We start from the raw sequence: 72,089 nt of genomic DNA on the forward strand, positions 1-72,089 counted from the left end.
TGGTTAGTATATTTATCTTTGATTAATTCTTTCTGTTGAGGTGAAATTCACATAACATAAAATAAACCATTTTAAAAGGTACAATTCATTGGCATTTGCTACATTCACAGAGTTGTGCAAACACTCCATCTATATAGTTACAAAACACTTTCATCACCCTAAACAAAACCTCATACCCATAAGTCAGTCATTCCTCATTTTCCGCTCCCCCAGCCCCTGACAACCACCAATTTGCTTTCTGTCTTTATGGATTTACCTATTTTGGGTACTTCACATAAATTGAGTCGTACAATATGTGACCTTTTATGTGTGGCTTCTTTCACTTAGCCTAATATTTTTGAGGTTCATCCACAGTGTAGCATTTATCAGTACTTCATTCCTTTTTATGGCTGAGCACTATTCCATATATGTATATGCCATATTTTGTTTATCCATTCATCTGTTGATGATCTTTGATTAATTTGTTTAATTGGAAGATTACTTACATACAGCCCAATAGAAAAATACTTTCAACATGGAATTCAAAAGGGAAAATGTTAGGGTCACGAGACATAAACTCTACATTTATCTAGCAACCACTGGATCTCCAATGACTAGTACAGAACATGGTACATAGTAGGCACTCAACAGATATTTACTGCATGAGTGAATGAATAAACCACTGTGATATGATGTTAAGAAAAACTGACTTATATAGAGAATAAGTGTTTTCCATTGTGCAAATCCATCTGAAAGGCAGAGGGCATGGGAGCTCACTGATGGAGTCCACCCAGGTTAATCATAAGGGCACAGAGCAGAATGAAGAAGAGTGGGTCTGGAGGGTTGAATTGAGAAAGCCAACTCATGTACTGAGAATAACTCAGGTCATAAGTGGGAAAATGCATGCATCTCTTATCTTATTCAGGGCTATATAAGAATGAGTGTTAAATATCATAGATATATACCCCATAGTTATGCTGTCCCTCCTTAAACCTTTGATAGTCTGGTTTATATTATTCTTTATAATATAAAGGGTTACATAATAGCATATAAAAACTAATGATTTTGATGAATATAAAGTTACATTTGTGGAAACTGGGGACATTTAAGACCCACAGAGTGACAGTAATGCTGATCTTTAAGAAAAAATGAAACTTGTCACACTATGTACATCATATGTCTGAGATCTGGTTGCAAAGAAGCAAAATGAAATTAGTAGAAATTTTGCTAGTTTAAGGTCTGGGAAAAGATCTTGTGCTGAATGAACTTACTACACATTTGCAAACATAAATCAGCCTTAAGATATAATTTTCCTTGAATGGTTAAAGAAAAGAATTTTCTTGTTAGCCTGTTTTATGAGCAAAATCAGAATACTTTCACCACCCAAAGCACCATTTCGTTATTCTGAAGATTGTAATGAATTTTCTCTGCTTCAGAATTGCTTTATGTCTCACATGCTGTAATTTTTTTAAGCTGGGAGTAGTTTCATGATGCTTTTATTTTATCTTATTTTGGTGGGGGGAATAATTAGGATTGATTGATTGATTGATTGATAATGGAGGTACTGGGGGTTGAACCCAGGACCTTGTGCATGCCAGGCATTCTCTCTATCACTGAGCTATACCCACCCCCTCATGATGCTTTTATTTGGCTAGCTTAATTCAAGATTTAAACATAAATGCTTATATATAATTTTTCATAGGTTTTTGATTTGTAGACTGCTAGGAATTAGATGCAGTCTCTATGTAGAACACTGGCATTTTATTGAAGGATATAGAAAAGTAAGAGTTTGAGACTGAGAAACATACCTGAGTAAAAGACAAGAAAATAATATATGGGAAATGGCTAAAGATATGGATATAACTTAAAGAAGGGGTGTTTGAAGAAGAATTATTATGGAAAAATGCTAATGAACTAGATCTTTCTCTTTATTAAGGACACAGGATAGTGAACTCAGTGAATGTGAGTTAAGGATATGAATACAGGAGTCAAAAAGACTTGGGTTAGAGTCCCCTCTCCAAACACTTGCTAGTAGACTGTCACTTTGAGAAGATTCCTTAACTTCTCTGACCTTTAGTTTTCCCATATGAAAAATACAGATACAGTAATTACCTTATCAGGTTGTTGGAAGGATTAAATGAGCTTAGATTTTGCACCCTGGTGCACTGTAAATATCCAATAAATGTAAGCTACTTTTATTGTTCAGAGTCAAGGACATTTAAATATTGAAGTGAATCATCAAAGGAGTAAAACCTCTCATCAGGAGCAATTGAGAATATGACAGGGTCATCTCTGTCTGCAAGCAACATTCTTCTCCAGATGATCCATTTATGTAGTTTTCTGGTCCACAATCCTAGAAGTAAACTATAAATAAGGAGCAGCTGTTTCAAAAAATCCTTTTTATACTCTTTCAGTGTTGGCTTGCTATCTCTGGGAAGGAAATTTTTGCTATTAAAATTTCATGTTTGTCACTCTCAAAATGGATTGGAATCAGAGCTTGGCTGCTGATGGGACTCAACTGAAGCTTCCAGTTGGAAGTCAGTGCCTGAGGCATGTGCTGCTGTTGGTGCCCTGCTCTCATCCCTCAGGCAAGCCTCACCACCTCTGTGAGACCAGCCAGATCTGCCTGATATTTTCCTCTGAGCCAAGCGTGTCCACTTTGCCTGGGCATGTGACATGTAGAAGGTCCAGGGAATTGGCACTCCAGGAGCAGCCCTCACCAGTGACTGTTGGAGTTGGTGGATGAGTTCTTGAACTTCTTTTCTTCTTGGGTAAGAAAATTCTCATTTACACTGTTTTCCCATGGGACCCCATCCCAGTCACCCATGTGGGACTGACTTGATAATTCACCTTTATTGGCTGCTTCCTCTTCTTGGCTCCCTTCCTTTACTCTCCCTCAGTGTTTGGGATCACCTCTCAAGTAAATTGCTTGCATTAAAAATCCTTGTTTCAGAGTCTACTTTGGGGGGAGCCAAGTTGGGGCAGGGTGTCAGTGGCTTTATTTGATAATTTATGTATTTATTTTTCCAGCTTAAGATATAATTGACATAAAATTGTGTAAGATTAAGGTATAAAATGTATTGATTTGAAACACATGTATATTGCATCTTTCATGTTTTCACCACAATACAGATTATAAGAGATTTGTTGGGAATGGGAAAGGATGGGATTTATGGGGTGATTGGAAAGATAAGTGTCCATTCATTTTCTTTTTTTTATTAAATTGAAGTACAGTCAATTACAATGTATCAATTTCTGATGTACAGCACAAAGTCCCAGTCTTGCATTACATACACATATTCATTTTCATAATTTTTTCTTCTTCCATTAAAGGTTACTACAAGATATTGAGCACAGTTCCCTGTGCTATACAAAAGAAAAACTTTTAAAATCTATTTTTATATATGGTGGCTAATATTCATAAATATCAAACTCCCAAATGTATCCCCTCCCACCTGCTTTCCCCGGTAACCGTAAGATTGTTTACTAAGTCTGAAAAATCTGTTTCTGTTTTGTAGGTGAGTTCATAGTGTCCTTTTGTGTTTTGGGGTTTTTTTTAGATTCCACATATGAGTGATATCATATGGTATTTTTCTTTCTCTTTCTGGCCCTTCATTTTCAGTATAAGCATCTAATTTAATACAGGCACATCTTGTTGGCATTGCAGGTTTGGTTTCAGACAACCACAATAAAGCAAACATAGCAGTAAAGCAAGTCAGATGAATTTTTTGGTTTCCCAGTGCATATAAAAGTTATGTTATACTATACTGTAGTCTATTAAGTGTGCAATAGCATTATGTCTAAAAATAATATACATACCTTACTTAAAAAATTCTTTATTGCTAAAGAATTCCAACCATCGTCTGACCTTCAGCAAGTCCTAATATTTTTCCTGGTGACGGTCTTGCCTCAATGTTGATGGCTGCTAACTGATCAGGGTTGTGGTTGCTGAAGATTGGGGTGGCTGTAGCAATTTCATAAAATAAGACAACAATGAAGTTTGCTGCATCAGTTGACTCTTCCTTTCATGAATAATTTCTCTGTAGCATTCAATGCTGTTTGACAGCATTTTACCCAGATTAGAACTTCTTTCAAAATTGGAGTCAGTCCTTTCAAATCCTGCCACTGCTTTATCAACTAAGTTTATGAAATATTCTAAATCTTTTCTTATCATGTCAATAATCTTCACAGCATCATTACCCGAAGTAGATTCCACCTCAAGAAATCACTTTCTTTGCCCATCTGTAAGAAGCAACTCCTTATCCTTTAAAATTTTATCATGAGACTGTAGCAATTCAGGCACGTCTTCAGGCTCAACTTCTAATTCTGATTCTCTTGCTATTACCACCACATTTGCAGTTACTTCCTCCACTGAAGTCTTGAACCCTCAGAGTCATCAATGAGGGCTGGAATCAACTTCTTCCAAATTCTTGTTAACCTTGATATTTTAACCTCGATATTTTAACTTCTTTTCAGGAATCACAAATGTTCTTAATGGCATCCAGAATGGTGAATCCTTTCTGGAAAGCTTTCAATTAACTTTGTCCAGATCCATCAGAGGAATCACTATGGCAGGTTAGCCTTATGAAATTTATTATTTAAATAATAAGATTTGACAGCCAAAATTACTCCTTGACCCACAGGATGAAGAATGGATGTTTTGTTAACAGGCTTGAAAACAACATCAATCTTGTTGTAACACTTTCATTAGAGCTCTTGCATGATGAGATGCATTATCAATGAGCAGTAGTATTTTGAAAGGCATTTTTTTCTAAGCAGTAGATCTCAACAGAGGGCTTAAAATATTCAATAAATCATGTTGTCAGCAGATGTGCTGTCATCCAGGCTTTGTTATTCCATTTATAGAGCACAGGCAGAGTAGCTTTAGCATAATTCTTAAGGGCACTAAAGTTTTTGGAATGGTAAATGAACATGGGCTTCTGCTTAAAGTCACCAGCTGCATCAGCTGCTGACAAGAGAGTTAGCCTGTCCTTTGAAGCTTTGAAGCCAGGCATTGACTTTGCTCTCTAGCTATGAAAGTGCTAGATGGTGTCCTCCTCCAATAGAAGGCTGTTTTATCTACATTGAAAAATCTGTTGTTTAGTGCAGTGTCCTTCGTGAATGGTCTGAGCTAGATCTTCTGGATGACTCGCTGCAGCTTCTACATCAGCACTGGCTGCTTCACGCTGCGCTTTCATGTTACGGAGACGGCTTCTTCCCTGCAACCTCATGAACCAACCTCTGCTGGCTTCAGACTTCCCTCTGCAGCTTCCTCACCTCTCTCAGCCTTCACAGAACTGAAGAGAGTTGCTCTAGATTAGGTTTTGGCTAAAGGGAATGTTGTGGCTGGTTTGATCTTTCATCCAGACCACTAAAACTTTCTCCATATCAGCCATAAAGCTGTTTTGCTTTCTTATCATTTGCATGTTCACTGGAGTAGTACTTTTAATTTCCTTCAAGAACTTTTCCTTTGCATTTACAACTTGGCTAAGTGTTTGGCACAGAAGGACTAACTTTGGCCTATGTAGGCTTTCAACATGCCTTCCTCACTAAGCTTAGTCATTTCTAGCTTTTGCTTTAAAGTGAGAGACATGTGACCCTTCCTTTCACTTGGACACTTAGAGGTCACTGTAGAGTTATTAGTTAGCCTAATTTCAATATTGTTGTATCTCAGGGGATAGGGAGGTCTGAGGAGAGGGAGGGAGATGGGGAAACAGTCAGTGGAAGAGTCAAAACACACAGTTATTGATTGGATTCACCATCTCATGTAAGTGCAGTTCATGGCACACCAAAATAATTACAGTTGTAACATCAAAGATCACTGATCACAGATCACCATAACAAATGTAATGAAAAAGTTTGAAATACTGTGGGAATTACCAAAATGTGACACAGAGACTACAAAGTGAGCAAATGCTGTTAGAAAAATAGCAGTGATAGACTTGCTTGATGCATAGTTGCCACAAACCTTTAATTTGTTAAAACACAGCATCTGTCAAACAGTAAAGTGAAGCACAATAAAGTAAGGCATGCCTGTACTAAGTGCCAGACACTGGGCTAAACCCTGGTGGTGTAAGAGATGAGTCCTGCCCTGAAGAGACTCACGTTCTTCTAGGAAAGACAGACATGGCAATTCACCACTAAACTCTGAGGTGACCCGTGCCTTAAGTCAGCTGAGTGCAAAGTGCTATGGGAGTACAGACGGGAGGGAAGCCCAGAGGGCTGGTGGATGTTCAAATTCAGGGATATTTGTGCTAAAGGATGAGTAGAACTTTGGTAGAATAAGGTTGAGAAGAGCCTTTCAAGCAGGGAAAACAACTTGCATAGACCTTGAAGAGACATGGAGTGTTTTCAATGGACAGTTGGAGAAAAGTTCACTGTGGGGTAGAAGAGTGGCAGGAGATGGGCTGAGAGAGTGGAAGAGCCTGAGAATGAAAAGTCTTGTCTCCTTAAATAGAACAGTTGATAGGAGGGGGAAGAACTTGATGCATCAGTAAAAGCAAGCGTGATCATGCCTTGTTCCAGTGCTTCCTTTTCTCTGTGTCTCCAGGGCAAGGAGAAAAGGGAGAGGAGAAGAAACTCTGAAGAGAAGAGAGGCTGTTTATTTTCAGCTGCCATTCGTGAACGAAGATCATTTGCCAGGCCCTTCCCAAACCTTATCCCATTTCGTTCTCATGATAAGCTTTTGAGATAGGACTATTAAGCCCTTTTACTGATGAGGACATTGAGGCCCAGAAGAGGTCTAGAAAACTTTAAAGTTCAGAGTTCACGATGGCCTGGTTCCAAAGCCTTTACCCACTGCCTTGACCACCGTGTTATACTACTTCTTGTTTGGAAGAAGCAAACGTGGAGTGGACAGAAGCGACTGTAGTTGCATTGCCTGGATTGGCACAACAGCTAAGAGGAGGCCATTGGTGGGAGAGGCCACTTGCTGAGTTCTCCTTATCTGGGGCAACTAAAATCAGAAGAAATCAGAAGGTGCAGCCATCATGTTGAAAGTCATTTGTTTTTGTTATTTACTTTGGTGAAGTCTCCAGAAAGTATTCTGGATTTGGAGCATTTGTTTTTTTCAATAAATTCATCCTTAGCAAATGCTAAAAGCATCCAACAGAGGCAGAAAGAATAAAAAAATTAACTTAAGTCACAGCAGTGACAATGCCAGTGTTACAGACTGAGTGACTTTTGGCCTGTGGTTAATCATGTCCTCTAAGAGCTACTGCAATTCTGCACCTCTTCAAAGTTTATCTCTTCTTTTGTAAAAACCTTAAATAAACAAAACCATAGCTTTTCTGCTATGCTTCCAGCATTTTTGAATGGTTTAATTTTTTCAAAGTTTAACATTTGTCTTCAGAACTTAGTTACTAGAATGAAAATGTGTGCCATTAAATTGTCAGTTAACATTAGAGAAAGTTGCCCTAATTGGCATGACTTTTTGATTTTTTTCTATGAACGTCATTCTTAAATCGAGATAGACAAAAAAATAAAATGGACCATATATTTTCATAAATAATGAAAAACCAGACATTTAAATGCTTTTGAAAAGGTTAAGCACTGTGCATTTTCATGCCACACTAGAGGAGAACAGGGAAGGAGTCCAGTGACAGTCTAGGAAATGAGATGGTACGTTTTAAACGTATGACCAAAGCATTAATGAAAAAGCTCTGTAAATTCCACAATAATTGATTTTTTTCCCTTTATTTAAATTTTACTCTGTCTTGCTTACAGACTAAAAATTAGAATATTTGAAGATGGGAGAGGGAGAGAGGTTAAAGAGTGAAATTCATTCCTTAAGAATAGGTTCTGAAATGGGAAGTCATTTCCCAAAACAACAAAATGGGCAATCTATTTTTTAAAATTGAATTATAGTCAGTTTACAATGTTGTGGTAATTTCTGGGTATATAACCTAGTGATTCAGTTATACATATATATATTCCTTTTCATATTCTTTTTCGTTAAAGTCTATTATAAGGTATTGAATATAGTTCCCTGTACTATACAGTAGGACTTTGTTGTTTATCTATATTACATAAGATGTAAAATCTCAAGTTCCCAGTTTATCTCTTTATCCCCCGTTCCCCTTTGGTAACTGTAAATTTGTTTTCTGTGTCTATGAGTCTTGTTTCTATTTTGCAAATGAGTTCATTTGTCTTTTTTTTAGATTCTACATATAAGTGATATCATATAGTATTTTTCTTTCTCTTTCTGGCTTACTTCACTTAGTATGACACTCTCCAGTCCATCCATGTTGCTGCAAATGGCATTGTTTTATTTTATATGGCTGAGTAGTAGTCCATTGTATATAAATCTTGAACTCCCAATTTATCCCTCCCTGCTGCCAGGGCAACCATAAGTTTGTTTTCTATGTCTATGAGTCTGTTTCTGTTTTGTAAATAAGTTCATTTGGTTTTTTGTTTGTTTTGTTTTATTTTTAGATTCCACATATAAGTGATTTCATATGATATTTTTCTTTCTCTTTCTGGCTTACTTCATTTAGAATGACATTCTCCATAACCATCTATGTTGCTGCAAATGGCATTATTTTATTCTTTTTTATGGCTGAGTAGTATTCCATTGTATAAATATACCACGACTTCTTTATCCAGTCATCTGTCATTGGACATTTAGGTTGCTTCCACGTCTTGGCTGTTGTAAATAGTGCTGCTATAAACATGGGATGCATGTATCTTTTCAATTAGAATTTTCTCCAGATATATGTACAGGAGTGGGATTGCTGGATCACAAGGTAGGTCTATTTTGAGTTTTTTAAGGAATCACCATACTGTCTTCCATAATGGCTGCATCAAATTACATTCCCACCAGCAGTATAGGAAAGTTCCCTTTTCTCCACACCCTGTCCAGTATTTATTATTTGTGGACTCTTGAGTGATGGCCATTCTGACTGGTGAGAGGGGAAACCTCATTGTAGTTTTGATTTGCATTTCTCTGATAATTAGCAATATTGAGCATTTTTTTATGTGCCTGTTGGCCATTTGTATGTCTTCACTGGAGAAATATTTGTTTAGGTCTTCTGTCCATTTTTTTTAATATACATTTTTATTGAAGTACAGTCAGTTTACAACGTGGTGTGTCAGTTTCTGGTGTACAGCATAGTGCTTCAGTCATACATGAACATACATATATTCATTTTCATATTCTTTTTCACTATAAGTTGCTACAAGATATGGAATACAGTTCCCTGTGCTATACATATGAACTTGTTGTTTATTTATTTTATATATATTAGTTAGTATCTGCAAACCTTGAACTCCCAATTTATCCCTCCCAACCTCCCCGGCAACCATAAGTTTGTTTTCTTCGTTTGTGAGCCTGTTTCTGTTTTGTAAATAAGTTCATTTGGTTTTTTGTTTTGTTTTGTTTTATTTTTAGATTCCACATATAAGTGATTTCATATGATATTTTTCTTTCTCTTTCTGGCTTACTTCATTTAGAATGACATTCTCCATAACCATCTATGTTGCTGCAAATGGCATTATTTTATTCTTTTTTATGGCTGAGTAGTATTCCATTGTATAAATATACATAGCTTCTTTATCTAGTTATTTGTTCATGGACATTTAGGTTGCTTCCATGTCTTGGCTATTGTAAATAGTGCTGCTATGAATATTGGGGTGCATGTATCTTTTTGAATTAAGGTTCCCTCTGAATATATGCCTGGGAGTGGGATTGCTAAATCATATGGTAAGTCTATTTTTTTTTTTTTTTGCCTTCCAACTGTATGTATCTCTTTTTTTTTTTTTAACATTTTTTATTGACTTATAATCATTTTACAATGCTGTGTCAAATTCCAGTGTTCAGCACAATTTTTCAGTTATTCATGGACATATACACACTCATTGTCACATTTTTTTCTCTGTGAGTTATCATAACATTTTGTGTATATTTCCCTGTGCTATACAGTGTAGTCTATTCTACAATTTTGAAATCCCAGTCTATCCCTTCCCACCCTCCACCCCCCTGGTAACCACAAGTCTGTATTCTCTGTCTGTGAGTCTATTTCTGTCCTTTATTTACGCTTTGTTTTTGTTTGTTTGTTTGTTTTTGTTTTTGTTTTTTAGATTCCACATATGAGTGATCTCATATGGTATTTTTCTTTCTCTTTCTGGCTTACTTCACTTAGAATGACATTCTCCAGGAGCATCCATGTTGCTGCAAATGGCATTATGTTGTCGGTTTTTATGGCTGAGTAGTATTCCATTGTATAAATATACCACTTCTTCTTTATCCAGTCACCTGTTGATGGACATTTAGGCTGTTTCCATGTTTTGGCTATTGTAAATAGTGCTGCTATGAACATTGGGGTGCAGGTGTCATCCTGAAGTAGGGTTCCTTCTGGATACAAGCCCAGGAGTGGGATTCCTGGGTCATATGGTAAGTCTATTCCTAGTCTTTTGAGGAATCTCCACACTGTTTTCCATAGTGGCTGCACCAAACTGCATTCCCACCAGCAGTGTAGGAGGGTTCCCCTTTCTCCACAGCCTCTCCAGCATTTGTCATTTGTGGATTTTTGAATGACGGCCATTCTGACTGGTGTGAGGTGATACCTCAATGTAGTTTTGATTTGCATTTCTCTGATAATTAGTGATATTGAGCATTTTTTCATGTGCTTTTTGATCATTTTTATGTCTTCCTTGGAGAATTGCTTGTTTAGGTCTTCTGCCCATTTTTGGATTGGGTTGTTTATTTTTTTCTTATTGAGTCGCATGAGCTGCTTATATATTCTGGAGATCAAGCCTTTGTCGGTTTCACTTGCAAAAATTTTTTCCCATTCCGTAGGTTTTCTTCTTGTTTTATTTCTGGTTTCCTTTGCTGTGCAGAAGCTTGTAAGTTTCACTAGGTCCCATTTGTTTATTCTTGCTTTTATTTCTTCTAGGAGAAAATTTTTTAAATGTATGTCAGATAATGTTTTGCCTATGTTTTCCTCTAGGAGGTTTATTGTATCTTGTCTTATGTTTAAGTCTTTAATCCATTTTGAGTTGATTTTTGTATGGTAAGTCTATTTTTAGTCTTTTGAGGAATCTCCATACTGTTTTCCATAACAGCCAAACCAAACTACATTCCCACCGACACAATAATTGATTCTTAATCTTCTTCTAAACTAATAATCTTATTTATAGCACAAATCTAATATAATCAGTGCAACTTTAAATAATTTTTTCAAACAAAACATTATTTGAAACATTCCATTTCTGTAACATTTTAAAATACCCACTCTGCCAAGGGCCCTAAAAGCTACCACTCCAGAGTTGTAAGATCATAGAATGTGGGGACTAAACATTTTGAGCAGTAATTGTTTCAGGTAGCAATCTTATAACTAGCTTTAAGTCATTTTCCTATCAGCCACTGGAAACCCTGTCTCTGCCTTAGAACTGGACCAGTGTTCACTCTGCATCACAGACTTCAAGTGGTCTTTGAGAAACAAACCTGGAAATGTTAACTTGCCGCTCCTGATGATGGTTGATGGTAATTCCTCTTTAGGCTGAAGAGGAAAAAAATCTGATGCATTCGTCTAAAAACTTTATTTGCTGTGGGAATTTGCTTTGGCTAATGCAACTTTTAAGACCTGTTGGTTCACTCAAAGGTCAAGGAACATTTATGTAAGGAATCTTCAATAACATTCTTTCAGCCTGGCTAGCAGAGAATGCCCTGATGCCAATTTTCCCCTCTTTTGAGTATTAAATTTGTGTATGCCTTCATTTGAATTCCCACCAAATAGTGAAATTGTTTTCAAAATACGTAGTATACTTCATGTACAGTTGGAGACATTTGTTTTACTTTTATGTCCTTTTGTTACTGAACCCTCCTGAGTCAGTCCTCAACAAGGTTCCTCCTGTCTGGTGTCTTTCAAGCCAATAGCATGAGACTGAGTTAGGTTCAGAAGCAAAGGAAAGTTTTATTCTTAGATCAAAGAACAGAGGGTGCCAGCTTGTGCTCTGGAGCACAGCTCTCCCCTCACAGGCAAGGGGCGGGGCTGCGGGATAGGATTCTCGCGGGCCGGGAGGGGGTGGAGTTCTCGCGGGCCCCAGATCGCCCCGAGGGCCCAGCATCTCTGCCGGCGGAGCGCCGCCGCCATCTTGGACCCAGATCTCGTGAGCCGCGCTTCTGCTCTGGCCACTGAGCTGAGGTTTGGCGCAGTGGTTTTCCCACTAGAAACTCTAGCCTGAAGCGCCATGTGCGAGGCCTCCACACGCCACCCCTATGAACAAATGAAACTAGACTAAGCACAAAGGAAAAGGAAAAAAAGGTTAGACTTTATTTTATTACCCAGATTCTGTCTCTATTTCCGGGGAATTGTTAATGGGCTTTGCCAGTGACAAATCCCTCTGTCTTCTGTCCTGCTCCTCATTCATGAGGAGTGCTGAGGGGCCGCGGTCCGTGCTCTGTAACGGCCTCCTGCTATCTGGGCGTCGTCATAACTGCACAGAGGAGCAGAGCTGCCCCCCCAGCTGCGTTTGCTTAGATGTGCCCTGACTGTTCACGTCCCTGAGCCACCACCGTTAGTCTAACCTTCTGGGGACAAAGGACATCGGACAATGTAAGATACACGGCCCACGTATCAGGAAGAGAGTAAGCATCGCATGCCAAATTTCCCTGAAAACGCAGTGCCCAGGCCTTCTGCCCGCAGGCAGGGCTGTGCCTGATGCTGAGGCTCACTGCCGTGGCCTGAGCACTCCTGGCCACCCTCTTGTTGTTTCTTGGAAGCAGAGAGAGGTTTACACAGGCAGTCAAGGGGCCCATTGTCCCCGTTTGTCTCCCCAGAGGTTGGGGCTGCGGGGCCCTCTTCCCTGGAGTGTGCCGTGCCCACGGAGTGATCCCGGCCACTCCAGGGCAGATGGGCGGTTAGGCTCACCAGGTGGGCCCTGTTCCACTCAGGAGTGAGCTGATCTGTGGGCTGCCGGGTTTCCAGGGTTTTAGGTCTCCTGGCCCGAAAGGGTGGAGGGCCAGGTCATGGGTGCGGGTGGCACCTGGTTACCGTAAGCAGAGAACTTTCATGTTTCCTCCTGTGGAGGGCATACTTGAGTTGTTCGATTTTGAGAGGGTAAAGGTGTCCCTTCTGTCAGGCTTGGAGAATGGGTCTACATACATTAGTTCAATCGCACTGAACTTTATTTATCCCTTGGGGCTAACCACTTGCGGAGCTAGGCAATCAGAAGCAACTTAATGTAATTTTCTTGAGTTTCTTGGCAAAGGTTGAGATGTCTGAGCACCACCAAGCTGCAGTGTTGGGGGTAGCCATTTTGCATTAGGACCTCTGGTCTAACGTGCTGTGTGCAGAGGCTTTGCACCTGGAAAGGCCTCTGCCCATGGCACCCTATGAGTAAGTGAAACTAGACTAAGCACAAGAGGAAAAAAAAAGACTTCATTACCCAGATTCTATTTTTATTTCCCAGGAATTGTTAATGGGCTTTGCTGGAGACACTTTTGATTTTCTTTCTTAGTTTATCAAAAGCACTTGCTTTTGAAACATTGATCACAAACAAAGCCTTTGAAAATTTTATTTTACTGAACAAGTTGGTTTGCATTAAAGATGATCCTCCCTAAGCGGATGCTTGTCTGCATTTCCCAAAGTATATTCTACAAACCTTTAATTCTGAACACTAGTTTTTATGTTGGTATTGTTTGTTATTTAATGAAGATATTTTATGATGAAATAAATAACTTTGAGTGATTCTAGGAATGTAGTAACCAGAACATAGCTCCCTTTCTCCTGCTTCCAGTTTAAAGCTACTTGAGTTGCCTGAGCCGGGTATCTGCTGAGCCTGTGGGCCCTGGGGTATGGGTGAGGCTTTAAGCACTATTGGGTCCTTTTTGGTGAGAATTGGTACAGGATTTGCTTGAATTACAGAGTACTTTGTAAGTATTTTGAAAGCTAGGGCACTTAATCCTAGGAAAACCTCGGGACAACATCCACCTTAATTTCAGGTGAACGTGCTGAGTCTGCCCTCCTTAAGTATCCATAGACCAGGAGAGAACTGAAAGGCTAATTTGCACCCATCCTGCTATTCAGGGCAGAAGATTGCAGGGGAATTCTGCAGGGCTGATAGCCTGCCTTTTCATCAAAGGCCCTAGGTCCTGAGAACACTTTGCCTATGAGTCTTACCGCCCTTTATGTTATCTCAACAATAAAATCAAAATCCCAAAGAAACTACAAAGAAAGATAGCAGCCCAGCTAAGAGGGTCCAGCCATCCAAGAAGGAAGGAACAAGTTGAGCCATCGGAACACATGCCATGAGAATACAAAAATAGAGATACTGAGAGGAGAGTTCAGTTCAAGGTGATGACATACGAGGATCCTAGGCTCACCAGCACCCATGGATACAGCAAATCTGCTGCTACATATGGAACAACCTTCTCTGAAAAAAACCTAAAAACTATGTGAGCAACTCCTACACATCTAACAAAAGAGAAGGCCTACATCAGAACAGGTAGGAGAGGCTGGGACACCATCTTACCATAAGCTCCATCATTGCGGCCCCATATTGGGGAGGAACTCAAAACCTGGAGTGAAGGGTTTGAACCCCACTTCAGGCACCACAACTTTTAAGACCTACACCTGAGAGATGAGCCCCCAAAGTGTCTAGCTTTGAAAAACAACTGGGCCAATATCTGTAAGACCCACAAGGCTGTAATGATCTGAGAAACAAACTTTAAACAGCTTGCATCCAGCCCCTGGATTCAGTGCAGAGGCAGCGCCATCTAAGGGGCCCTGGCTTTGTGTGAATGAGGCTCTTTGCTAATTTTAAAGTGTCAATCTGAGGGACAGGCATCTAACTTAGCACACATCTAAGGGAGGGTCTGCTGGCTGGTGGGCACCATCTATCTATATGCTCTCTCTCTGTCTCATTCCAGCTGGTAGGCACCATCTTTACACTTTCCCTCTGCCATGCTCCAGAGGGCCAGTATCTCACAGAGGGGAGTTTTATATGCCTCTGGTGCCCTGGTTTTTGTGGCTGTCACTCAGGGAACACCCCTTGATCGCCTGTCTTTGGAGGCCAAGGGTCTTGCCATCCTGGGTCCCACAGGACTGTAACAATTGGAGAGACAGTTCTTGGCAGGCTACCACCCCCAGGGCACTGCACAGATTGCAAACTGAAACACACACACACACACAGCCCCAGTCTTTCTGTGAATGAGGACTGTTTACTTGTCAGAAGCGTCGACCCAAGGGGCAGGCTTCTGGTTTGGTGCACATCCAGAGGTCTACAGAGGTGCTCTCAGGGAGTGGGGCTGATGGGCATCATCCTTGCCTTCTCCCTCTGCTTCACTACAGCTGACTGGTATCTCCCCAAAAGGAGCTTATACACTGGTCTGGAGCCCTCATTTCTGCAATTGCTGACCAGAAGACACTTCCAGATTGCCTGGTTCTGGTAGCTAGCAGTTCTACAGGACTGTATGTATATATTTACATACTTTAAAAGCTACTATCTAAGGGTCTGGTTTCCAATCAGCCTTAATGTAAGTGCTGATTGAGATTCTCCCCTTTGGGACATTGACAGGTCTTGGCACACTCTCAACTACTGGGAACTATTAAAAATAAATTAGGCTGCTTAGAAAAATCACAAAGGCTTGAGAGACAACCAAGACTAGGGCAGAGTTGAGTGGTGAGATTCATCTCCTACACAAGGCCAACCTTTCAAGACTGGGCAAGGTGACTGTTTTACATAATGCGTAGAAACCAACCCAGAGAGTCAAAAAAAAAAAGAAGAAAGAGAAGAAGAAACAGAGAAATGTGTTCCAAAGGAAAAAACAAGAAGAAGAAGAAAAAAAAAACAAAACGTTAATGAAACAGAGATAAGTTGTTAACCTGACAAAGAGTTCAAACTAATGGTCATAAGGATGAACACAGCATGAATTTCAACAAAGAAACAGAAAATTAAGAAAGTACCAGAAAGAAGAAGAATACAAAACTGAACTGAAAACATACACAAAGGGCTTCAATTACAGAGTTGTTAAAGTATAACAAAGGATCAGTAAACTTGAGGACAGGGCAGTGGACCTCACCCAGTCAGAACAGCAGAAAGGAAAGAATGAGAAGTACTGGAGAGGAGTCAGATAAACATCTAAATTAAATTATAAGAGTTCTTAAGGTGATCCATGTGCTGCACAGAAAAGACTTTTGTGGCTTAAAAATATGATTTGAAAACAAAAATATTCAGCACATGAAATAATGGTCCCTATTGAGACACAGGTTTGTGGTCCAGAAAACCAAGTACAAGAAATAATATCAAAACATAGAGCAATACATATGTGTGTATACATATAACTGAATCACTTTGCTGTACACCTGAAACTAACCTGGTAAATCAAGTATGCTTTAATAAAAAAATTAAATTAAAAATAGAGCAAAAAGCTAGATGGAAATTATGAGGAAAGGGATAAGAGACTGGAGGGTAAATGCAGGAATTTGAACATATGGGTAATAGGTATTCAGAAGAGGGAAAAAAAAGAAAAACAGATGGAGGAGGAACAGTAGTTTAACAAATTCCACAGGAACATTTCTCAGGGCTGAGGTAAGTTTTTAAGTCTTTAAAATTTATTTATTTATTTATTTATTTAGGTGTATAGAAAATCTTTTATTTTTTCCTGTAACTTTTCTATAAGTATAAATTTTTTTTTAAGGTTAGAAAAAAATTTAAAAATCAAATACCCTTAGGTGGGTTGTGGGGCTATCAGTCATTCATATCTTAGTGTGAATTAGACTACTCAGATTGCTCTCCTTTTTAAAATTATTATTATTTATTATTTTTTTAAAACTTTTTTTATTGAGTTATAGTCAGTTTACAATGTTGTGTCAACTTCCAGAGTAGAGCACAATTTTTCAGTTATATGTATTTAAAATTTAAAGCACACACAAGGTTCCTGGCTGGACTAATGAGGAAAGATACTCACCCATGTATTTTCTGATAAAATTCTTGAATTCTAATAGAGAAAGAAAAACTTTTCACAATCTTTTATAAACAGGAAGAAAGAGTAAATTACCTACTGAGCAAAAGGAATCATAATGCCATTAGAATACCCACATGTAAACAAAGGAAACTAAAAGCCAACTGAATGACATCAGAGGAAAAGGATAGCACCTCAAGAATGCCATATCAAGTCATTTATTCACCTGAATGAAGGTATTCAAGGATAGGCGACAAAGCAGAGTCATCCAAGTAAATCCTCTGAGAAAAATATTTCAGATGGTTTAGATAAAATATAAATGAAACCAAATTAAGAACTCAAGTCAGAGGAAGGATGAAATGAACAGAAATAAAAGGTGAAAAATGAGACTTGCCAAGTGATCAGACTCATTCATTCAACAAATATTTATTGTGAGCTAATACATGCCAACAAAGTTTTTGACAATTGAGATTCTACAATGAATAAGATAGACAAGAATTAAATCATAATAGTTGAATGTAATCTGTCTGGGAATAAATAACAATGTTAATTGGGGATGGGTGAAACACAGGGAACAGACTATAATGGGTGTTTAAGTATATGCTAAAATATGCCTGCAAAGCCTAAGAGAAATTGGTGGAGAGGAGTTAATGCATTCCAAAAGCTTCAAGGTGGGGAAAGGGAAATGATAGTTGTTGGGGTTTGGAGAGGTGGAATTAAAAGTATTCTAAAGAACTTCTATTGGGGAAAAGTGGCAAAGTAGTTGTTTTAATTGAGATATCCACTGTGGTAGGCTGAACTCTAAAGAGAGTCCCTCATATGTCTTGCCCTTATCCCCAGGACTGTGAATATGTTAGAATATCATGCATGTGCTTATGTTATCTTACCTGGTAAAGAGATTTTGAAGATGTAATTAAGATTACTACATCAGTTGACTTCAAGTTAATAAAAAAAAAGAGATCCTGGGGTAGACCTAATCTAATCCCACAAGCACCTTAAAAGCAGAGCTTTCTATAGTTGGTGGCAAAAGAGGATGTCAGAAAGATTCAAAGCACAAGAAGGATTCAATGCACCATTGATGGTTTTGAAGATGGAAGGGGCCACGTGCAAGAACTGGAGAGTGACTTCTAGTTGTTGAAAACAATCTCTGGCCAATAGCTAGAAAATAAAAGAATGCCTTAGTCTTACCCATGTAAGGAATGGGATTCTAATGACAGTGTGAATGAGACTGGAAGTAAATTCTCAGACCCTCCAGATAAGTCCAGCATGGCCAGTATTTTGATTTTGGCCTGTGAGAGGCTCCAGCTGCCCAGACTTCTGACATACATAACTGTGAGCTAATAAATGAGTATTGTTTTATTCTGCTGAGTTTGTGGTGATTTGTAATGCATCAGTACAAAACTAACGTATCAGCTTCTGATAGTATTAAACTGACATTTGATATTTATTACACATTTTTATGTTTTTGACTAATAATTTTATAATTTAAATTTTGTAAGAAATAATTAGTTTATTATAACCTAATAACAAATATTTAAAGTGAAATAAATAATACAGAAAATAAAGTATTTTGAAGCCCTTTGTAGACCATGGAGTGATACACTCTCCATAGAAGTATATATAGAATTTTAGGAAATGCATTCAGAGCACTAGTTTGTTGACTCTTCCTCTTCTGTGAGACCCTTATTAACATTAAGTGTGTTAGCTCAAATGGAAAGTGGCCTTTGTCTAAGTTAATATGAGGTTTTTAAAAGGCAAACCTTTAATTAACATAGAAAAAGGTTATATGCCTTTTACAGAGATTTGCCTGGTTAGTAGATTTTTATCATGCTTTGTTACTGTTGTCCTTTATACTTAGATATATATTTTATTATTTACATTTTCTTCATGTCATCCTCTTACCATCTTCAACTTTGTTTTCACTTTTATGGTTTATATCCTCCCTCAACTTTTACAAATGAAAATTAACCATATTATTCCCATCTATGGAATATGGAATATAGTATTTCTTAAATAATTAAGATATAATTTCTGGGTTGACCTAATCTTATGATTTCTTAATTAAAAGACATTTCACAGTTATACAAAGCTTGAGAGTCAGTGTGAAACTGGAAAGAATGTTGTACTATATTAGAAGTTGGAGAACTGAGTTCAATCTTCAGACTTCCATTAGCTAGTATTACGCTCTTTGACAAAAATCTTTTCCATTTTAACGTTTGAAATTCAGTGAAGTGGTTTTTATGTTGTAGAACCCTAGATGTTTCTTGAAGATCACCAGTTTTGCTCTAGAAATAGGAAGTCAAGAGCAAGTAGGGTGGCTTTAGGTTGCCTACTCCTGTTTTAAGTGGGGTAGTCTATCTTTTATCTGTTTTATATAATTCTGTGTCATATTTTATTTAAAGAAATAGCTGTATAGCTTTGAAAAAATAAACAACAAGCAATTAGATGATTTGTAAGATTTGTCCTGGTTTAAATATAGGTATCCTTCTCCACCTGAATTCTCTTTTTAGAATTCAGTAACTGAACAGATTCAGATAGCAAGGGATAGATATTATGCAATATATTAGTCATACTCCATAGAAACAGAACCAAAAGGATGTGTTTATTTAAAATTTGGTTCATGTGATTGTGGAGGTTTTGTAAGTCCAAAATCTTCAAGGTAGGCTAAAGACCAAGGAAAGAGTTGCACTTTGAGTCCAAAGGCTGTTTGCTAGTAGAATTCCTTCATGGTTATAACAGGGTGGTGGTGGTGGCGGTGTCTGTCTATGTTCTATTAAGGCCTTCATATGATTGGATGAAGTCCAACCACATTTTGGAGGATAATCTGTTTTACCCTAAATCCACTGATTTAAATGTTAATTTGGTCCAAATAACACCCTCACGGAAACATCCAGAATAATGTTTGACCATCTATCTGGGCACCATGGCCCAGCCAAGTTGACACATAGAATTAACTGTCTCATATTATAAAGAGAGAAAATGGAATCTTGTAACTATACAGTTACTCTTCTGACAATAGACAAGAATATGTACTAGTAAGATAAAATACTAAGTGCGTTTTATTTTATGGAAAATAACAGAATTAGAAAAATTCAAAGTTTTATTCCAAAAAGAAGTAAAGCATATTATTTGGGGAAGCTAAAACATCTTTGGATTTTTAAGTTAATTTGCTTGGAAAAAATTTCTCCCCTTTGAGTAAATGTTGGGCATAGTGTCATAGAGAAACATCTGCTCCCAGGTAAGACCTATTTCTTCAACCACAGAACTATCTCCACAGCCCTTAGAGGTCCATGAATTCGTAGTTTCTCAATCTTTACTAAATCTCTGCTCCTTTCTAAATCTCTGCTTTTCATATCTACTTACTGTTTCCCTTTTTTATTCCTCCCATCTTTGTTCATTTGTTTTTATTGTCTTCAGCAACTTTTTAGTATATCATAACATTTTGCAAGAAACAAATAAACATATTCTTAGTAGATTGCCCTATAGAGTATATCATTTTTATATTTGTTCATTTGGCAGTTGTCCTCGATGCAAAATGAAAGGGCAAGGTACACTCATTTTACAGAACAATAGAAAAATAAAGCAATTGTTCAAATTTACCGATAAACACAATGAATAATAAAGATTCCCTTTTTTCTGAGGTCCAAATGAAATTCATACAATTTAGTAATGTATATCTTAGAATAAAAATAGTTTGTGTAGTGCTGAAGCTTCCCTTGAATAGGTTTTCCCCCAAAGCATATTTTATTGCTTACGTAATTATTTTATTTTCTGTATCTTGACTTCTAGAGCTATTCAGATATTAATATGCCTTAAAAAATATTTCACTATGAAGTGACATGCATGACGTATTTGTTTGTAATGACATCTTGCTGCCAAATTCCCAAAGGAGCAAAAACAAAGTTTCTCAAGCTCTCATAACAACTCATCTGTATTCTTGCAGCATGATTCCTTGATTATGCATTGCTCCCTTGTGTTGGGCCAAGGTTATAACTGATTTATCTACTTTGCAGCCTCAGAAAGAGACTGATATTTTATCTCCTAGAAGAAATATGATGAATAAGCCTTTCAATATTTTTAAGACTGAAAGGCTGTGGCATAAAACCCTGGAATAGAGGCTAAAACTTTTTCATGCTCCTGAAGTAATTAAATTCAAGGGAAAAGCAGTTGGTCCGGGTGAGCAGTGAAGACAATAAGCTGGTGATCAAGGGTGCTCCCTCCATCTTTCAGGAAGTGATCGGGGGTGAACTCAAAATGTCACCAGCTTTTGGGAAAGACAACATCGCCTGTAACCAACCTGATTTGAGTCGCTTTAGAAATAAGAATGGTGTGCTGAGAGTTATCCTGGAGATTGTTCTAGGAAAAACACTCACTTGTTACCAGAGGTTAAGGGAGAAAGGAACAGATTTTAGACTTGAATATAGTGGCTGCACTTAAGTGAGCTTTTCTCACAGGAACGTTTTCTTCCCTCCTCCTTCCCCAACTTCAGTAAGACAGGCCTGCGTCTTATTTATTGTTGTGTAACAGGAACCTCACACTGGGCTTGGGATAAGGCTGGATGCTAAAAAATTATTTGTTAAATTGAGCAAACGAAACTGATTTTTCACTACTTACGTGCTGTTTATTCTACCTTTGCTTATTCTGCTGTATTGGGGGATCTTACAATGACTGTGATTGAATGCTAAGGCTCAGAATGAAGTGACTAAGCAGCACTGGCATAAATAGTAACATCACCTGTTTTTATGAATCAACACACAAAAGAAGACTTAGAGGCAAATTTCAGGCTTAAATATAGAATGTCCATCTCTATACTAAGTCCACAGAAAACTTGATATCCTTCCAGCATCTACCCAAAGAAGATAAAATGTTAATTTCCAGGAAGTTCAGTCCAGTAATTCCTCAGAATTTCTTTCCTAAACTTTCTCTTAAAGCCAAACACTGAATAGTTATGCCCCTCAGGGCTGACTCATACAGTAGTGTTTTGCTTTATTACTTGCATTTGTTTATTTCTAATTCTGGCTTTAGAAGTAGAATTAGAAGTTGCACACTGATGGTCTACCCCCAAATATTGCTCACATAGTTGGTTTTGTTTGGTATTTTAAAAGTTAGTGTTTGTATTTGGGGGTCCTTCAAATCACCCTCAGATTCAGTGAGTGATTTGCTAGAAGGACTTACATAACATAGAGAAATGGTTGTACTCATGGTTAGAGTTTATTACATCAAAAGGATAAAGATTAGAATCGGCAATGGGAAAAGGTGCATAGGGCAAATTCCAGGAGACAACAGGCACACACTTCCAGTTGTTCTATCCCAGTACTCATGGGGGCAGTTCTTAATTCTCTCAGTGATGATACATGACAGCCTGCATAGGATGTTGCCAACCAGGGAAGTTTACCTGAGTCTTCATGTCTGGTGCTTTCCTTGGTTGGTCACGTAGGTATGACTGACTGCCCGTGAAGAATGGCTTTATTCTCCATTCTTTCCAGGGGTTAAGCTGATCACACGACCCTAGGTCCCTATAATAAATCACACTGTTAGCATAGACTATCTGATGTGGTCCAGGGATCTTAGGTAAATAAAATACTCTAATCAGGCAAGATATTCCAAGGGCTTAGAGGTTCAAATATTTCTTTGGAATGTGCAGAATGTAGTCAGCCCAGACCTGTTGAATGAATCCTCTACTGCACAGCATTAATAGTAAATCTATGAGATTTAGGAAGTTTTACATGAAATATGGATTTTTGGATTCTCTTGTGAAAACTGGATGATCTGGCGCATGTGCCAACCTGGCTGCCACTGATGGGAACTGAGCAGCCATTTTACTTTACTTCAGCTCACCAAAGTCTTTTGATGTTACACCCATCTTGTTTTGCACAATTATGTGACTTGCTCATCTCTTATAAGTATTATATTATAGATGATTTGGAAACCAAGAGATTTGTTGAAGATTCAGAATTAAATAAAAAAAGGTCATCCTTTTACCTCCTGAATTTATTTTGTGTCTCCTCAAGCTATTTTTCTGTGCTGCTCTGTTCTTTGTCATTAAGAACCACTTATTCACTTAACCCATGGGAAAAATTATTATTCTGAGAATGTCATCATTATCCAAATAAAAGAACCAGAAGATTTCTCTGGAGTAATAGTTTTCAAAAATTTTTAATCTGGAAGCTATAAAGAATTTGTTTCTTTGCAATAAAATAACTATAGATTGTCTAGTTTTTCTAAACTCATTCATCCCCTTCTCCTCCTAAACTACCCTCACCAGAATTAAAGAAATCAATATTGTTTCTTACTTTATCTGGTATCACTTAGTTTTAACTTGAGAGCCAGGAAATAAACTTTTAGATTACATGTGACCACTTGTAGCACTTTTTGTTGGGACCTGTTCTAAGTTGCTCCCCTACAACCTGGCTACTAAGTTGACTAATAAAAGCAATTCACAGAACAAAAATACCATACATCCAGGTATTTGTTAAATAAACATTCTTCAGAAAATAGGCATAAAATGATTCTTATTTTTTGTTTGGTAAGCTTGGTGAGTCCCAGCTCTGTGTCCTTTCAGATGCTTTGGCTGTCTTATTACAAGAACAATTTGCTCTAGGCACACTCTATCAGTGCAGAGGTAGAACAAGGCAACTGAATTTCTCCTAATCCAAGGAGTCAAAAAAGGACTTTAGGGATCAAGCCTCAGCGTTAACCATAAAGGTGCAGGCCAGAAGCTTCCAAGATTCCCAGTCTCTGTTCAAGTATGTTTGAAGGGTCATGAAAATATTTTAGCTAATCCACATGTCTTGAATATCTTGAGCCTATTTCTAACATTTGTCTCACTAGCAATTTCTCCAATAAAAACAATTTCTGCTGCTTGCTTCATTAGTTAGCAAAGCCTCAGCTGTTGACTGAGATATGGCTAACCAAAATGCCTTCAGTGGCCACCTTGGAGTGTGGCCTTTCTGAAAAAAACACCAGTTGACTCTTCCTGTAGTTTGGATTTTATACAGTGATCGCTTACCTTAGCACTGAAGTTTAAACTAGGTGGCACATTCATAATACTACACTCTCTCTGTGGAATTATCTTAAAATAAGTTAAATATCTTAACATCTTTCCAGATTTCTAGGGGTAGTAATTTCCAGATTACAGCTTGAAAAAGAAAGTATATATCATATGACATGTCCCCTAGTCCAAAGCAAGAGTTGCACTTAAAATATCCATGTATATAGGTATCTGTCATATTTCTTAAATTCTGTGGTCATTGTGGAGATAGGAGAAACTTCATGAGTTGATGGTTTTTATACTTTAACTCTTTTGCTGATACTTACTTTGAGAAAAATATGCCAGTTTTGTAAACCTAAAAAGTAATGACTAATAAAGGAATATGACATATTACATAGAGCATATGGTCATAAGATAATAAATCATAATGAAAAACTAGTACCCGGAATGTAGGGGTTAAAAAAAACTTGGTTTGCGGCAGCTTATTTGACTGGCTTTGAGATTTGTTCTCCATATCAGTGGGCAAGGAACTTATAAAAATCTAAGAAATATTGTGTTAATCTTAGTGCAATAATGTAAAAGCGAGGTTTTTCTCTTGAGTTAGAAGTTATCAAGAATTGAAAGTTCCATTTGTAACTGTGTACTTAGAGCCATTAAAAAGTCAGCTTTAGTACTGAAAGTCCTATAGGAAAACTAAATTTGTTATTAAGACTCTGGTGTTCTCTAGTTCCCAATCTGTTTTTCCCTCCACTAAAACAATTGTTTTTACAGCATGGTTTTGGATAACTAAGGTTTCTTAGGAGCATAAGGATCACATTATAGCAGAATAGAAGGGATTTAATGCAACATTAATAGTATATATGTGACTAGAAAGAGACAGGTGGGGGGATTTGTGAATATTTGAGTCATTTTCTTTAAACCTTGTGATTTTGTGTTATGAGAAGACTTTTAGCTTATTAATGGTTATTCTTTTGATGTTTAAAAGCATAACGATGATTTTTATTTCTTTAAAATTTACATCAAACAGGTACTTAAGCTTATTCTTTGATATCGATACAAAATTAAATATTACATTTTGTATATTTGCATACTCAGTTGTGTATAATACACATATAGTTATACCCTTATATATACCAGCTGTGAACCTTCTTTTCTTTGCCAAAGGGTTTTTCTTTCCCATATTCCAGTTATAACCGCCTTAGGGTTTCTTCTCTTTGCCTGCTCGTTCAGCAGCATTCACCCTGAAAGATGAATGTGATTGGGATCATGTATAAAATACAGCTGGTAAAGGAGCAGGGAGAAAAAGAGAGAAAGAAGTTCTGTGTCAGGAAAGGGGATGTTTTAGTGCAGGAACTACAGAAGGCAATAGATGTTGGGTAGTATTTCTCCAGCATTTGAAGGAATGTCATAAAATGTGTTAATCATTAAGGGAAACAAACCCTTTGGATAACTCATTCATGTGTTATCTTCGACTAAATCTGAAGCTGGTGCTTATTCTGCTAGTGATTTCCTGTCTACAATGGGGAAAAGAATTACTATTTTTAATTATATGATAGTGAAACCCTTGACGGCAGGGCACATTGCCTTCGTTTGAGAACCATTTTACTGTTTTTATTTTATGGATGTTAACAGTATATTTCATCAGTTTTGAATGGTTTCCCGTTAAGATTTAATGAGGGTGAGGCTGAGGGGTAAAAGGGACAGAATAAAATAGTTCTCAAAATTCTCTTTCCAGTGCAATCCAGAAAGATCTCTGAACTTTGAATTCTCCCTTTAGACAAAAAAAAAAAAAAAAATCAGAGGAACTGTGATACATATTTTTAAAATATTCATTAACTAAATAGGAAAAAAGTCACAGAGTGCCAGTTATTACTATTATTTTTAATGTAAAGATGCAGAGTCCCAGTATTTAGAAAGAACTCTTAATTCATGATTGGATTGAGCCTAATCAGTGTATATCCATTAATTGTATACTAAATTTTATTACTGTTTCAGGTACATTCCTTTACATAACCAAAAATATTTCCTGAAAACTTTTGGCACATACATATAATTGGCAAACATTTGTAGTATTATTACTATTACTATTATTATTATCTGAAATTTACTTTTATAGGTGTTTCACTAAAGAGTCTAGTGGTTATCAAGCACCACTCAGTTTCATAATGGTTCTGGAGAAGAGAACAGAGCTGTGAGCTCAGCCATCTGCATCAGCTTCGTCTTTATCTGATGATGGTAACCTGGTATGATGCCTGGCATATATAGTAGGAATTCAATAAATGGTTTTGCTTGAGTAACTGGAAAAGAGGAATGCATAAGCTGTGGTTGACACACTGAACTGTCACATTTAATCCTCAGACCTCTCAAGTGGATACCATTTTTATCTCTGTTTTATTAATGAGGAACCTTGACTGGTGTGTTTTTGTACCTTGCCCAAGGTCATATAACATAATGAGTGGTAGACCTGAAATTTGAAGGCAAGTTGTTTAACTTACTGTTACACTAACTTGTTTTGCCACAGCATTCTAAATACTTAAATTTTTTTAGAAGGAAAGGAGAAGCTCAAAGTTTGCAGGGAGAATGCTTTTGAGACCTAGTGGTTTTGCTGTCCCAGGACAGTGATTGATGCATGATTTTAAAGGGATATATGAATGCTCTGAGTTTCTGCTTTGGGCAGGAGATTTTTTTTTTCTTTTAATGCAAACATTTCCAAATGGGAAAGGGAAAAAAGATCTTAGAAATATTTATTCTTTCTTGAAAAGTCTTTTGAATACAGGGGAAGAAAAATCCCAGCAATGTGAAGCTGGGGCTGAGATGCAGGTGCTGGTAACTTTTGATAGATCAAATTACAGCGTTTATTCTAGTAACGACACCAACTTACTGTCTTTTAATTTTCTACTGAATTTTCTGCTCTAAGTTTAGATTTTTGCAACATTAAACTGTTTCTGAAACAGTTTCTACGGAAACCTCTCAGGCAAGCCACTTAAGTCAATAATTAGAAAGTCATTATGTGTAAATTACGTGAAACAAGCTGTGTGCCTGGAGGAACAGATGGGAAGGGGCGGTTTCAGAGATTTCAGCAACAGTGTTCTCTATCTTTCATTCCTTCTCTAACAGCCCCTTGGAAAACAAGCTTTTCAAGGTCCACAACCATGTTCAGGATCAATATGTAAAGTCTGTGTGCCATGTCTGACCTCCAGTAATCTTGGAGCCTCACCTCACCCCAGAACTTCGACTCATCCCTGCTCCCTCTCTCTTTCTGCCACCCTAGTACACATGTGTGATTTCAGCAGTGGGTTGGGGTGAGGGTGGGGGTGGGGATGGGGAGCTGTGATGTACTTGGATATTCTCCAAGTAGTCCAGCTTTCTGGGATAATTTTGTTACACTTAACTGAAATTGATGCAGCCCCCTTCCTTTAACCTCACATTACATGTTTGGTGGGAACGCAAAACAATTCCTAGTATTTGGGGCAAAATATGATTTTCTTAGTGCCCAGCAGGGGGTGGAGATTATGATTTCCCTGATGGATTCCTGCCTCTGCCTCTCTGAACTCTGTCTGCTCTGCACTTTACTTCTCTCCACTCTATTCTTTGCTGCCTTTCTCCAGGTCAAAAAATTCAACCTATTCTGTCATTCAGAGCAATTTAATTTTCTGCAGTCATGACTGCAAACTTAACTCCAGACCTACTTTTGCATATTCAAAAAAAAAATCAGCAGAAAGCTTGCAAAACAAAGCTTCTGGGCTCTGTTAGCATCAGGAAGAACCCTCAGAAGCTTTAAAATGACAGTTTTTCCTTTATCTTGGGCCAGCAGCTCAAGTTCTTGGGTAAGGCTTTCTCCTCTGTGAAAGTAGAAGGCTGCAGTCAGTACTGTTTGTTTTGCTAATAGAGAATACTTCCCAGGTTTCTTGTTTCCAGGCAGAGAAACATTTATTACTGCAGGGGAGGAAAAATGTTTCCTCTACTTTTCTTTGGCTGATCCAATATTCAAATTAACACAGGACAGATTAACAGCACAAAAACAAATTTAATTACATACATACAAGGGCCTCATAGTATTATGAGACCCACAGGTAGTCAGGCAGTTGAGGCTTATATGTCATCCTGAGTTAAGGAAAACAGGATAGGGGTCTAGGACTTCAAAGGGGAGGGAGACAATTCACAGGAAGCTGGGAAGAGCAAATGTTTTGTAAAGCCGAGCTCCCCTCCAGTTTACTGCACCCAGCCCACATTCTTTGCAGGTATCTCCAGTGACAGTGCTCTTCCTGGACCAGGCCTTCTATCCAGATTCTTTTAGGCAGTTAAGGAAGAGGTAAAAGTTTTTCTTGAGTCTGCTGGGTCTTGACTGCCTTCAGTTCAAAATAGTCTGCTTGCCAAAGGGGACTATTTTGGGGAGACTTGTTCTCATCACCTTCATGACAGCTAATGTGTCTGTCTTGTAAACAACTAAATAATCAGCCTGTAGCATTTTACCTTACATAAATAAACATTTAATGAAGAGATAAAATAATAATGTGTGAAAAGAAATGTACTAGGATTCCTGGCATATAGCTATTACTGGAAAGTGATAGCTATTATAATTTTAGCCGCCAATCTTTGGTTTCTCTCCTCCTCTCTATCCCTTTAAATGCTGGGGTTTCCCAGGGCTTCTCTCTTTCTTTGGTCATACTTTACTTATCCTTTCTAAGCAGTATATTCTACTCTGTAACCACATGATGAGGCACTTTATATTAAAAGACCAGGGAAATAAAGTCTCAGGAATGACATGAAGTGCTGAGACCCTCAGGATGAGTATGGGCCTGACCCCTTGAGGTCGGAGGACTGCACCACCACTACAGGGGGTTGGTAGCTCTGGGAAAGACTACTTCGGCTTTAAGTCAACCACCAAGCATGAGGTGTCTGAAACATGGCATTCCAAATATATCCCCCACTTGCTGCTGCTGTTTCTTCTTGTATTAAATCACATCCTCTCTGATTTGCTAAAGCAATGTCACTGGGCTTGACTCTGGCTTCATCTTCTATTACTGTTCATGCAAATCATTCACTAAAGTACAGTGATTCTTCAAGACGCTGAGATGAAAAAAATTCATTTCATCCATGCTCAGTGCTATAGGTGGGACACACTCATATTGTTCTGGGCTCCCAATGTTAAATCTCTTTACTTGACAGTCATTCACACAACCATTTTTTTAAAAACAAAAGTTATTAATAATGTTCCCTTTCACTCTCAAAAATATCTAGATTTGAATGATAAATTGTATGGGCACCCTCCTTAAAGTCCACCCAACCTAGAGTTGTAGGGTAATTGGAGAGAAAGAGAGAGAGTATTTTAATTTGAGCCTCTTAATATGCCCAACCCTAGCCTCCCTCATGACAGCAGAGGTCCTGGCATTGAGCCAAAGTCATCAGACTTTGACCATCTCTTCTGTCAAGTTGAATGACTTCTTCAGAACCCTTAGTATACTTTATAGAAAGTTAACCTCAGCTGGGGCCTCATCAGTGCTGCAGAGGTATTCTATTTGCATTGAATCCTAAATGATGGGAAGTAAATTTTAATCTTTTTCATATATGGAAGCTCTCTGGTATCCCTGAATTCTGCATACCTGGGGTATTAGTTGGTTGAGCCCAGAAACTCCAGTTTTACCTTCGGTCTTATAAAACATGATTAAAATTGTACACTGATATGACTCAGCTAAGAATGAAGATCTGTCCAAAGTTACAGGTCCTCATCGCTGAGAGACTTACAAGCAGCTTTCAACTTTTGAATGGCAGCTTCTTAAGCTTTTATTTATGCTCATAAATACACATCATATGCACGTTCATGTATGTAAGCATAAAAAGAAATCTAAAGGTTATTCATCGAGTGATAAACTGTAAAAGCTGTTTTCAAGTGAAACTAAGGAATAAAGGCACACATAGAAATCACCCTGGTTACTTTTTCATCAGCAAACATTTTTTGAGAATGAGCAGTATGCTAGGCATTATATGAAGAGCTGTATTTTTGAATATATAAGCAATAAAATGACGTAATTTGGGGAAGGCTTGAATGTTTTTTGAAGTTTGTAGTTATCTGGCCAAATTAATTGAACATGTATCCTTTTCCCACAGAACGTCATCCTCACTTCCAGTGTAGCATACATCACACTTTATTATAGCTGTTTGCTTCCATTTTTATCACCTCTCCCAGTCTGTGATCTCCTTGAGTGGAAACTCTGTCTCTTCAACTTTATAATGCCAACTACTGTCTCAGTTCCCAGATTATAATAGATGCTATTTTTTTTCTCTTGATGCTAGATTCTTAACTTTTCTTTATATAAGTCAATTTAGAGCTAAAATAACTGAAGTTGAAATCTGTGGAATAACTTCAGTAGCAGACTAAGAAAAAAAGGCAATTACAGAAATGATTTCCTAAGTTAACTGAATTGAAAATAAACATCCAGACTTTGAGGTAAAATTAGCTTGAAGTTTAGAGGACGATATGTATGTTTCAGAATGATAATAAATTTTCCCAGAAAATTTATCACTGTTGGCATATGAGGAACTTTATTTTGAGTAAGCACCGTGTCTTATATCTGTCTACTCCACTTATATAGTACCTTCAAGTAGATGCTAAATAAATGCTGATAGAATAAATGGGTCTACATTTGTCATAGGATTTTCATTGAATGTTCTACTAGAGGTAGCATTTGTTTTGATGTTTAATACTTACCTAATAATAAGGAAAGCTAATTGCTGATTATAAATAAGGCATATGCTTAGGAGTTAATATTTCCTTAAAAGCAGAGCAATTATTAGATGCTCAAGAAATATTTGGCAAAAAGAAAAGATCAAGTTGCTACAGTGTTCTTCTCTGTGACTGGTTTAGCGAGATTGGGCATTTTCCCTACTGTCATTTCTTATTCTACATCTGTTGTAGTTCTTATTTTTATGCTGATACTGCTTATACAGTAGTCCCTCATTATCCATGGGGGATATATTCTAAAACCCCTAGTGGTTGCCCGAAACCCTGGATAGCACCAGACCCTATGTATACGATGTTTTTCATATATATATATATACTTATAATAAAATTTAATTTATAGATTAGGGACAGTAAGAGATTAACAACAACTAATAATGATGTAGAACAATTGTAACAATGTACTGTAATAAAAGTTATGTGAACGTGGTCTTTCTCTCTCAAAATATCTTACTGTACTGTACTCATCCTTCTTCTTGTGACAATGTGACGTGATAAAATGCCTATGAGATGAGATGAAATGAGGTTAATGACATAGGCAATGTGACTAGTGTTAGGCTACTATTGACCTCCTCACAATATGTCAGAAAGAGGATCATCTGCTTTGCGATCCTGGAGCCATGATGATATACAGATGGTTGGCTGTCAAGGGCAGACAGTGTTGATAGTGGGCGTCCCAAGGAAGACACAGTGGAGGCTAAGAGATTTCATCACTCTTCTCAGCATGGCATGCAATTTAAAACTTATAAATTGTTTATTTCTGGAATTTTCCATTTAACATTTTTGGACTGCTGTTGACTGCAAGTATCTGAATTCTCAGAAAGTGAAACCAGTGGATATAGGGGAACTGCTGTAGTTATTTATTTACTTGTTGATTTTACTCACTGTGGACCCTTCAAGGGGCCAGTGTGTGTCAGCGTTACTCAACCGCTGAGAGTCTCAGTTTCTTTGTCTATGTACCTGTGTGTGACCACTACCACAATCAAACTATAGAATAGGTCTGCCCTCCTAAAGATTCCCTTGGGGCCTTTGCAGACAGACCTCTTCCACCAGCTCCCAACTCCAGGCAACCACTACCCTGCTTTCTGTCATTATAGATTAGATTTCCCTTTTCTAGATATTAATGTGAATGGATTTTTCTGGCTTCTTTCTCTCATCATATTATTTTTGAAATTAATTCACAGTGTTGCATGTATCAGGAGATCATTCCTCTTTGTCACTACACAGCCTTACACTGTATGGATATACTAAATTTTGCCTATTTATTAACTTGCTGATGGATATTTGAGTAGCCAGTTTTGGACTATTATGAATAAAGCTGCTATAAACATAAACAAGCACACATCTTTTGTTTAGTGATATGTTTTTATTTCTCTGTCAAAAACCTAGGAGTAGAATTACTGAGCTAAATGGTAAGTGGATATTAAACTCTATGGGAAACTGGCAAACGGTTTTCCACGATGGTGATGCCATTTTAAGTCCCCACTAGCAGCATCTGACCATGCTGGTTGCTCTATCTCACTCATCTTTGATATTGTTAGGTTTTAAAATTTTAAACATTCCATTGGGTATGTAGTGATATCTCATTTAGTGGTTTTAATTTGCATTTCATGACAACCAAAAATGCTGAGCAGCATTTTATACAGCTATTGGTGATTCATGCATCTTCTGTTGTAAAGTGGCTACAAAATCCTTGTAAATACCAATTGGGTCTTTTTTATATCTTCTATTTCTCTCATCATGTTTATGCTTTCCTCTATCTTCTTGAGCATATGGAGCATATTTAAAACAACTGTTACAATGTCTTTGCAAATTCCATTAACTCTGTTGTTTTTGGATTTGTTTCTGTTGATTGGTATTTTTCCTGCTTATAGGCCATATTTTTCTGATTCTTTTCTTGCCTGGTAATTTTTGTTCTGATGTCAGACATTGTGAATTTTTTGTTCTTGGCTGCTGGATTTTGTTGCATTCTTTTAAATATTTTTGGGCTTTGTTCTGGCAGGCAGGTAAGTTATTTGGAATCTGTTTGACCCAGTTAAGGCTTGCTTTTGAGTTTTGTTTAGGCATGGCTAAGAGTAGTCTTTAGACAGATGGTCTATAGCCTAAGGCTATAAAGATTTACTTCTGAGGACTCTACCAATGGTCCCCTTTATTATGAGATGTTTGCAGTCTGTCTTGTGGGACAAAAATCATTCCTAGTGCTGGGTGAGATCTGGCAATTTGTTTGTTTGGCACACTGCTTTTTGGTGGTTCTTTACCCCACCTTGTGGAGTATGACTCCTTGTAGGCACAGACAAATACTCAACAAAAGATTCAAGAGGTGCTTCCTCTTATGTCCTAACAACAAATTCTAAGTGCTTTTACTTTCTCATATTCTGGTCTCTACTTCCTCAATTCAGTGAGATGGCCGGGCTCTGTTTGTGCTTCCCCAGTCTAAGCTGAGGCATGGGAACTTTCTAGGCAGGAAACTAGGGCTTATTTATTCATTTCTATTCTGTCAGAGATCACAGTCCTGTTCTATCTGTTGTTTAATGTCTGAAAGCATTTGTCGAGGTATTTTGTCTAGTTTTCTAGTCGTTTCATGTGGGAGGGTAAATCTAGTCACTGCTACTTCTTCATGACTAGAAGCAGAGTCCCCTCCTTAAGCTACTGCGTATCCTGGCAACTTTGAGGGTAACTGAGTGTCATCTTTTGTATACTGACAGTCACTGTGATTGTGCTAATGGGTTGGGTTAATTATAGCATGTCAGCATATATTAGGTGGAATTTTTACTAAATAGTGTATTTTTCTCAGCTTGTACAGAATTGGGCTTGTTAGGCCATGAATTGACATAAAGTCTTCAAGTAAATGGGAAACACAATATAATATTCATTTTTAATCAGTAAAGACCAACTTGACATAGTTTAAAATATCAACAACATCAAGAAAAAGTATTTATAGGGGTATCTCATAGAACTCCAAAACACCTGAGCCCGTAGCCTACTGGGATAGGAATTAAAACATACGTCTGTAACCCAAGCAACACTCTTTCTCTCCAGTGTCTGGTCCTCACCATACAGCTTTATTCTTTTCTATCAACTGGCATTATCTGCTTCATTGTGTGCATGAGGCTGAATGGCTACCCCCAGTTCTCAAGTTGGCATTATCTTGGTTCTGGTCATATGGCAGAAGCTAATTACCTGTGTCTGAGCCTTTATTCCAGATTCCTAAGAAAAGCATGATTAGCCTTTATAGGGTCAATTGTGTGCACATGGGAAGAGTGTGTGTGGTATGGTAAGCAGCAATTAAAGAAATGGGATCATTGTAAAGTGAGCAGAGACTGAAGTTATTTCCATCCATTTGAAATCTGGGAAGCGGTGTCGAAAGCAAATCAAGGAATTGGTAGGTGAAATTCACCAAGTTTTATCTAGGAAAAAAATCTTAAAACCAGGAAATTTAAGGATCAAGGGAATTCTTGATTAAAGATATGAGTGGAGGATGAGAAAAGTGGTAGATTTTGCTTAATTTATAGAGGCTTGTTTTGATTGGCCAAATGCTTATTGATTTAATGAAATGTAATACACAAAATGGGTGGCATACAGAAAGCGTTGGTTAGTTCCACCTCCCCTCTCACACTCCTCTGACTTGGGTTGCTTTAGAGGAAATGCATAAATGCTGAAGGGCTATTGGTTATAAGAACAGTAAAAATCAACGAGAGAATTAAAAGGAAAACAGGCTTCAGAGTTTCCAAAAAAGGAATTATAAGAATGTCACAGGCAGCAAGAGTGTTGTGGACATGAAACTGAGCCTAATATCTCAGCTAGAGGTCTCCAAAAGGGGTGCAGACTCCTAAGGATCAAATGCTGGAGTGCAGAAAGAAATATTTAATTTCTATTTGTACTTATGCTTTACCTAAAACCTAAGAAGGAAAGAAAAGTTTACTGATGTTTCATATATAGGCCAAAGCCAGTAGCTTAACTTGGACTGCATGTTAGACTAAAGCTATCATGTCTGACACGGGATAGAGAGGGAATATGCGTTATGGCTGAGATCACACGCTCTGCAACCATACTCCCTGGATTGAGTCCCGTCTCTTACACCAGCTACCTGTGTGACTTACACGACTAACTTAACCTCTGTGTGCCTCTTTTCCTCACATGTGAAATAGGAATGAAAATAATCTTATTTCACAGAATTGTTCTAAAGAAAAATGATCTGATATATGTAAAGTGCTTGGAAGAGTGGCTGGTACACAGAAGCATGATATGAGTGCTAGGAATAACTATGATCCTGAGAAAAGCATGGGGTTCTAAGCACGGAGGAGCTGATGGTGGTGCCTTCCCTCATTAGTTAAATTTTATCACTGTGATATATTTTCATTCAGATGCATTTTATTAAATGGAATCATACAGATTATAACATTTACTTTTAGTGAGACCAGAAAGGCTTCTTGGTATCTTTAATATATGGAAATATGCAACAAATTATTTTTTCTTATAAATTTAGAATAAGAACTCTTGATTTTGGCTCTTAGCAACTCTTAAGTTCTTCTCTTTCTCAAAATGATAGTTTCCAGTCTATTGTTTGTTATTCACATCCTCTTTATTTGAGACATATTTTAAGGCACTTCACTTAATGCAAGAAAACTCACCAGAAAATCACTACCAGATTAGTTGTAACAGGCATCAACACTATGATGGAATCTTTAATTTGGGGTCAAATTAAAGGACAGACATCATCTTTGACTTGAAAAATAAAAACAGACCCCCAAAGGTAGAATGTGTGCACATAATTGTAAGTATTAGGAGGACCTGAATGGGTTGAATTGTGCAGATTGTTCTGCCTGGTTGGGAACAGGAAATTGAGAGAACTTTCTTGGATGATGGTAAAATGAGATCAAGGAATCAATCTCGTAAAGAAACTTTTGCATGCTAAACCCTCTCAGTGCCTGTGCCATTGTGGCATAGATGGGTAGGTGAGGAAACATTTCATGTTTTGTAGAAAAGGCAAAAACTCAGCAGAACTGATATTGAGAATGCTTAAAAATAGTGGAAAGTGTTTTTACATGGTTTCCTAAGATTAAGGACCAAGACAACCATCCTGCGTTGTGGTCCCTGTGCGGTCCCTTTCCATTTTCCTTCACTGTGCAGGTGCATGCCCGGAGAGTCAGAATTTGTTTCTTAGAGAAGAAAAACAGCCAAAGTGAAGGGTATACTCAAATGGTGTTATGGTTGATTTTGTGTGTCAACTTGACTGGGCCACAGGGTGGCCAGATATTTGGTCAGACATATTCTGGGTGTGTCTGTGAAGGTGTTTATTTGATGAAATTAGCAATTGGATCAGTAGACTGGATAAAGCAGATTGCCCTCCTAATGTGGGTGGCCCTCATTCAATCTGAGGGCCTGAATAGGACAAAGAGACTCATCTTCCCAAGAATAACATGGTGCTGAGCTGGGACATTGGTCTTTTTCTTGCCTCTGGACTTGAATTGAAAAATTAGCACTATTTGGGTCTCAAGCCTTCTAGCTTTCAGACTGGAACTAATACCATCAGCTCTTCTGGGTCTGCAGCTGACTGCAGATCCTGGGACTTCTTCACTTTCATAGCTCATGTGAGTCAATTCCTTATAATAGATCTCTTCATGTGATAAAATTACATACATATATTTAAGAAATATTTCTTATGGGTTTTGTTTCTCTGGAAAACTCTAACACAAGAGTCAATAATATTAGGAATGATTATTCTTATTTTAATATATTCTGAATATATAGAATGAAGAAAAATGGCCCACATACTGGCTTAGGTAACATACACTTAAGAAACTGAATTCAGTGTAGAGGTCTGAAAGAAAAACTAAACAAAAATAGTCCTGAATTAAGAATACAAGTCACTCCAAAATACTACTTTTTGTGCTAATGATACAGCTTCTTTGGGATTAAATGCAGTACACAGCTGCTTAAATCATTATATTGTATATTGGTAGAGTAAAGAAATATAAATTAAGCTTAAATGAAGTTTACATGTATATAAAAGGTGAATAACTGCATCATTTAATAAGACAGGCTACTCTTCAGAATCATTCCGTATATTTCTGATGTATTTTATGGAGTTGCACATTAACAATAACATTACTGAGGATTTTTTATTTGTCTTTGTCTTTCAACTATTAATGAGTTTCCCCATTCACTTAACAATATGACACCATGATTTGGCAGTACAGAAAATAAACATTTGTGGCATGGCTTTTCTTTTTAAATTGAAATATAGTTGATTAACAATGTTGTGTTAGTTTCATGTGTGCAGTAAAGTGGTTCAGTTATATGTATATATATCTATATATTTTTTCATATTCTTTTCTATTATAGTTTATTACAAGATACTGAATGTAGTTCCCTGTGCTACTAGTCCCTATGGGACCTTGTTATTTATCTATTTTATGTATAGTAGTTTGTATCTGCTAATCCTAAACTCCTAATTTATCCTTCCCCCACCCTTTCCCTTTTGGTAACCATAGTTTATTTTCTGTGTCTGTGAGTCTGTTTCTGTTTTCATTTGTATTGTATTTTAGATTCCACATATAAGTGATACATGATATTTTCTTTCTCTGTCTGACTTACTACACTTAGTATGATAATCTCTAGGTTCATCCATGTTGGTGCAATGGCATTATTTCATTCTTTTTTATGACTGAGTAGTATTCCATTGTATATATATATACCACATCTTCTTTATTCATTTATCTGTTGTTGGACATTTAGTTTGCTTCCATGTCTTGGCTATTGTAAATAGTGCTGCTGTGAACATTGGGGTGCATGTATCTTTTCAAATTAGAATTTTCTCTGTATAAATGTTCAGGAGTGGAATTGTTGGATCATATGGTAACTATATTTTTAGTATTTTAAGAAACCTCCATATTGTTCTCCATAGTGGCTGCACCAATGTACAGTTCCACCAACAGCATAGGAGGGTTCCTTTTTTTCCACCCCCTCTCAGCATTTATTGTTTGTAGATTTTTTAATGATGGCCATTCTGACTGATGAGAGGTGATACCTCACTGTACTTTTGATTTGCATTTCTCTGATAATTAGCAATGTTGAACATCTTTTCATGTGCCTATTGACCATTTGTATGGCTTCTTTGGAGAAATGTGTATTTAGGTCTTCTGCCCATTTTTTGATTGGGTTTTTGTGTTGTTGTTGTTATTGAGTTGTATGAGCTATTTATATATTTTGGAAACTAATTCCTTGTCAGTTATATCATTTGCAGATATTTTCTCCTATTCCATATGTTTTCTTTTTGTTTCATTTATGGTTTCTTTTGCTGCACCAAAGCTTATAAGTTTGATTAAGTCAAACTTGGGAGACTGACCTAAGAAAACATTGCTACGATTTATGTGAGAGAATGTTTTGGCTATGTTCTCTTTTAGTTTTATGGTATCCTGTCTTATATTTAAGTCTTTAAGCCATTTTGAGTTTATTTTTGTGTATGGTGTGAAGGAGTGTTCTCACTTCATTGATTTACCTAAGGTTGCCTAGCTTTCCCAACACCAGTTGCCAAAGAGGTTGCTTTTCTCCATTGTATATTCTTGCCCCTTTTGTTGAAGATTAATTGACCATAGGTATGTAGATTTATTTCTGGGCTCTCTGTTCTGTTTTATTGATCCATATGTCTGTTTTTGTGCCAATACCAAGCTGTTTTGATTACTGTAGCTCTGTAGTATTATCTGAAGTTGAGAGGGTTATGCCTCCAGCTCTGTTCTTTTTCCTCAGGATTGCTTTAGCAATTCTGGGTCTTTTGTGACTTCATATAAATTTTAGGATTATTTGTTCTAGTTCTGTAAAAAATGTCCTGGGTAATTTGATAGGGATTGCATTAAATCTACAGATTGCTTTGGGAAGTATGACCATTTTAACAATATTAATTCTTCTAATCCAAGAGCATGAGATATCTTTCCATTTCTTTGAATCATTAATTTTCTTTATCAATGTTTTATAGTTCTCAGCATATAAGTCTTTCACCTCCTTGGTCAGATTTATTCCTAAGTATTTTATTTTCCTTAATGTGATTTTAAAAGGAATTGGTTTTTTAACTTTCCATTTCTGATATTTCATTGTTAGTGTAAAGAAATGCAACAGTTTTCTGTATGTTAATCTTGTATCCTACTACTTTGCTGAATTCATTTATCAGTTCTAGAAGATTTTGTGTGGAGTCTTTAGAGTTTTTCAATAGGTAGTGTCTTATCACAGGCAGCCATGAAACCAAATAAAGCACAAGATGAGACCCAGTGTTTTATATTTAATCTCTTTTCCTATGTGCAAAATGGTCTGAATTTAGTGAGAAAATGTTCCCCTGAAACCTTAGAAAATGCTTACTTGGACTAAACCTCAAGAAAAATTGGAGCTGGAAAGAGAAGGAAAAAGATACATTTTAATAATCTGAGTGAAAAAAAGCAGAGATTTGACAAGTTCTCAAATAGGACATATTTCAGGATGAATTTTCGATGAGCTCTGTTATCTTAGCCTTTGGGATAAACTGGGTAGGTGCCTTGATAAGCAGGCAAGCAATGGTGTTAGTGAAATTGATCAAGTGGACACTAAACACAGCTCTGGCTTTACCAGTCTGTACTTGCCTGGGCTTTTCCACCCATCTCAGGTATGCTTGTAATAGTTGGAGATTCTGGGATCAATTTCCTAGGCTTCACATGGCCAAAAGTCAAATACTATTCATATTTCATTCCCAGTTTCACCACAAGTCCAAGCTTTTGCCAAATATCCTAGTACCAGAATCCAGAATATATTCCTAGCAGACTTTCTTTCTTATAAGGTATTATTCATGTGATTGTCTGGGGATTGGATAACATGACTTTTAATTTAACCAGAAGGCAATAGCAATGCCGTAGATGCTACTTGTGAAACAGTGTCTGTTTGAGAACAGTGGTCTTTTGAGGAAGAATTAGATGTGCATGTAGAGGGATAACCTACCAATTTCCAACAATAAAACCAGACTTTTTGGCAAACAAGTTCTGGGTAGTGTGTAGCTCATAATACTCTTTTACTTATAGATTGGAGGGGTCCAGCTCTTGAACAATAAGGAAAATAAATCCAGGAAGGTGGAGTGTAGGGGAGGTTGTTGCTGTTTTCCCTCAAAAGGAGTTACAGAGCACCAGTACCTGTGGGAATGCACAATTCTGAGAGCTACTTTGGTTTCTTGGTGGAGGCTAAGAGAGGAAGGTTAGATAATATATTTTATGTCAAAGGCTGAAGTTTAATAGAGTTAGACTAAATCTTACGGGGAAGGGAAATTGATGGTTTGCAGTTTCATTTGTTAGAGAATTTCTGTCCTGTCTTTAAAGACATGATAATTATATGGAACAAGAAACAATAAAGTCACAGGTAAAATAGTGAATTGATCAAATAAGTTTCCTAAACTTCTTTCTTCTTCCTTTGCCAAGCTTGTCTCTCCTTTCCCATTACCCGGAGGCTTCATCTTTCATCATAATCACTCATCCTGTGTCATTTCCCCTGAGGCTCTTTTAGACTCTAATGAAAAAACTAAAAATTCTATTTCGATGATAGTGTCAGTGACTGATTATTGTTCAACGTGTTATCCCTCTTAGGTAGTATTATAATTTAAGCAATAATTTTCTGCAACTCTATCCAAAGGAGTGACCTATGATGAGCAGTTTAGGCTCCTTCTTAATGCTATTATAAATACTACTCTTTGACCCAGAAAAGCAGATAAATTAAAATATTCTTCTAGGTCTTAGAATTCAACACATATTTAATAAAAACCAACTATTTGTCAGGGGCTGTTCTAGACATATGAAAACAAAGATGAATAAAATACAACCCTTGTCCTCAGCAAGCCACTCGAAGATGTTACTAGAGGGATAGTTCTGGAGTCCCCAGGTGGGGAGGAGGTCATTCACTGAGAGGGTGTGAAGCCAGGTAAGACTGTGAGCTCCCAGGGGATATGCTAGTCACTCCTCTGTCTCATTGCAACACCCATGCCTTGTCTTCCCCACTATGTTGTGAGATCCTTGCTCAGGAAACAAGTCTTACATCCATACTCTCAGTACTTCTAGTCAGTTAGCCAGATTTTGGTTGTATAACCAGTTGGTAAATTGTGACCTCGAGCACATTTATTTATCTCCTCAAGCCCCAGTTTCCTTATCTGTGAAAATGAGGAAGCTGATAATCCCTAAATTGCTAATTTGGGGGAGGATTTAATTGGATAATTCATGCAAAGCACAGACAGCAGTTCCTGGTACATAGTTAGCCTTCAAAAAATGTTGGCAAATGTAACATAAATAAAAGTTGATGTACCATGTGGCTTGATCTTTACATGGAATTAAATCAAAGGAAATATAAGTCCAGTTCTGGAATCCTTGATGAATGATGTAGGGCTTTGGTGTCATTTTCATAAAGAAACTGGCCCAGAGATTCCATAGAGACTAATACATAAGAAGCTTCAGAGAAACAGTCTAGAGTATTTCTAGTGATTTGTTCCATTGTCTCTCCAGATTTCATTGCATTCATAGCAGCTGCTAACAAGCTCTCTTACTTTCTTAGCTACATTTGTCTCTACATCTACTCCTCCTCCCCTGTTCCCTGAAGAGCCAACTCACCGTCATGCTCATGCACACACTTCCCATGCACTTCCCCATGCCTGAAGTATGACCACCCCCACTAATGCACAGCTCCTGAAAAGCCTAGGTTTTATCTCATTTGGATTTATTTTCTCATAAGCATTAGCTCCCCTGAAATTGAGATGAATCAAGTGCTGTATCTTATTGCATCGTATTCATAACATTATCAGTAAATGAATAACCAGCTTATGGCACTGCTGTTGTAGCAATGAAAAGACCAGTAGACAATATGGCAATGGATGGAGTGTGGCTGTGTTAAAAAAATTTTTATATAAAAACAGGTAGATTATAATTTTCTGACCCCATTGTAAGGACTTTGTCTTTTATTTTGAGGACATAAGATGCTGTCAAAGGGTTCAGGGCAGAAGGGTGGCACAGTCTTACATTTGAAAAGGATCACTCTGGGTCTGTGTTGAGAATTAACCATAAGGAAACAAAGGTAGAGGGAGGAGAACAGGTTAGGGTATTATTGCAACAAAGAGTGATGGCAAGAAAGTGAGAAGCTATGGGATTCTGGAGATATTTTGAACGTAAATAGTACAGGATTTGCTGATGGATTAAATGTGTGTTAGGAGTAGTAAAAATCTGGGAGTGCGATGTTCGTTTAGAAAGCTCTATGGTACTTCACATGAGGGGTGATGCTGGACTGAACTAAGGCAATGGCTTATTAATTTTATGCAAAAATCTGGCTTTGTGAAGGGTTATGGGTGGGGCAGGGAGTTATTCCCTGATACTCTTTTCACATAGGAAAACTATTGATTTGCCTCATTTCCTGCTAATGCATTTCTTCTGGGCTGCTGAAGCCACAAGACAAACTTAAGAGAAAATGTGAGGGGTTCCTGATAACGTCCCTCCCAGCTCTGTGCCTGCAGATGCTAGCCTGAGTGGTGAGAATCCTCTTAGCCTCTAGGGGGTGATGGTTGTACGCCTAATACAAAGGGAGTAGGCTAAGGTTGACTTGGTTTCTTGTCTTTATTCAACTGTTTACTATATGGATATCTGAGCTTAGTTATAGTCCTGAGAAACTATCTACATATATTATCAAATTTATGATCTTCTGATTATATAATACACCTTTATTTTTATATTTATTTACTTTTTCACTAAAGTATAGTTGATTTACAATGTCATGTTAATTTCGGGAATACAGCAAAGTGATTCAGTTCTTTCTATCTATCTATCTATCTACCTAGCTATCTAGCTTTTTCAGATTCTTTTCTGTTACAGGTTATTACAAGATATTGAATATAATTCCCTGTGCTATACAGTAGATCCTTGTTGTTTATCTATTTTATACATAGTAGTATCTTAGTCCCAAATTCCTAGTTTATTTTTATATTTTTATTTTGTAATACACTATAAAAGAAAAAAATCACTGCCAATTGAAACACCAAGTTTCTTATCACCTCAGTATTGAGACACATCCTGATTTTAGAGCTGTTAAAATGTTAAAAATGTATATTTTGAAAATCAGTGAAATACAGCATGCTAAAGCAACAACAGTGTGAGATGAAAGCCAAATGAGAACAAGGCGTTTTTGTCCTGTGCACCCGTAGTGCATGAGTGCTGTCTGGTAAGTCCAGTATTTATCCTACATGAATTTTAAAAATTACTGGTAAAACTTACAAAGCCTATTTAAATTATATTTTAGTGGATATCTTGTTAAAATGTATTATGCATTTTAGCTGACCCTACTGTCACATCTCAAAAGGAGCATACTGAATAATATTCTACCTTTTTATAAATGACTTAAAGTCATGATTATAAATACCATTTGTTTCCAAGACAACAATCTCTTTGTTTTATTCCTATTTTAGTGGCTTCTCTGTCTCCCTTGTCGATTCCTTCTCATTTTCCTTAAGTCCTAAACTTTTGAGTACCCTGGGCTCAATCCTTGCATATCTAGTCTTCTCTTTCCATAGTTGGTGCTCAGGTGAGCTCCCTAACTTCATGGCTTTAAATACTTTAAATATCACAGTCAGAACCTCTCTCTGGACTTCTTATATATAATTATACAGTTCACTTGGTTGTCTATTTGAGCATCTCAAACCTGATATCTCCAAATAAAACCCTCATTTTCCTTCTAAAAGTTCTTCCTCTTGCAGTCATTTTTATTTCAACAAGTGACATTTCCATTTATCCTGTTGCTTAGACCAAAAAATTTGGTCATCTTTGACTTCTTTGTCTCACTCCATATATTCAAGTCATCAGTAAGCTCTTTTCACTCTATCTTCAGAATATATTCAGAAATACACCATGTCTCACCACTTCCACCACGACCATCATTGCCTCTCATTTGGAGTTCAGTAGCCTCTCCCTGCTTCCATCCTTGCCTCCCCAGCACACATTCTCTACCTGGTGGTTATAGGGATTCTTTAAAAATATAATCACACTGTCACCTTTCTGGTTAAAACTCTCCAATGGCTTTGCAACTCCTTCAGAGTAAAATCCAAAGTCCTTATCATGATCTACAAGGTCCCACGTGGCCTTGGCCTCTACTTCCTCTCTGATTTCATCTTCAGTCTCTCTTCCACTGACTTACTCTGTTTCATCACTGACTTTCTCTGTGTGCTCCTAATACAGGGTTTCTCAGTCTTGATACTATTGGCATATACTTTGTTAGGGAGGGTTTGTCCTAAACATTGTAAGATGTTTTGTAGCATCCCTGGCCTCTACTCAGTAGATGGCAGTAACATCCCCATGCCGTGACAATAATAAATATCTCCAGACATTGCCAAATGTCTTCTTGGGGTAGGGGGCAAAACAGACCCTGGTCAAGAACTGCTGCCCTGACGTATCAAGCATGCTTCTTCCTCAGGGCCTCTCCTTCTCTTGTTCTCTCTGCCTTCTCCCGGAAACCACATGGCTTGCTTCCTCATTTGATCTGGTCTGTTGCAAATACCATCTTAACATAAACTAGCCAACTCTCATTCTCTATCAGTTACACAGTTACACGGTTGCTTTTTCTCTGTTCCATTTGCTGTTGCCTTGTTCTAGCCACTTCTAGGTGTTTTCTTCAATATGGAGGGAGCACAATTAGGGTAAAACTCTTGGCCTCTTTGTTCACTCCACCCTACCACCCCGGGGAAGTAAGATGACTTACCTGATTGGCATATCTGGTAAGAAGAAACTGGGTGTTTTTGGCTCAGTGCTCATTTGCTTTTTTCTCCTCCTGGAGGTCTGTCTCCCTCAGGAGCAGCTGAGGGGATCTGTTCCACCTGGTGTGTCTGTGACTGCATGGTAAGCTTGCCTCAATCTGAGGTGCAATGACATCTTGGCCTTTTTATCCAGATCCTCTTACTTAGCCTTTATCAGCAACAAAGGTGCTATTTTGAGCTCTTTATGCTATGTCATCAATTTGTTCAAAACTTAGAGAAAAGGGGTGCTATTTGCCGGACTCCTTGAGACCGTAATGGTTGATGCACTGAGGAAGTAAAGAAAAGACTGGAAGCTGGGGAAATACAATAATATGTAAACCACTGAGGATTCTGGTGTGGTGAGAGTATGCAGCTTTTGGTTTGGGATTTTATTGTGGGGGGTAAGATATACTGACCTTAGCTATTTGTAGAGAATTATATTTGGGTAGTTTTTAACTACTGTGGCTTGGGTGAGAGGTTTGAGCCTTAGACCATGTAATATTTTATCCTTAGTGATGACTACCTCATGGACAGATGTTTCCATAGTCCACTCTCTTAGAGTGAGGACTATGGATTCTGGACCTCAGAGAGCCAGGCCTGCTTGGGTCTCAGCAAGGGCACAGGGGTCTCTTAGGCCTCAGCAAATGCTGACTGGGTGGGCAACCCTCACAGAAGCAGGAAGCATAGGTGCAGGATGTCTAGGCCTTCCCAAGGTGCAGACCTTGGCAAGTGTGAGGACTTCCAGATCTGTGGATGCAGCTTGCCTCAGACGTGCTGAGGCAAAATCTGATAATAGGTGGGAGCGGCTTTCCATATACAGTCTTCTGTGACATTAGGGGAGGGCAACATATTCACTCATTGCCTTTAAACATTAAGGCAGCTAAGTCTTATGTATACTACAGGGCATTGCTGGGGTCTAGTTTTAATCATCAGTGCTGGCCCCAGTGTTCAGAACCACATTCATGGCCCCAAATTCCATTCCGAATTCCTGAGGAAGGGACTGTGGAAAACTGAGTTTGGATTTGTGGGCTGTTTCCATAGGCTCAAGAGTTCCTTCTCACCACATGGTCTCAAGTTGGTTCTTGATTGGTTAATTTTGTATGAGACAGAAATGGACAGGAGGCAGGGTTTTTAGATCTAAACAATCTCTTGATGAGTAGAGGAAACAGACATTGTAGCCTAGAACCAAAAAATATCAGATTTCAGTGGAGTGTAAACATCATGATCCTGGATAGAGAGACCACACTCCTTTCACTGACTGGGTGCCATAATGAGGAGCTCAAGGGAAATGGAAATTAGACAAGCACATAGGAAATATGAGGACTGGTGATTGGTGCTCTCACCAATGTAAAATCTCAACCTTGTAAGAAGACAGCAACTTCTCAATGTCACATACTGAAAGGAGAGACAGGATACAGGAGTCCGGTAGATTCCTCCCTCCTTCGTATGTTAAATGTTTGATGACAACATTAACCTCTTACTGGAATAGTTCTCCCAACCTAAGGAAAGCCCACAGGTCTTGGGCTCTGGGCACTGGGTTTAGACTGACTGACATTCTGGCAAAACTACCTGTCCTCATTTTTTAATAAAAATAACATTGAGTCTCTGCAACACTAAACATTTCATTTAAGAAACGTCGTTTTTCCTTAGATAACAGTTTTGGGGGTATTTATTTATTTTCTGATTTAGTGGGTGCTGGCTAGTGCTGTGACGCACTTATGTATCCAATTAACTTTTTGGACTCTATAATAAAGGAAGGACATCAAAGACTTGGCATTGCACTCGTGTGGCCCCAAGGCAACCACTCTCTTCCTGTGAGAGACAACACACACTGCAGCTGATTATAGGACCCCCAGCTTCACCCTGGCAACAAGAACACTTTTGGAGCAGAGTAAGAGACTTTTTTTGGAAAAATTTTGGATCCGAATTTTTTTGACCTTTAGCTTACAAGGGCAAGAGTATTTGATTCTGTTGAATTTTAATCCTTTTGAACATTAAGTTGCAGAGATTTAATCTTTGAACTTTTAATATTTCTCTAACATTACATAACAGAAGAGAGTTTATATCTAATTATGGGGCATCCTTATGTGGGCATGTTATTGTAGAGAGCCTTAAGAAATTGTGTACTTTTACTAAAGAATTTCTGATATGCTCTTTTGGACAATGTGGCTTATCACAGTTAAGCATGAGAAATAGGTTGCCAACCTTGGTATAGAGTGACCTTGGGGTTGGTGTAAATATTTTAGGGTTTTTCCATTTTAGGGTCTTCTGGGAGCAAATTCTAAACCTTCCAAGAATGTCTTCCAAAAAGAAGTGAATGGTGTGGGAGGAGTTTCCTCAAGAAGACAACAGCAGGGCTATTCTAATAAATTTCTTTCCTCTACTCTGAGTGTAGTCCCATGATTAATCATAGACTTAATGGTTAAGCCAATGGATTAAAAATCAAAAGCTGGTGAATGTTGATGAAGCGAGTATAAGTGCTTCTTCTTCCCTGTTGAGGGAGTTAAATCAGTGTAATACTAATAGTGTCTTTTGCTCATGGCATACCTAAGGACGAAGAACTGACTTACCTAATTTAAAGATTTGGGAAGAATAAACTATGTTTGGGGTTCAGCTCCTCCATTTCTCTCCTGAGCAGTTAGCTTCTTCCTGATAAGACATGCTGTAAGTCTTAGCCCAGGCTGTTCCCCATAAGAGGATGTCCTCTCTTGTCTAGGCTTGTCAGTGACAGTGGAAAAGCCTGTCCAATTTAGGAGTTCAGAATTACTGATTAACTACCTTGTCAGGCACATGCCCCAACTTAGCCTTTGTCAGTAATGAAGGTGACATTTGATCTATTATCAATCTTTCACTTTTGTCTGATTTTTCAATTTTCTTGGAACAGAATAGAGAGATGTTATTTGTTGAATTCCCTTGTAAGTACTTATACTCCCTGATACATTCTTTCTTTCTTTAATGTCTCTCCCTGCTAGAAGTTCCAGAGTAGGAATGTGGTTTAGTCTCTGTGTATCCATCATTCCCACTTTCTTTTTTCTTTTCTTTTCTTCTCTTCTCTTCTTTTTTTTTTCTCCTTTAATGGAGGTACTGGAGGTTGAACCCAGGACTTCACGTATGCTAAGCATGTGCTTTACCACTGAGCTATTACCCTCCCCACTCTGTCCTTTCCTATGAGTACTATAGAGGTACATCCTTTAACTCACTCCTCACTATCTTATTTTCTAAGCTTCCGTGCACTTAAACAACTTTAAGAACCTGAGAGTCTTTCCTTAGTAATGTACATGGACCTTGTGCATTAATGGAGGCTGTTCTGCAATATTTCTCTTTCTGGCATTTAGCTAAGTTTCAATGACTTCAATTTGCTGGATAATTAACATCTGGATAAGTGAGGTGTTACTTTCCATTATTATGAAGTTGAGAATGGTGCATACGTGATTGATTGATTGATTTTGCATACATAATTTAAGTTGACAAGAAGCAGATTCTGTTTTGCTTCCATCAAGGCCGACAAGCAGTCATATTATCACATTTATGTTTGGCTTCAGTTCACACTGTCTTTCAAATGTCCTCTTAAAACTTTCTTTATTGATAGGACTCATTTCCTCCATTGCTTTCTGGATTTAAGCATGTATAAATTTGGGTATTCTCATGTTTATTCTCAGGCACTTTTATCTCTTCAGTTTCCTTTCTTCCTATGTGGCCCGCCCTTAATAATGTTAGGATTTTTAATTAGGAGTGATTATTAGGCAACACCACAGGCTTACACTTAACTTTGTGTATGTGTGTGTGTTTGTGTGTGTAGGGGTTTCTAGCTCAAGTTCAGTTAATAAAAAAGGTTTGCATTGCCTTTTTGTTGTTGTTACTGTCCCTCATGCATGAAATTTCAGGAAAGGGGTTGCTCTGTTAGAATTCTGGTATTCCTACATTTTAGTGATCATAATGCCAACTTAATAGCATCAAAACTTCACAACAAACTCAATTAGAACTCTTTCTGTTAAAAGAAACAGAAACCAATCTGTAGTAGGCAGCCTTTGATATGATGCCACTGACCCTACCTCCTGGCATTTACACTCTTATGTAGTCCCTTCCTCTCAAGAGCAGGCTAGACCTAGTGACTTGTTCCTAATGTGTAGAATGACAAAAGTAATAGGAATCACTTCTGAGATCAGGTTATATAAGACTGACTTTTTCCATCTGACACTCTCCCACTCTCTCACCTGCTCCCTGTAATGAAGCCAGTTGCCATGTTAAGAGGTATCCTATGGAGTGGCTCATGTGACAAGGAACTGAAGCAGCCTCTGGCCTACAGCCATTGAAGAGCAGAGGCCTTCAGCCCAAGAGCCTGCAAGAAACTACATCTTGCCAATAATTGTTAAATGAGCACGGAGGTGGATTCTACCCCAGCTGAACTTTGAGCTGACATTAGTATTACTGACACATTTATTGCAGCTTCTTGACATAACTTTACCTGTAGGACCTAACTAAGCCATGGTTGGACTCCTGAACCATAGAAACTGTGAACTAAGGAATGTGTGCTGTCTTGATCTACTAAGTTTTAAGGAAATTTATTATTCAGCAATAGATAACTAATATCCATTCTAAATCTATCATGAAAAATTATATTTAATAATTTATTAGCTTACATCTTTAATTTTAGTTAAAAGCAAAGAACAGGAAGTCATTTGACTTGCAAAAGCATTTGTTACTCAATCTTTAGAATGATTTACTTTCTTAGTTTCTGGGAACCATACCCAAAAATGCTTTACCAAGATTTAACAAATAATAACTGGTAATATGTGCTGCTTTTTAACTTAGAAGCTCCTTGTTTAATCCATTATATTAAAAAAGTGGAAAATTTGGAGTAGAATTTTCAATGCATCTTTGCCAATTTAACATTTTTATATAATATTTTTATATTTGAACATTGCCTTAAGTATATTTTTCTCAAAAATATTGAAGTTGCAAATTTAGCTCATTCAACTTATAAAACATATTTGTCAAAAACCTAAATTGCAAGGTCATCTTTATGTTCAAATTAAGCAAATTGGATTTACTTTCTGTTGGAAAAAGCCTGACTCTATTTTAAAAATTTTGACATACTAATATACATTCTAAGAATATTACATAAACCACTGAGAAATTGTGGTGCACATCTTGTAAGATGCTTTTTAAGAACCAACTAGAGAGTGTTGGGTTTAATTTTGTCTCACACAGCAAAAAGATAGCCTCTGATGGAAGAAGGAGAAGAAAGTGTGTGCTTGCCAGGTGTTTACCTGGGAAAATGAGCTCTAGGAAGAATTTCTCAACTGCGTAATAGAGAATATTAAGTTTCCGTCCTTATCACCAGTGTCACAATGTATGCCTTTTCAAAGTAAAGCTCAAATCTCATTTCTGTCTTTGGGGAAAATAAAGTTGTTTATGAAAAATAATGCTATTAATCTTAGTCATAAAAATAAATTATTAGAGCTATTCTGTGGAGAAAAATATCCTCCATGGAATAGGAAGACATCCTCCAAAGAACATATATAATAATATTTTTTCTGATTATGTTGTAAGAATTAGGTGGGATGCTCAACGTGGAAATGCCTAGTATAAGTCCCAACACTTTGTAGGCACCAGTTTTGTTTTGTTTTTCAATGCACTGATCTATGGCCATTAGTCTGTGTTCTGCAGGTAAAGGTGATGGCAACAAGTAGTTAGGATACCTGGAAATCAAAGGTTTTGAACAAATCTTTGAGATTGCTGAGGATATTTCAACCCCTGTAGTATATTTATATGTTTATATTTACATATAAGTATACATTTAAACATAATATATATATATATAATTATATATATTATCTGTCTATCTAGCTAGCTAGCTAGCTATCTATATCTATCTGATGTCAAAAGCCTAGACTTCCCTTCTCTAGAAAGAATGAAATATTGGCCCTTAAAATAACATGGGAGAGAAAGCTGGCTGACCCAGTGGATGGTTTGACTTTGGGATGGGCTACTAAGTGAGATTGTGAAATCCCATCCCTTAGCTGCCTACAGAAGTAGAATTTTCTCATCTGTCTGGTATGTTAAGACAGAAAGGATAAGAGTGCATGAGATTAGAGATGACCTCTCAAGGTTCATCCATTCCTAAAAGTGACTAATTTTTGCAGAGGAATGCATATTGTTGGGTAATAGGGAAATAAAAACATCTATCTAGAAGGCATGTTAATGAGTAAGAGTTTGTAATTCTTGGGAATTTTCTCAGGAACTGACCAGTAACATATTTATTTGTAATCTTAATTTTAAAATGATGGTGCCTAATTTTATACCTGGCACATTTTGTATTTGTACATGATTTGTAAATGCATCTTTCTGTAAGTAGTATATACACAGATCCCTTTTCTCTACTAGCCTGTGTGCTCTTCTAGGCAGGCCCATGTCTTCTTCATATACTTAGAACCTGGCATAGTCCTGGAACTTAGTAGGGGCTAAAAGAACTTTTGATGGACCAAACTGATCTGGACAGACCTATCTTTAGCCTGCCTTTTTAACACTGTGTACCTTTTCTTGTAGCATTTATTTTATTCATTTTTGGGCATTGTCATTAAATTTTTTTTTTCTTTTTAATAGAGGTATTGGGGATTGAATCCAGAACTTCATACTTGCTATGCATGTGCTCTACCACTGAGCTATATCCATTCCACTCCAGGCATTGTCATTTCTATTTACTGTATCTTCAATATTAAGTTTATTTTGCTCTTCTTTTGTCTAAGATAAACAGTGTATTTTAGTGGTGAAGGCACATACTTTGCCAGACTAAAAATCTTCTTGGGTAATCTGCTGTGTAACTTTGTGTAAATTATTTAATCTCTCTATATACCTCAGTGTTTTCATCTGTAAAATGGATGTATTGACAGTATACATTTCATATATTTTTTCTTCCAGTTTTATTAAAATATGATTGACATACAGCACCATATAAGTTTAAGATGTACAGCATAATAATTAGACTTATATACATCATGAAATGATTCCCATAATAAATTTAGTGAACATCCATCATCTCTTATAGATACAACATTTAAGAAATTGAAAATTTTTTTTTCTTTGAGCTGAGAACTCTTAGGACTTACCCTCTAAACTTTCATATATGATGTACAGCAATGTTAATTGTATTTATCATGTTCTGCATTGTATCCCTGGTACTTATTTATCTTATAACTGGGAGTTTGTACCTTGTGACTGTCTTCTTCCAATTCCCCATCCCCCTACCCCCACCTCTAGTAACCACAAATATTTTTTTCTAGGAGTTTATTTTTTGAAGTATAATTGACCTACAACACTGTGTTAGCTCCTGGTACACAACACAGTGATTCGATATTTCTATACATTTCAAAATGATCACCATGATAAGTCTAGTTACCATTCATCACCATAAAAAGATAGTACATTCTTATTGACTGCGTTCCCCATGTTTGTACCTCTTAATCTCCCTCACCTATTTCACTCATCCCCACCACCCCCACCCCTCTGGCAACCCCCTGTTTGTTCTCTGTTTTTAAGAATCTGTTTCTGTTATGTTATGTTGGTTCATTCCAGGCTTGCTTTTGATTGCTTCTAATTCCTTTAGGCTCCTTTGAAACAACACAAAGTCAGATAACCAAGCAGTGGTGATTTCAACCAGAAGACAATTAATTTCTTCCATTTAATAGTATCATTCCTGATAGAAGAGGATGCTATCTGGAGATAAAGGGCCAGAGAGACAGCATTTATTAATTCCCAAGATGCCTAAGATTCATAGCCCAGCACATAATTTCTTGTGGTAAACAGAAACTCACAACAAAAACTACAACAAAATTCTCCTACATTTCAATGAGAGACTATTCCTGCCAACAACTTCATGACCCTCACATAACTTAAATTTATGGTTAGAGATAATTTTTTTGAAGGGGAAAATAAATTGGCACTAAATTCTGGCATTGACCCCATGTTTCTTGGACATTTTCTGTAAACATTCTTATAAAGATTATTTGGAAAAGTTCTTCACAACTTAGTTGTGAAGTTTCATTGCCAAAATAAATTAATTCAGGGTCAATAAATGTCTTTCAATTTCTATCTTTTTTTTTTTTTTAACATTTGGAGTCATCCAAAAGACTAGTGATGTTTCTATTGAATCAAATAGTTAGAAGCTAAAGTTCATCTCAATAAACATTTGCTTATTATCTACTTTGTGCTAGGTATTTGGATATGAGTAAGACAAGTTCTCAGGACAGCAGGTTCTTAAATTTTAGTGTTTATCAGAACCACCTGGAGAGCTGGCTAACCCCCACCCACAAAGTTTCTGATTCAGCAGCTCTGAGATGGGAACCCAAAATTTGCATATCTAAACAGTTCCCAAGTGATGCTGATAATGTTATTCTGTGGATCTAACAAAGAACATGAAAACATATGATTAAAACATGATTTATATGCTGAAGAATTCACAAGGATACACAAGGTGGAATTAACTAGAGACTAATTAAATCCACTGTAGGAGGGAGGTAAAGCTTCAGATAATGTTGACACTTGAGCAGGATTTGGTAGCATGAATGGAAATTCAAAGAGATACAATAGGGCCTAGAGTGGGAATTTCTGTTAAGTACCAACATATAGAATTGAATAGAAGCATGCCAGAGCATGTTATTCATTCATTTAACACATTTTAGTAGAATCCTTTACATCTTGAGAATAAAATAGTTAAAGAATAATGTGTTTACAGGAACATTTATTGGTAGAATACTTCACTGGAGCATGAGTAACAGAGTGCCCTGACAGGAGATGGGACTGGAAAAATAGTTGAGGACCATTAGGGTTTCATGGATGACATGGGCCATGCTAGGTAGTGGGCAATATTCAGGGAAGATCACTGGTAGCAGTGTAGAGACTGGATTGGAGGGAAACAGAACAAGACTGGAGCAAGAGAGACCAGTAAGAAAGCTATTGCAATAATCTGGGCAAAAGGGTAGATAAAAAATTCAGCAACATTTTATTTTAATTTTGAATCATGTGACATTTAAACATTATTTTTGTGTATTTTCTCCCTCCTTAAGCCCACTACCTTATCTCCTTCTCCCATTAGAATGTTTATTGTTTAGAGGCTAAGTGATTAGTTTTTTTTTTTATTTAATGTTGAATGATAAAAACACATGGGCTCAGTCAGTATAAAGGGAAGTTTACTCTTGCATAACCACCTAAGCAAGTAACAGGGAGTAATTTAGACAATAAGGAAAATAAAATTGGGTATTTTTTGAATATCTTAAAAACCATCTTTAAATAAGTTATTTCCTGTTACGTACTTGTCTCTAAGTTTAGCTAGTGGCTCTATTGCTGTTCCAAATTTAAAACTGTCTTCAGATATTATAGAATAGCTTAGGGCATTGGTAAAATTCTATGTAGAGTACAGAACACAGAGCTTGTTTTTCCTTCTGCTAACTTCAAGGAATATCCAATCAAGATGATGTGAATCACACAGGAGAACTTCCTCAGACCCAAATTCTTCTAGGCCAATTCATGTCTTTCATTATATATCCAATTCTTGCCATGCCAAAATGGCCCATTTAGTGAAAACATAGCTTCAATATTTGTGGTAAACAGAGTTTCTAAAATGACCTTCCAAAATGCCCTGCCTTAATCCCTGGAACCTGTAAGTATGAGTTGTCACTTCCAAGATTATGTCATATTGTATGGCGCAGTTGATCTTAAGATAGGAAGATGTTCTTTCTGGACCTGATCTAACCACATGAGCCCTTAAAAGTGGAGTTTTCTCCAGTCAATAGCAGAAGGGAAAGTCAGAGAGATTTGAGGTATAAGTACTCAGGGACCGAGGCTGGTTTGAAGTTGAAGGGAACCATGTGGAAAGGAACATAGCCTCTAGAGCAGTGAATTGCCCCCTGTTGACGGCCATTTAAAAAAATGGGGGCCTCAGACCTACAACTACAAAGGACTGAATTCTACCAGAAATCTGATTTAGCTTTGTTATAGGCTGAATTGTGCCTAGAATTATGTGGTGAAGTCCTAACCCCTAGTATCTCAGAATGTGACTATATTTAGAGAAGCAATTTAATTAGAATGAGGTCATTAGGGTGGGCCCTAATCCAATACAGTGTCCTTTCAAGAAGAGGAAATTCGGACACAGAGGGAAGACCAACTGAAGACAGAGAAAAGATGCCAACTGGCGAGCCAAAGAGAAGCCTCAGCAGAAAACACCCCTGCTGACACTGTGATCTTGAACTTCTAGCTTACGGAGCTATGAGAAAATAAGCTTCTGCTGTTTAAAGACTCTTAATCTATGGACCTTTGTTATTGCAGCCCTAATAAATTTGGAAATTAATTTTTTCCCTAGCTAGACTGACCATGATTTTGGTTTTGGGAGACCATGAGCAGAGATCCTAAGGGAGCCCATCTGGGCTTCTGGTCTATAGAATTTGTGAGATAATAAATGGATATTTTAAGCCACAGAATTTGTGGTAACCTATTAGGCAGCAATAGAAAACGAATACAACACCCTAAATTATTAGTTCATGAATGTATCACTTGGATGTTTTAGAATATACCTTAAGATTTTTAAATCTTGGAAGTGTCAATAAAAAGTATTATTTGCTTCAGGTGGAAATTTAGTGGTTTTCAGATGAATAGACTTTCACATTCAAGAATATGTTGACATTTTCTCTTTGGTGAGAACAAAGGGAACATATCTTGCAACTTTTCTTCTTACTGTAAACCAAATTTGCTCAGGCTTCTTGTGGAAGGTGGTGATGCTAACACTGAGCCCAGGCTGAATTGAAATAAGTCAGGATTTGAGGGAGAGTCAATGGCTACAGGTGGTAGAGATTTGCACTATATGATTGTTTAACTAACATTTAACACTCCATAATTTAACATATTTTAATTACTCTCATCATCTAATTGTTACTTTTTAAAGAGGAAACTCAGAAAATCACAAAATACTGGATAGATTAAAAGCATGTACTTGAGACTCTGTAGTGAACATCTTTCCCGGAGCCTACAAACCCCAGGAATAGTTCAGTAAAGTCATACCATGAAGTGCATCACCAGTGACCTACAGCTTTCTGGGAATTTCCTTCCCTAATGTGTTACAGCCATGTGGGCTAAATTTATCCCTCCTAAGTGGTTGACCGACCACACCGAGTTAAAGATAAATTTGTAGTTTTGGAAATGAAAACCAACAATTAAGGCATATTTGTATTTCCAGCATAAATCACCACAGCAGAGAAGATGAATGGGGTCAAGTGCAGAGTTTGCAGGGCTGTGGGGACTATTTGAGTTTTTGTCACATACTGCAATTTCCTCTGAATAATTGTGGAGTCTGAGTAAGCAAGTCATAGACATATATTAAAATAGCATGTCTGTCTCATTTTTTCCTAGAAAATGACTTATTTTTTGACTTATATTTGAGAGTAACTAATTTTTTCACTTCCTGACTCATTAGGTTGATAAATTTCACTTAACTATTTCCATATGTGTATCCACTTTGTAATCATATGTAATTGCTCATTTCTCATTCTCTGCATTTTGAGTGCTTTCCTGATCATGAAATTTTCTTGCCAGATTTCAGGCAAGAGAAAAAAAGTGAGAGTGAAGAATACAACTGGCTATTGTGAGGATTAATGACAACTCTAGAAGAGGTTTGATAGCAGAACAATATCACTGACTTAGCTTTGTTCACTGATGTGTTATTATCACCTAAAATAGCACTCAGAAGGCACATGGTATTTATTACACAAATGAATGGGAATTCTAGATTACTTGTGGGGTTTTTTTCATTATTGATCTTGAATAGTTTCTCATATGTATATTGGCTCATATTTTCTCTTTTATGAGCTTTCTATTTAAATCCTTTGTCATTTTACTGATTGATGTTTTTATTATTAACCTGTAAAATATTATATATATATAAAATAGTACAACTGTGCCATAAATGTTATAAATATTTCTTTCAGCTTATTGTTTATGTTCTTATTCTTTAAATAATAAAACTCCTATTTATGCAAACATTTTTTAACTTGAAATGCCAGAAAGAACTTTCCTATTCAGAGGTAGCTATTCACCTGTATTTTCTTCATTTTAAACATATTATTTTTAAAAAGGTTAATCCGTTCATCTATTTGGCATTTATTTCAGTGCATGCTTTGGCGTTAGGATCTAAATTGATTCTCTTTTGGTAAATTAGCTAATGTTTTTAGTTGGCAGGAAATTTACTCTGGCAGTTTGAGCAGAAAAGGAACTTATTAAATTGATATTAGTGAGTCACAGAATCACCAAGAAGTTTGGGGAAACAGTGTGGAGTCTATGCAGATAGCACAGTCCAATACCATGCTTCAGATCTGCTCTTGAGGACCCACTGCCACTCTAGCTGAGCACTGAAACCTACAGTTAACACAGTTTAAACCAATAGCATTGAACATTGGCTATTCCAGGCACGTGCATCCCAGGACACTCAATCTTGCAAAACCACTGCCACCAGGGAGAATTCTTCATGTTCCCTGCTTCTTAGATGTACTGATCCTCAATTCAAAGTCTGGGGCAAGTGTGTTATCTGCTAGAGTGTAGGGCACAGCTCATGTCCTAGCTCAAAGAAAATTGGGGAACTGAACATCTGCATTTTTAATTACAATAGTGGAAAGCAGTTTTTTTCTGCCTTCCAGACTCATAAAGTGGAGAGATTCAGATGCAGAAATTATAGTTTTCTTTCTTGACACTATAGTTGAGTATATCATTATATACATTAACCATACTTGCAATTAAACTCTTCATGGTTTGTGGTGAATATCGGGTTGTGGGGAATGGGGTCATGGATATGAGTACATATTAACCCTGGTGTAGAATTAAAAATATGATCTTTGTGTTGTAACTGCTGGGTTTGAATTCCATATTCTAGCTCTGTGATCTTAATCAAAATCATTAACATCTCTCTTAGCCTTATCTGTAAACTGGAGATATCAATGTCCTCTATGTTGTGATGATTATAATTGAAACAAGGATAAGTACATAGCACAGTGCCCAGCACAGAACATGCACTTAATAAATGTTACCATTATTCACTACAATCATTATGGACTCAATTTCTTTCTGCTGCAGCTGGGCTATTGTCTCTGGTCATCCACTTTGCCCCTTAGATTTCAGTGAAAGATGCAGTTCTTACTGTGAGACGCTGGTGCCAATTCCAATAAATATCAGATTCAAAAACATACCTCTCATAAGGTTTTAAGTATATGTGGCTTCTATAAGTATATGTAGCATCTATATTTGTTAGGGCTTAAGATATATACGAATGTAACATCCTGATTATGTGTAATGGTTATTTTCAATTATAAAATTTTAGAATATACACAAGTTAGAAAAAATCATTGATTCCCTCTGGACTTTTCACTCAGATTCAATAACTCTCATGATTTTACTGTATTTGCTTCATCCAAGTTATATATGACATTTGATTAGAAGTTAGCTCTGAGAGCTTTAATAGATGCATGCTTAGCTTTTTTGGTCAAAGTATTTCAAAGGTAGAACTGGATGCTTCACATTATATCACAGCAGGAAGCATACAACATCTGGGTGACCCACTTTAATGATGTTAAGATTGATCATTGAGTTGGGGTGGTGACAGGCTGATGCCTCCATTATAAAATTCCTCATGAACTCTTTCATCTAATGCTTTCATCCATTGATGATCTTTTCCTGACTCAAATATTACATTAGGAGTTACAAAATGATGATTTTTCTAATGCTTTAATTTCTTACACATTTAATAGTCAGAATTTTCTTATCATTTAGGTATATTTGGCTATGCTGATATACAGGAAAGCCAGGATAAAGGCAAAGTAAATGCTCAGTATTTTATTTTAATGGCTAATACTCAGAATAAGGAGTTGGCATCCTGGTTACTTGCAATGGTGTCCAGTAAGGATATTTTAGTTTTTTTTTTTATTTTATTTTAGTAGGATACAAAAAGGAATCTATTTGCAAGCCAAATAAAAGCACTGAACAAATTTTTATACTTCTGTTTTTCCTGGTTTTTGTTTTACTTCCCAATCTTATGTCTATCTATATACATATATATAAATATACATATACATACTATGATTCTTTTTTATTGAGATATATTAGTTTCATGTGTGCAATATAATGATTCAATATATGTATACTTTGTGATCACCATAATAAATCTAGTTAACATTCATCATCACACATAGTTGAACATTTTTTTCTGTGTGATGAGTACTTTTAAGATCTACTCTTTTAGCAACTTTCAAACATACGGTACAGTATTATTAACTATAGTTACCATGGTGAACACTACATTCCCAGGACTTACTTATTTTATAACTCCAAGTTTGTACATTTTGACTGCCTTCACCCGTTTTGCCCACCATCCACACACATACTCTCCCCTACCCCACCTCTGGCAACCACCAATCTGTTCTCTGTATCTATGAGGCTTTTTTTTTAATTCCACATGTAAGTGAGATCATACAGTATTTGTCTTTCTCTCTCTGACTTACTGCTCTTCGTATAGTATTCTCAGGGTCCATCCATCTGGAAACTGGCAGGATTTTCTTTTTTATGGCTGAATAATATTTCATTATATATATATATATATATCACATTTTCTTTATCTATTCATCCATTCATAGTCACTTAGGTTATTTCCATGCCTTGGCTATTATAAGTAAAGCTGCAGTGAATGTAAGGGAGAAGATACTTTTTTCAAATGAGTATTTTTATTTCCTTTGGATAATAGTAATATGTATGTGTTCTTCATATGACATTTTCCAAGTCTAGGCTATCCTGAGGATTTTTAAACTCTGGGATGTTTGCTAATAAAGTCTGAAACTACAACATGTCTTGAGCACTCAGGACTTCTTCGCTGTCTGTGTATCTTTGAAACACGGTATTCTAGGGCAATCCAGTGATTCATCAACTTTGATGCATAACTGACTGTTCTCAAGTTTTCAGTCTATATGGTGATAATTTTTATATATGAATCAGGAATAGTGGATTAAGGCATTCATCAGTTTACATCTTCATGAAGATTGTATCACTTTAGTTCTCAACTTTCTTTTGCATTCCAGACACAGAACCTAAAAAGATGTAACTTCTTTCCTAAAGATTATTTTGGTAAGTGTATAAAGTCAAGTTATAAAGAAATTCAGTAGCTTTGTGGGAATATATGTTCATATGCATTATTCTGGAGATGGGGAACGTCATGCAAAAATTGATGACTTATGAGTGGGAAAACATGGAAATAAATTGAATTTTTACAAATAAAACCAAAAAGTAAATTTTTATTCTTAGTAGTGTATTTTGAAAATAAAGCTGATGCTGTTTTGTTTAGTGGAAATGACTTTGACACGGCAAGGTATAAGTTGTCTTTGGCCTTTAATTGATTATGAATATCTGTGTTTTTTGAAGCCAACATTTCTGAAAATCCTGACTCACAGATGCATATAAAAGCAAATGGAATCAAAGCTCCTAAAAGTTGCTTTACTTGGTTAGAGTGAACTGGTGTTGAAGCATGCAAACTGAATGAGGCACCTGATGTTGAATTTGGGTCACTTCCTTTCCTTAGTTCTCAAGGCAATGGGGTCGTCTTTGATAAAATTTGCACTACTAATGCAGTGTCAGCAACGAATGGATTAAAAATGCTCATTTTATTATTAAGATCCAAGAAGGCTGAAGAAACCCTCAGAAAATGTCTGCAGGATTTCCAACTCTGCCAGCTGAGAAATCGACAATGATTTGTCAGTCTCAACTTTATCCTGTGGGGCACTTCCTTTGGCATCTTGGTCAAAAATTGCTTATTATTTTTTAGCAGTAGGACCTTGGATCAGAAGATTTACCTTATGCACATGGCCAAAAATATTTTCCCGGTAAGCCAAGCAATGCATGAATATCTCCCTTTCAAATTGTTCTTAGTGGGTTTTTATTTTTCTCTGAAGTTTAATCATGTGCATTATTGACTTGTCCCCTGGAATGCCAATGAGTGTCCATACAGTAGAAAAAAATTATAATTTTAAAAAGTGGTGATCCAAGGATCTGGCTCTGATGAAGTTGACAAATTTCACAGCAACAGAAGACTTCTTTCATTGTTATTGGCTGAGTCTTTGATACCAACACAAGCCAATCTATATAGCAGTGCATTCCAGTGCCATGGGTTGCTTCTCTCTTCACCAAAGCAGCAAAACTAAATGTATTTCCAAGCATCACAGATGCTCCATTTTGCAAAAAATACCAGAATTTTCTTTCAGCTGAAGCGTTTCTTGGCAAAGAAATGATGTTGACAGCCCTTGGATTTTCTAAAAGGGGCTCACGTAATAGGAATTCTTACAAGAACTCATTTGCCCTTACAGATGTAAGTAGTTTTATCTGGTTGAGTGCTGAAGAAAAATGACTTTTCCCACCATGATTAGATTCAAAACATTAGAAGAAATGTCAGTGATTTTGTATTGGATAATAAAACTTTACAGCGAAACACTTCTGATTTTAATTCTCTGGTCCACAGATCAGCTCAACAATTTGTGTGGCATGTGTGTCAACATAGTCTCTCTGGTCACACTATGCTTCTTCTGCCTGTTAGAGTGATCAGTAACCTTTACATTGCCTCAAGACAAGCTTTGGGTGATGGGGGCAAAGGAATGTTTTGGTAAAACTGAGCTTTCTTTTCCTGATGAAAATCTACTCTGTCCTGTGTATTTTCGGGATGGAGATCATGGAGGATCATTTCAGCTTCTTTGGGTAGTTACCACCATTGGCAAGAAGCTTGGCAGATAGGATGACTGAAGTTCTACGCTTCATCAAGTTAGGTACTGAAAGTTAACCAAAGGGTGTATAAACTTCACTTTCCTTCCCTCCTTCTCTCTTCCCTCCCTGCCTCTCCCCCCTTCTTCTTTCCTTTCTTCCATCTTTTCTTCCTTCCTAGGAAGGAATTAGGCCCAATCATTATCATCATAATTATAATAATGGTAACTAATATTTTGTGAGTTCTTACTCTGTGTCAGGGTTAACCTTTTTGGTTAGGTATGATTGTCATTGCCATTTTACAGGTGAGGAAAATAAAGTACAGAGGTTAAGTAACTTACGGAAATCACACAGTCAGTGATCAGTCAGGCCAGTATTTCAATCCAGGTAGTCTGGCTCCTAAACTGAGCTGCTAACCTTTCTGCAGATCTTTACCTTGTCATGTATAGTAGCATCCTCTGCTATCCTCAGAGTGTTTGGAATAAATGTTACCTTAGTGTAGTTTTGCTTAAGCTTTTCCTAACAAAACAATTTTTAAAGTAACAGCTGGGAAAACTATTTTTCTTTTTTTGTGGGGATCCCCACAGTTCACAGATTCAAATTTTATGCCCTAGATTTTCTCTTTCAGAATCGTCTTTTTAATTGGCTGAGGCTGAGGCACTGGAATCATGCACTGTTTTAGATACAGCTGTGGACGTCCGAACATCCAATACATTCCCAGTGTTTGCAATAGATGTTTTATAATGTTTGTCACGCTATTGCCTTTCTGATGTTCTGCGACTCTCTTTCAAATGTTTTTATTTATTAAAAAAAAAAAACAGTCTTGGAATTCCTTCTTGTCTCCATTCCTAGAGTAAGATCGTGCATAGGCCTATTTGATAAGCATGGATGCAAACAGCAGTATCTGCCTCTTCCAGTGAGAAATGCCAGTGTAGCTTTACAGCCCTTTTGAATTTTTATCATAGTTCCCACAGTTGATTTGACACAATCTGGAATAAAACCCTATAAATAAGTGATGTTCCCTGGAAATGTTTTTGTTTTATTATAACGATGACAACATGCATTCATTCTAGGGTCATTTTATTAAATAAGTCCTCATAAGTAAATTACTTCTACATTTAAAGAGGCCTAGAGATCTCCACCTCTTCTAAACTTCTTAAGTTGGGCAATACCAAAGTTGATGATGATCCTTCATGAGTTTCACCCAGCTTGGTCGAACTCTGTTTTTTAAAAGAATGTTTTGCCATTTTCTTTATGGGAGTTCCTTCATTTAGCAACTACATTTTCGTAGTTTTTGGCCATTAAACCAGAAGAAATAAAATAACTAAAACCAGTGTTGATTTTGCCGCACTCTCGCTCCTCCTGTGCTCTTGCCCAGCTCAGCTGATGATAGTGGAGTCTTTTCACTCACAGTCTGCAGTCTAGTCCGTTAGCAAATCCAGCTGCCTCTCTGTTTCAAGCTGTACCCAGAATTTGACCATTTCTGACTCTCTTCCCTCCACCACCTTAAACTCAGTCACCAACATATCTTGCTTGATTTAATTTAGTAAACTCTTAAATGGTCTTCCTGCTTCTACTTTACCACCTTAGCCCGCTCTCCACCCAGCAATAGGATTACACTTTTATAACATAAACCATGTCATGTCATTGCTTTTCTAAAAACCCTCCAATGGCTTCAGACACATTTTAGTAAAAATAAATCCAACCTTCTTGGCAAGGAGTCATATATGGTCTTGCCCGTGGTTACTTTTTAAATCAGTCAAGTTTCTACTGCAGTATTACTGCATAGCAAATAACTCCCAAATCTCTGCAGCTCAACAGTGCACGTTGTGTTTTCTCCTTCCCAGGTCTGCAGGTCTGCTGTGGCAGCTCTGTTACAGGCTGGGGGGTAGATGTGGCTCTGATGTAAGTGTCCCTCATTCTGGGTCCAGTGGCTCCTCCAGCCTGAATGTTTAATGGCAGATATGAGGAGTACTAGAGGCCAAAGCAAACATTGAAAGCCTCTTAAAGCCTCTGCCTAGGGCTTGCTGGCTAACACTCTATGACATCACCCCACCTCTCTTTCTGCTTTCTTTTTCCCTCTGTTACCTGGTCATTGTTAAGATAATTTGTAAATATAAATCTAGATTATTATTAATAACCTAATACCTTCTTTTATGCATATTATCTTTGAAAAATACATTAATTTACATTTTCAGTTATTATGTACCCATTTTAACTGTAGTATCCCAACTGTTTCAAACTAACTTCATGATTAAGACATTACTGTTCACAACCAGCCATTTGTAACATGAATTTCTCATTTTTAAATCCTTCATTTTAGTTCATCCCTTGAGTGGCTTGAAGTACATCTTTCAGTAATTTAGGAAGGTTCTGTTCATTAAGGTAAAAGGAATTTTTTTCTATTGGCTACACACAGTTGATATCTCACTGAATGTATCTTCTTTGCAGCTCTATAGACACCGCTTTATTACCTTCTAAAGTGTTGTTAAAGGAGACATAGTATTACAAAGTCTGGGGTGAGATTAATTTTGTTGCCTTTTCTGTCTGTCTGTCCCTCCTTTGTGTGTGTGTGTGTGTGTGTGTGTGTGTGTGTGTGTGTGTGTGTGAGAGAGAGAGAGAGAGAGAGAGAGGGACTTTTTTTTTTTATTTTTGTAAGCTTTTATAAAATTTTTTTGCTTGAATTTGTCTAACAGCATTGTTAGGACACTTTCTGTCATCAGTTTTAGCTGGTAAGTGGAGAGCATTTCTAATCTGGCCTCTCTTTTTCTTCTTAGAAAAGTTTTATTGTTGCGATTGCTATTTACCTATAATGACCTCAATCATTCTATTTCATTAATTTCTGGGGTCATCTTTAGGACTCTGTAGTACTCACAGGTTGGCACTTTGCTCTCCTTTTTTCGTATTTCTCATCTTCTCTCTCAGGTAAATTTCTCCCTTCACCCTGTCTTCTCTGTCCTAGGAGAACCTTATATGCTTTAAATCCACGTTACATTGACTTTTAACATGTGTAGTCTCTAGTCTTTGGTCCTTCTCACGAATATTTTAATTACTGAGAGTACTTTTATTTCCTTGAGGAATCTCTTTATGTCATCTGTCTTCTTTTTCATTTCTGTTTCTGTCTTTGTATCTGAGCCAATGATCTCTTCTTTTAATCTTGATTTTTCCGTATAAACACTTTTTATTGTTTTGGAAAGCAATAAAATTTAATTTTCCTTAATTAAATATGAAGCAATTAGTTTCTAAGAACTATTTTTCTGGGTTTTATAACAAATTATTTTCAAAACGAATCTTTTTGGTCTGAATCCTTACCTTATTTTCAATCCACGGTGGATTGTTTTCTGTACACTCATTAGTTCTTTCTCTTTCTCCTTTTTTTTTTTGTAATAGATTCTGCCCTGTTTAAAGTTACTACAAAACAATAGCTATATTCTCTGTGCTGTACAATATGAACTTGTAGCTTGTTTATTTTATACGTAGTAGTTTGTATCTCTTAGTCTCCTACACCTATATTGCCCCTCCCTCTTCCCTCTCCCCGCTAGGAGCCACTAGTTTGTTTTCTGTATCTGTGAGTCTATATCTGTTTTGTCATATCCACTCATTTGCTTTATTTTTCAGATTCCACATATAAGTGATAACATAGAGTATTTGTCTTTCTCTGGGTACACTCATTCTTAATTGCCCATGAATGAGGAAAGATTTACACGGACTTGGTGTTTGGCAAGACACAGGGTTTGTAGCTGTTTCAAGAAGACCTGCCACCTGGGTTCCAGGCGTAGCTTCCAGGCCAATTTTCTTTTTCTTTTTTTTTGCCCATCAAGAGTCAATCTTTGCAGATCTCTAGAACTGAGATATATAACCCTTCTAATTTCTACAGTATAATCCTCTGGCTCTGTGAGTAGCTGGAGCATGTTAAATACCTCAGCATACATTGCTCTGAATCCTCTCCTTAGTCTTTTCCCCGGGCCACTGTGCTTTCCATTTGGGGATTACAGATTGCAGATTGGCACTACCCATCATTTTCCTCCACCTCTGGCCAATAATGCCAGGAATGCAGTCTCTGAATGTAAAAAAAGATACTGAAGGAGCATGGAAAGAAAAAGGAATATGACACTGAATGTCTCACTAGTGTAATTTTGATACAGAAAGGTAATGGTTTTCCATTTTTTTGTTTGGAACAGACCCAGCATCTGAATTGTGGTTAGATGGTGTGGGAGGGTGACAATGGGTTCTGGGTAGGGGATGTGAGTTGGTTACAGCTTCCTTCAGACTAACTTCAGGATAGTCAATCTCTACTGTTTGGATCTGTGAAGCATGCATAAGCTGTTTATTCAACCTTGATATACCAGTCTTGTAGTTAGAAGTTTATCTCAACTTTTGAATTTGTGTCTTCTTTCCTTACATTTCATTGATGCAATGAATATTTTTCACTATATTTTCTTAAGTATTTTATTAGAAATTTGGAATAGAGGCAGTTAATGAAATGCAATTTTTGTTCAGATGTTTTAAAAAGTTTAAAACATTTTCTCTATTTCTGAACTGAGATTTTTTTTACTGAGACTCTAGGTTCAGTTCATCTGTATGGCAAAAATTTGTATCATTTTCTCTTAAAAAATTTCACACTTGATTTACAGTTTAATTGAATTTTAATGTACTGATCCTGGGCTTATTCAAAGCCTGCTTATCAATCCAGTACTTCACTTCTGCTTGCCCTTTCTCAAAGGCCATGGGACTGACTCCACAGTGTCTTTGCCAGACTTGACCTTAGAGTTAGTTCCCAATGGAAGCTTGGCACTCCTTGCTCATTGCCGCAAGTGTAATCCCTGTTAGCTCTTTTCTCCTTTTTGCTCCTGTTCATGTTACCTGATGCTTTATCTTTCCATGTGACTATTTCCCTAACTGCTAAACAATTGTACTCTCTGGAAGCATTGTTTCTTAGTAGCAAATCTTCCTCTATGTGCAACCGCTCCCCTGAATGCTAGAAAGAGGAAAAATCTTTTTTCTTGCTTTAGTTCTTTTGTGATAAATAAGGCTATTTCAAGCACATCCTAAACTCTCTCTCTCTCTCTCTCTCTCTCTCACACACACACACACACACACACACACACACACACACAGAGTTCACTTTAGCCATTTATGAACTCATGGGATGGTCTATCCACCCTAGCAATTTCCATAATGAGGAATGCACTTTTGTAAGCAGAGAAATTGGCCTATTTCTTAAAATAAAGAGATATTAAAGGGATACACAGCAAAAGTTAAACAGGCCATATGACTCTTTCTTACTCTTCTGTTTCAAATGCTATATTGTTATCTACTTTAGTTCCTTCTTGTGACACTAGTCAGTATGCAGTGTGGCACTGGCCAGAGCTCTAACTTTCTCTGCTGTCTTAAGCACTGCTAAGGTCATCATTATTTATGTATTAGCTACCTATTACAAGATCAGGTAATTGAACTAAGTAAAAAGTGGCCAGAGACCAGTTCTATGGACTGACACCTGTGCACCCATCCCCAGCACACACACTATGATTATAATTGGGACCTAACTTTTCTTTTTTCTATTGAAGTATAGATGATTTACTGTATTATATTAGTTTCAGGTGTATGACACAGTGATTCAATTTTTTAAATAAATTATTCTCCTTTTAAATTTATTAAAAAATAATGGCTATATTTCTCCGTGCTATACATTATATCCTTGTTGCTTATCTATTTTATACATAATAGTTTGTATCCTTAATTGATACTGTGAGTCTGTTTCTCTTTTGTTATATACATTCATTTGATTTTACTCCTTATGCCATCTTCCTTTAGAGCATCTGCATGATACTGTGGTTTATAAGAAATATATTCTAGCACAGAGCTCATAAAATCCTTGGAATTTTCTTTTGTTATGTTAATGAAGTGAATTTTGGTAAAACTTAAGGATGGGGGCTGGTTGATAGGAAGCCAACCAGGTGATTAGAGGGTTGGAAATTTTAGGTCCAACCTCACAGTCTCTGGGAGGGAGGAAAGAGGGTTTGGAGGTTGAATTAATCACCAATTCACAGGGAAATATATACAAGATCTTGTGATAGCTCACAGCAAAAAAAAAAAAAAAATGTGGCAATGAATATATGTATGTTCATGTATAACTGAAAAATTGTGCTCTATACTGGAATTTGACACAACATTGTGAAATGATTAGAACTCAATAAAAAAAATCACCAATGGACAATAATTTAATCAAATCATGTCTATGTATTGAAGCTTCCATAAAAACTCACTGATGAGTTTCAGTGAGCTTCCCAATTGGTAAACACATGGAGGTATCGGGCGAGTAGTGCACTTGTGTTACTGGAGAGCAGCTTCTTGTCTCGTCATAGAAAGATTTCAGAAATGAGACATGGAGGTCAAGAAAGCAAAGTGAGGATTTATTAAGCAATAGTACAACTCTCAAGGGTAGAGCAGGCAGACTCAGGTGAGTAGCTGTGCTGAGTTTCTTTGGCAAGCTGGTTATATGGGGTGTAAAAATGAATGGGCAGAATATTCATTAAGGGAAGAGGGGTTTGGGGTCATATTTCCTGATTTTCATCCCAGCTCCATCTTCCTGAGGGGAGGAAGGATTTTTGTCCTTATTTAGTCTTGATCAGAAGTGTCATGGTGTCGGTACCCGATGGGTACTTCTAATCTGCATGGCTAATTTTATTATAATGAGTGTATAATGAAGAACGAGGTATATTAGAAGTCATATCTTCTGCCATCTTGGGCCTAGTTGGTTCTAACCAGCTTACATCCTGTCCTCAATGGCTTTGCCATTCTTTTAATGGTTGTGCCCTGCCCTCTTCCCTGCTGTCTCACTTGGAGAAGGTATGGAAGCTCAGTGACCCTTCTCATATCTTGCCCTATGCATCTCTTCAATCTGGCTGTTCCTGAGTTATATCCTTTTATAATAAAGGTGATCTAGTAAGTAAAATGTTTCTTTGAGTTCTGTGAGTCACTCTAGAAAATTTATTGAACCTGAGGAGGGGCTTGTGGGAATCTCTGACTTATAGCCAGTTTGTCAGAAATACAGGTAATAATCTGGACATGTGACTGGCATCTGAAGTCCAAGGAATGGGGTCATTGGAACCTTCAACCTATAACTTGTCAGTCAGATACAGTGATAACCTGAGATTGTGATTGGTGTCCGAAGAGGGGAGGGTCTTGTAGGGCTAAACCCTTAACCTGTGGGGTCTGATGCTATCTTGATGCAGATAGTGTCAGAATTGAGTTAAATTGTAGGACACCCAGCTGGTGTCTGAGCATTGCTTGCTTGCTGGTCTGGTGGAAAAACCCCTGCCTCCACACATTGAAACTGGTGACAAGAACCTTTTAAACCTGGCTTTGCATTCTGTTTCTTTGCTGGAATCCGGTGATTGGATGCTGATTAGCTGACAACTTTAGTAAGGACCAACTGGTCTGAGCCCCTATACCTCACTTGGACATTCTCATCCTGGCTGAAATGGAAGTCTCCATTAATTTGATGATTAATCACCCACTCCTTCTTGAAACTCAGCTCTTCTGATTTCCATGAGGCTACTCTCTCATGGTACACCACTCACCAGTAGAACTATCTTTCCATGTCTCCTTCCTTAAACATTGGTGGTTGTTGAGGTTTTGGGAGTGATAATCATGTCTCCTTCCAACGTGGCTTCTGAACCAATGGAGAAGTAGACACAAAATGCAGATGGAGATCAACATACCAGTTTTTATTACAATAAGGCTGAATTGGAGAATGTAGCCTGAGACCACATTTGGATGACTCAGTCTTTGACAGAATTGGATAGAGTCTTTCACTCAGTTGTAGGCAGTGAAGCAGGAAACCCGTAGGCCTCCTCTGTCAGGGCAGAGCCTGCTTCTGTAGCTCCCTGCTGTATAAATAAGAATATGTACCCATGCAGTAGGCCAACTAGTCTGAAGGTGAAGGAAGATTGGATCCTGGGTCACCCTTGTACAAACACACTTTTCTGCTTTACCAGTCTAATAAATCACTCTTCTTTCCTTGAAGTCCTCCCTGAAAGTGCATGAGAAATATATTTTTTACTTTGTAGGCTGTCCAGTCTGATTTGCAGATATCCTCCCAATATCTGATTAATGAATCTCCCTCCTTGTTCCACAAACAGTAAGTCATCAGTTCTTCATATGCTATTAATGATGGCGACTGCCCCAACCCTAACTCCTTATATTTATACCTATGCCTTGATGATTGTTCCTTTAGTTTTTTTGTACTCATGTAGCTCTCATACGACATTTTAGCAAAAAAAGAAAAAATTACAAATACTTGTTCTGTAGGAATTTTTTTTAGGCTTAGAAAACAGATACCTTATGAGCATATTTCTTAAACTTTGGAAGCATGCATTCTTTAAATTTCCACATTTGATTAGGGGTATAATAGTGATGTTTTCTTGTAAAATGACATACTTTCCTAGTGACCCTCATGCTAGGATTTCTAATGGAAATAGACTTTCATCAGCCCTCAGAACATTGGCATTAATGGAGCCTTGTACTTTTACATGAGTCTGAAGCTTAGTTCAGAAGTATTCTAAAATCTGTAAAGATTTGTGATTCTGAGTAGACAGTCTGATAAAACATCTAAGATATTTTTTAGTATCCCCAAATGGGTCTCAGCTGAGTTAGGGAGAGTGTTCTGAATGGTCCCTTTCACCAAGACTGAAAAACTACATTGAGTTGTAACCTCTTTGCTTATAAAGCTTTTTAATTTTTTTTTTAAACATCAAACCATGTGTACATTGGACTTGAGCTATTTCCTTCATGTTGGAAATGCTCTTCCCAGTGTGAAATGCTTCTCTTCACGTGCACTGAGGTAGAGACCGGCTTTGACTTGGGCACTGAGCGAGGGACAATAAACATTTTCCAGTCAGTTCGGTGCTGGAAGGCAGGAAAGTACTTAGTGAATGAGTCAACATCTAATGGCCCCCTCCTGTGTGCAGAGAATGGTTGAAGCACTGATGGGAATAGACATTCTGTTAGTTCATGTTCTCTTCTTGGCATATGCCCATTTTCTGATTGAAAACTTAGCATAAAAAGAGAAATTCTTGTGAGTCACTTTATTAGTGTGTTGGGTAATACTCTGTAGGATAATATTCTAACTCCTGTAACACATAAGTCATCTACCCAATCTGCAACACCACTCGACCTCTTGTATATTCAGGATTTCCCCCTTCTAGATTCATGGATGCTTTCTAGATGAGCCATAAGAAGACAAGCCATCTGAGTGTCTCTTTTACTTTCTTGAGTAGAAAAATATCTATAGTCATTAGGACTGATTTTGACTTTCCAGTGCTTGACCTACATCCAAAGCCTGCATTTCACTCGGTTGCTAGATAACTATACTGGTTGTACAATTCGTCTTTCTGTTACTGAATGTAAGTTTATGTGCCCTATTCACAGTGAGGCCAAACAAACTGGAACATTGGAGTATGAAGCAGAGAAAGGTTTATTGAAGAGCCAAGCAAAGAGAATGGGTGGTCGTGCTCAAAAACCCGAACTCTTCTGATGGCTTTTGGGAAGAAGTTTTTAAAGGCAGACTTTGGGGTGAGGGCTGCAAGGTGTGTGAATTTCTTCTGCTTGTTTGGTGCTGAGGTAACAGAGCAATGTTCAGGAATCTTGTGCTCAGCCTGAAGTTACCATCCTCCACCTGGGTGGGGGCCTTAGTTCCTGCAGAAGAACTCAAAGATATCCTGTTATGTACATCCCCTGAGGAGGAATGAGCTACGCTATTGTTTCTTGACTTGCTCCTACTTTGTTTTCTGCCCTGATTAGCAACTGTTTGAATCTGCCCCTTGGAACTCAAAAAGGTGGCAGGGGAGGGGAGAGGGCACAGGGTCCTGCTCAGTTTCATTTCCCATTCTTTTCCCAAGAAATCCATTAGAGTTTGGATTTCTGAACCATTTACTGGTTTCTTCATTCATTCATTTAACAGTATTTATTGAGTATCTGAGCACCAGGGTTACAAAGATAAGTAATATAGAGTTCCTGACTTTGAGACACCAAATATCTACAAAATATCTAGTGATGAGAACAGACATAGAAACTAACAGTGACAAGATGATTTCTTGTGATTTAAGTATGTACAAAGGTGGAGGTGTCAATTGTTTGAGATGAGAAGGGGAAAATGGAACTTTCTGGCTTTGTCTTAGATCACCTACGAGGAGTTTCCCAGGTGGAAAGGAACCTAGAGAGAAAAAAATGTGCTCAGGAATTGTATTAGTTAACCAGACCCAGAACATTGTGTCTTTGGGGGTAAACAACAAGCATTTAACATAGAAACTGAGAAACATTGAATGGCAGATTTCCTCCTAGTGGAGTGAGGTTCCTGGAGCAAAAGAAAGGAGAATGGTTCTTATCCAGAGAAACATTGCAAAATCAAGTGAACTAGAGACAGTTTCATATTCATGCATTTGGATGTTTGTTTTTTAGCATTAAGTTTATTTATCATGTTTTAATTTAAAATTACTTCAGGACCCAAATATTTCTTTGGTTGTGCATGTATTATTGAACTGGAACAGCATGATTAACATAATCTTGGTTTGACCGTATCTTTATTTGATTTTTCTCTCCTTCTTCCAGGATTATACACTGAGTGTGAGCAGCCAGACCAAAACCTCTGATGTGGCCAAGAACAAGGACTGGGTGAGCCAAGAGTGAAGGGGCAAGAGATGTTAGATGACTCTGTGGTCAAGCCAACAGCATGTTTGGCCTCATTGCCATGAATGATTGCTGAATTCTTTAGAATAGGGGAACTTGGGTAAATGAGTGTTCTTGTACTCAACTGACCACACTGGAGATCTGTGTGGCCACTAGCCCCACCCTGTCTTGGATAGACTGAGCAACTCAGGGAACGGAGGAAGCTAGAACTTAGTGCTGTTTGGGTTTTTTTTTTCCTAATACAGTGAATTTG

At 37.4% G+C, this 72,089-nt stretch overlaps 3 long non-coding RNA genes across 3 annotated transcripts; 1 reads left to right on the plus strand and 2 right to left on the minus strand.

Annotated features, from left to right (window-relative positions):
• The first annotated feature begins 2,470 nt into the window (after positions 1–2,470).
• LOC116657131 lies at positions 2,471–7,247 on the plus strand. Its single transcript, XR_004312137.1, has 3 exons — positions 2,471–2,750; positions 4,456–4,554; positions 6,530–7,247. It is a non-coding gene; the product is annotated as an uncharacterized LOC116657131 (long non-coding RNA).
• LOC116657132 lies at positions 3,888–7,164 on the minus strand. The gene is made up of 3 exons (XR_004312139.1): positions 7,152–7,164; positions 5,578–5,582; positions 3,888–3,982 (listed from the first exon to the last, which is right to left on the minus strand). It is a non-coding gene; the product is annotated as an uncharacterized LOC116657132 (long non-coding RNA).
• Positions 7,248–10,826: 3,579 nt separating the features above from the next.
• LOC116657130 lies at positions 10,827–38,188 on the minus strand. The gene is made up of 3 exons (XR_004312136.1): positions 37,948–38,188; positions 14,871–14,875; positions 10,827–10,867 (listed from the first exon to the last, which is right to left on the minus strand). It is a non-coding gene; the product is annotated as an uncharacterized LOC116657130 (long non-coding RNA).
• Positions 38,189–72,089: the final 33,901 nt, after the last annotated feature.

Source organism: Camelus ferus, chromosome 2, assembly GCF_009834535.1.
Source record: "Camelus ferus isolate YT-003-E chromosome 2, BCGSAC_Cfer_1.0, whole genome shotgun sequence".
NCBI classification, from domain to species: Eukaryota; Metazoa; Chordata; class Mammalia; order Artiodactyla; family Camelidae; genus Camelus; species Camelus ferus.